This window comes from Pithys albifrons, chromosome 17 (genome assembly GCF_047495875.1).
Source record: "Pithys albifrons albifrons isolate INPA30051 chromosome 17, PitAlb_v1, whole genome shotgun sequence".
Lineage (NCBI taxonomy): Eukaryota > Metazoa > Chordata > Aves > Passeriformes > Thamnophilidae > Pithys > Pithys albifrons.
In genome coordinates this window covers 15,473,086-15,542,568 of record NC_092474.1, presented here as the reverse complement: position 1 = coordinate 15,542,568, position 69,483 = coordinate 15,473,086, and the positions used below count along the sequence as shown (strand labels likewise).

The 69,483-nt window shown below is 52.3% G+C and overlaps 2 protein-coding genes and 1 long non-coding RNA gene across 8 annotated transcripts; 2 read left to right on the top strand and 1 right to left on the bottom strand.

The window, feature by feature from the left end:
• The first annotated feature begins 10,267 nt into the window (after nt 1-10,267).
• On the top strand, nt 10,268-16,397 carry LOC139680102 (uncharacterized). The gene is made up of 3 exons (XR_011699309.1): nt 10,268-10,381; nt 11,230-11,300; nt 16,333-16,397. It is a non-coding gene; the product is annotated as an uncharacterized lncRNA (long non-coding RNA).
• A 22,384-nt stretch (nt 16,398-38,781) lies between these two features.
• On the bottom strand, nt 38,782-51,036 carry LOC139680066 (serine/threonine-protein kinase pim-1-like). 6 transcript variants are annotated; one of them, XM_071572325.1, is made up of 10 exons: nt 50,890-51,036; nt 50,698-50,748; nt 50,125-50,491; nt 49,298-49,474; nt 48,886-49,020; nt 47,339-48,640; nt 46,604-46,676; nt 46,424-46,492; nt 44,789-44,897; nt 44,509-44,694 (listed from the first exon to the last, which is right to left on the bottom strand). In XM_071572325.1, exons 1-5 carry the CDS (start codon nt 50,959-50,961, stop codon nt 48,914-48,916), a joined length of 774 nt encoding a protein of 257 aa, XP_071428426.1. In that variant the 5' UTR covers nt 50,962-51,036; the 3' UTR covers nt 44,509-44,694; nt 44,789-44,897; nt 46,424-46,492; nt 46,604-46,676; nt 47,339-48,640; nt 48,886-48,913. The 6 variants fall into 6 exon arrangements, with proteins under 6 accessions (XP_071428428.1, XP_071428423.1, XP_071428426.1 ...); XM_071572327.1 differs by lacking the exons at nt 44,789-44,897; nt 46,424-46,492; nt 48,886-49,020; ... (2 more) ...; nt 50,698-50,748; nt 50,890-51,036 and adding exons at nt 38,782-39,543; nt 40,475-40,608; nt 41,488-41,587; ... (1 more) ...; nt 43,476-43,607; nt 43,919-43,989 and having other exon boundaries at nt 44,453-44,694; nt 47,339-48,635; XM_071572324.1 differs by lacking the exon at nt 46,424-46,492.
• Nucleotides 51,037-62,648: 11,612 nt separating this feature from the next.
• Nucleotides 62,649-65,982, top strand: LOC139679805 (maestro heat-like repeat family member 5). Its single transcript, XM_071571865.1, has 8 exons — nt 62,649-62,791; nt 62,948-62,954; nt 63,023-63,199; nt 63,467-63,622; nt 64,061-64,162; nt 64,431-64,533; nt 64,951-65,114; nt 65,194-65,982. The coding sequence occupies exons 1-7, from the start codon at nt 62,649-62,651 to the stop codon at nt 65,085-65,087; spliced, it is 825 nt and encodes a 274-aa protein (XP_071427966.1). The 3' UTR covers nt 65,088-65,114; nt 65,194-65,982.
• Nucleotides 65,983-69,483: the final 3,501 nt, after the last annotated feature.

Here is a 69,483-nt window from a genome sequence, read left to right as displayed (position 1 = left end):
ACCAAGCGCACATTTTGCCCACAGTTTGGGGTCAGGCGTCACTGCTTTGAGGAAGAACTGTTATCAAGCAATGGAACAATGGTGCAGGACCACCTGGTATTACTTTTCTCCACATGGGCACTGGGCAAGGGACATACGCTGGATTAGTAGTACTAATTCCTTTGAGCGGATCACCAGAGAGAAGTTCTAACACTGCCAATTCCCGTAGGTATTGGATGGCTTCATCTGGAGTTGTCCACTTTCTTGGGGAACTCTCTAAAGACTCCCTATATGGGTGTGCTCCAGCCACACCTCCAAAAGGTCGTGCCAAAAAATTGCAACAGTCCTGTGACTTTGCAATCTCCTTTTCGATTTTATCATCTCTGGCAACAGAGCCCAGGGGTTGTGCTTCTTGACTATTCAACACGTAAGCCTCAGCTCCTCTATCTCGGCATTGGGGCAGCCAGGTAAGAACTCCTTCACCAGGCAGGCGTCTGTATTCTATCTGTATATCCCGAATTTCTGCTGGGGTCACTGATCTGGATATTATGGTCTCCTGTCTAATTTCCCCTGGATGTTCCTGTTTTCCCAGTGATTGTTTGGCATCCTCTGTGGAAGTTTCTGCACCTGTATCCTCTGTCGAAAAACTTATGTCTGTCCCCTCACCAGTTCCTACTCTTGCTCCTTCTCTGTCTAGTTTGCCAGACCTCCTGTAGACCTCCTTATCCATGACTTCTTTTTCACTATGGGAGCAATAACAGCTTTATGTTGCTGGTCTGGGTACTCATCTTATTTAGCATGTTTTTAGTGTTCTCCACACTCTGGGTCCCTGCGTCCTCCCCTGTAACTTTTGGAGGGTGCCAAACCCCAGTAGAGGGCAAACAGCTGGTGGTTTTGATCAGAATAAGCAAGGCCTCCTTCCTTCAAGCAATGTAGCAGTTTGTTAGGGTCGAGCACCTGTTCTGGGGTAAATTGCCAGGTACCAGGAACACTCGTAGGGCCTCTCCGCGGTGTGGATGCTCTGGTGGCGGATGAGTTCGGAGCTGTCCCTAGAAACTGATTTGCCAATCCACGGGAGTGAGAAGTTTCCAAATTTTCTTCTGTATTCTGCAGCCAGGTAGACATCGTGTTCACACATGGCAGATCCATCTTTGGATGATATACTGTTACCAGGCAGTAAACATGTGATGAGGGGGCACCTCGAATCCCTTTCCTCCCCATGGGCAGCATGCAAGGGACATCCTCCGGACTGATGGGGATATGATCCCATTCTCTGGCACGGTGAGTGACTTCCAGCACTGCCAATTCCCGCAAGTACTGCATACCTCCGTCTGCAGTGGTCCATGTTTTTGGGGAGCTCATTCCTTGAGTGGAAGATCAAGGCCTGTTATCAACACTTCTCTAGCGAGCAATGCAGAAACAGCAGTGCAGGGTTACAGTGAGAAAGTAAATTTTGGCTCAGCTAAATCCACTCCACATACAGGAGGCTCATTCCCTGGTGGAATCCCAGTCACAACTTCCAGACAAATGTGCAGTTTAAGGTCTCACAGCCTGACCAGGGCAATCTCCTGCCTTTGGACATGGAAAAGGAGTTTTCTATTGTTACAGTCCCAGCTCAAGATGATTCTGAACTGATGCCATTATTTTTATTTTGGGCCCATGGAGGAAATCCACTGGAGTAGCCAACTCTGCTCCATCTCCAAGGACAACCCTCTGGCTCTGGGATCTTGATTTGTGCATGGGAAATGTCCTCACAGAATCCTGGGAGGCTGAACAAGGACAAGGAACCTTCTGAGATGGGAAGAGCCGGTGCAGGTTGTCATGGGAGAAGAAAATGTAATGTGGTAAGTGCTAAAATCTTGGTTCTTCCCTTGTCCTGTGCTCTGTACTCAGTAATAGGTCAGCTCCAGAAATTTCCTGGGGACCTTGGAAAATGATCCCTGGTCTGCTGAAAAGTGGGAAAATCCTGCTGACAAACTGCAGCCCCCGAGGCTGGGGGCAAAACAAGCAGGCCCTTGGTATGTGATTGTCTGAAAGATAAGGGAGAGACCAATGTACAGACCATCCTCTGCCTCAGGGGACCAGGGAAAGCCATGGACTAAACACTGAACTGCTGTTCCACAGGGAGCCCCTGCACATGCCCTGGGAGTTGGGCTCATCTTGGCTTCCCTTCCAGAGCAAGAGTGGGCTGCAGCCACCCCAACCCCCCAGTCCCAGTTCCTGGGGCTCTGACGTGGGACAAGGAGTGGGGCAGGAACTGTCACTCCCAGCCCAGAGCGCCTGCACTCACCCAGGTCAGTCCACAGGCAGGACAGCCAGGATTTCATTGGAGTGTCATCAGCTCCTTGGGAATTGCCTTAAGGTAGGATTGAACTTCCTTCTGCGCTTCCTGTTCCTTTCCCACAGGAGCCCAAGTGCTGGGTTTAGGTCATGCAGGACTTGAGGTGTCAAGGACAAACTCTGGCAGTGTTTGGGAATTAAGGTGGGAGAACTTGCTCTGAAAGTGTTTGATTTGCTTTTTCATCCCTCAGAACTTCCATGATATTTGAAATGGAATCTCTCTGAGGGGTTTATCTCCACATAAACCCTGAATAGCCCAGTAGGTTTCAGGTGGAAAGAAGGAGCTTCTGATGATATTTTTTTTCTATCTGATGGGTCTGTTTTCAATTTTAGCTAAAATCTCAGCCAGCTGTTCCCTGAAATCAGGTTAAATGAAGATTTTCACAGCCAGCTTGATAGCGAAAAACACCTCAAAATAAATAACTGCTAAGAAGCTTTTTATCTTTTTAGCAGCAAAGGTATTCATTGACAAAATCACAGGCAAGCCAGTTCATACTATTCAAAAACTTGCCAGACTTGCTTATGTAAAAGAAGCTACAGATACAGTCTTGAGTTCATAGTTAACACCTGCTATTTTCCATTTAATGACTGGGCAAAAGCTTGGGCAGAGCTTTCCTTTTGGCCTGAAATTTGGGTAGTGCTCTCCTGACTTCATCCCTTGAGTGGTCTTGAAGCATCTTTATCACTGTTGGACTTCTGCGTTTTCTTTGTTCAATGACATGACCCGTCAAACTTGTAAAATTGTGACTTTAACTCTCAAACTCTTGGGTCTTTACCATTTCATCCCATTGAAGTGTCCAGCTTACTTTGTGGGACTTGTAATACCTGGTACACTGCTCCTTGTAATTGCTGGACAGTGTGGACCGGAACAAAGCGACTCCACAACCTCACGCTGTTTCATGAGTTAACCAGCCTTGCTATGCAAACAACATTTTGCAAAGCAGAATTAGAAATTTCACAATGCTGGGTTTTTGGTCTCTTTTCTCTTTCACAGCTCCCTTATGCAGCACTTTATTAGGAAGCCTGGTGAGCCACAGGATTTCAGCTGTGTTAGACTTGCAAACAAGTCCCTGTTTTAGAAGCTTTGCGGAAACTACTTAAATGAAGTTCTACTGAGATCCAGCCTGTCCATGGCAGCTTCCCATCCATCCTGGGAAACTGGGCAGGGCCCCCACTGAATCCCTTCTGCACTGGCCTAGCTTTTTCTGCCTGGAGAGATGCTGCAGCAGCACTTGGCCATGAGTGCCAGGCATTAATCCATAGGGACAGTTAAATCCACGATCACTGCCGGGCTCTTTGCAGCACTGAATTCCCACTAAGGGGAGGTGAGATTCTGGAATTGCCCCTTCCAGCACAGCAGCTGGTTTGTCCCAATCCATGTAACCTGAGATTGATCCTGGCTGCTTGACTCTGGAGTCACTGATTATGGAAAGCAGACAAGGCAATGGATAAACCACTCGTGTCACCCAGTGATTTTGGGCAGTCCCTGTTTGGGGTTCTTCTGCTCTCACTGTGAGCTGTGTGGGGCTTTTGGGGCAGGCACCTCTTCCCTTGCCTGCTGAACCTACTCTTCTCTGCAGCCAGGCATTTGCCCAGTTTCCCAGGACAGAGGCCATCCAAAGGATGGAAATCGTTGAGTACCTCCCACAGCTGCAACAGGCTGAATCCTTCCTACTCCACTTCCAGGCAGTGGAGATGCTCAAGTACATCTTGTGCAGCAGCTCAGATTTGTCTCAAAACTTGCACACACTCCCATGAAGCCAGGGGTTCGGACTGCTCCTGAGGCTTGTTCCCTTGTTGGGCTTTGGGAATGCTGGTGATGCTGCCTTGGCCGAGGGCCTCGTCCAGGTCTGCTTTTGAGGTGCACGGTGTGTGTGATCAGTACTTGCTCAGGTCTGCTTTCCTTGCTGCTCTCTGGGTAGTAGATGGGTTTTTCCTATGGCAGATGGGAACCTGGCTGTTGCTGCCTTGGGCACTGCATAGATTGCTTGGATATATCCCTGGAAGTGCTCAGGCCAGGTGGGACAGGGCTTGGAGCAACCTGGTCTAGTGGAAGGTGTCCCTGCCCATGGCAGGGAGGCTGAAAATAGATGGTCTTTAAGGTTCCTGCCAACCCAAACTGTTCCGCGATTCTATGAAGCTGCTGCGCTCTCCTTGTTGCCCGTTCACAGAAACACAAACCGACAGAGTATCAGTTTATGCGGTGCTTTATTTGCTGGGCCCGGGAAACCTGGGGACTATTGTCCTAAGCCAGGATTCCAACGAGCCATTCTTGAAGACTGCTTTTATACCTTTTCTACAGCGTTGTACGTGCACAAAGACACACGGTCTCGTTCATAAATCAGTTACATAGGTTATATGTATACAATTGATGTCCATCTCCAAGGGTTAAAAATCTACCACGCTCGTCTAGCACAGGATTCTGGTTAATTAGGCCCCCATCACCAAACCTTTTACATATGTTGATTCTAATCTTATCTTTAAGCAACAGTTTGTTTTCTTCCTCAGGTTCTATTTACTTCACTAATCCTTTTAATTATTGTCCTGCTGTTCCTAGCAAATTCCCAATAGTTTTTGGGCCTCCACTACTGTTTCAAGTTACCCCACCACAGGCCCAGTTAAACCCCGTAAACCTTAGCATAACTACTTCCACAATTTAGATTTACAAATATATTTGTAACATCCTCACCACACGCCTGGTGCATGGAGAGGGCTGGATGCCCCCGTGGGAATGGGTGGAAGTGCCCCCAAGTGTCAGGCCGTGATCCAGAGTGCTCTGAATCACAGTGGGATGATGCACCATGGCAGAGGCATCCACAGACGTGTCCCTCTCCCTGCTCACCTGTGGCTGCTCTGCTTCCCTCTCCCAAGCTGTACAAGCTGCTCCACGCCTCCCACTTGGCTGACCACGGGCTCCCATCCCAGGCCCTGCAGTAATGTGAGCACATCTCCACAGTGCTCCTGGACCATGATCCGGCCACCCACCCTGCCCTGGCCTGCCAGGTGATGAAGGTGACTCTGAGACATCCTCCATCCTCGTCAGGGTGTAATACCCACTCCATAGTGTGGGAAGCATTCTTGGATTTTCCCATGGCTGGAGGTTCTTGGCATCTCTGAGCAGCCTCCCAGGGTTTGCTGCCTGATGTGTGCCCTAGTACAGCATAGCCAACACCTCTTTGGGGTCTCCAACCCCCAGAGATTTAAGGTAGAAAACAGAGGAGTTACACTGACTGCCAAGGAGGAGCAGAGTTAGTTGGAAACAAAGGATGCTTTGAATTCTGGAGGGCTCTCTGAACTTGCAAATGGCCCAGACTCAAGAAGCTGAAGTGTGAGTGCTTTACATTTCCCCTCCAGCACATCAGCCATGACTCCATTTACCTGCTGGGGGCATTTTGGGGGTGAGAGTGAGTAGGAGTATGTTCCAGCTTGTAGCACCAAGAGCAGCCCCTCTGCTTCGTGAGCAGGGTGCTGGGGCAGGGAGGGGTGAAGCCAAGTGTCCCAGGTTTCTTGGGAATGTTGGGAGCTGTAGGAAGACCAGATCTCTCCTCTCTGTGCACATCACCAGAGCAGTGACAAGGCCATTTCAGCCTTCCTCCATCCTTCAGGGCCGGGTTGGATGGGGTTTGGAGCAACCTGGTGTCGTGGAAGGTGTTCCTGTCCATGGCAGGGTATTGGAATGAGATGATCTTTAAGGTCCTTTTCAGCCGCAAACCATTCTGCCATTCTATGAAAGGGCCAAAAGCCATGGTGCTGTGAGGTGAGGGGCAGCAAGGATGCTCATCTGAAGCCCATGCTGCTCAAATCACCCAAATCTTGGCTGGCACAGCCCACTTCCCCCCTTCATCGAAGCCTACTTACTGTCTAAGAGATGCTCAGATCTGGAGTGCTGCTCTGGGGGGGCTACAGGCTCTTCAGAAAGGACAGGCAGGATAGGAGAGGTGGAGGGGTGGCTCTATATATTAGAGAGTCTTTTGACTCTGTGGAACTTGAGGTCATTAACAATAAAGTTGAGTGCCTGTGGACCAGAATCAGAGGTGTCTTGGTTTGAGGGGAAAAACCAAAATGTTTACCCACAAGCGGGGGAGGGGCCTTCTCCACAATAATCACGCCACTCTTTATCAAATTTGAGAAAAAGGAATTTTAATACAAGAAGGATAAGTGTTCTTAACTTATATATATATAAGTAAACAGACTAGTGCAAACCGCTTCCCCAACACCACAAGAGAAAGAAAAAAAACCAACAACAAAACCCAGCAGGTTTTTCCTCCGGGAGGAAAGTTATACTTAAGCAGTGTCAATGTCACAGCCCGGCTGGCTGCGGAGTGAGTTTCCAGTCCCTCTCCAGCGAGACAGACGAGTGGTGGCTCTCAGATGAACTCTGTGTCTCTTGTCCCAAATGAAGAAAAAGAAAGCTGAAGTGGGGAACCGCCGCGTGTCCTGGAAAGCAGCTGCAAACTTCTCTCTCCCGGGTCGCTCCCCCCGCCGGGGCGGGCAGGCCGTGACGCTGCAGGCGGTGGTGAGACTGGACCAGAAGCCGGGAGCCCAGATGCAGGAACCAGGAGAAACAGACGCGGCGAGGACAAAAGCAGCGGCTCAGCCAGAAGCCCCAGCAGAGCAGCCAACAGCAGGAGCGGGAGAGAAAAAAAAAGAGCAGCTTCCCTCCTGGGCAGCACACACACCGCTCTCCCGTTCCGCTGAGCTAAGAGTGGAAAAAATGTCCCCAAAAACAAAAGAGACAAACCTGCCCCCACCTAAGCGATCAGCAGTAACTACTTCGTTTTGTTAACTGCTGGCATGGGCAGTTAGTGGCAGGGGAGAGAATTTACATAATAATCCCAAACTACAACAAGGGGGAAGGCCAACGAGGCTGCCATCCTGGCGGGAGTCTCCGTGTGTGGCACTGTGCTGGCATGGGCTGGCACGCAGCTCGCCACTCCCTGGGGTTTTTTCCAGCAGCTACTTCTTGGTCCTCGTATGCCCCCGGAGCTCAAAGGCTGCTCCTGCCTGGCTGCATCCCTCAGGCAGGAGCTGCAAAGTGAGGGCTTGATCCTCATGTCCTCACGCAAAGTCTGAGCAACCCAGTTTCAGGGGTCCCTGTGGGTGCTGCGGGAGGAGAAGAGGAGCTGAGGGTGGGTGCTGGATGAGGGCAGTGACTCTTGGCTGAGCCTCAGGAGAGCTGGCCCCATTCCCAGGCAGTCCTGTGAGGGTGCAAACTGGAGCTGAGCTAAGGGGTTTTCACACTTAGAGTGATGGATTTGGGAAGGAGCTTATCCTGCTGAGTGCAGAGCTGCAGGATGCCTGTTGGTGAAGCCCCAGCATTTCCCCCTCCCTGCTGCCTCTTTGATCCCTCTGCTCTGCCTCTCAGTGACCCCTCGAGCACCAGTTCACCCAGAGGGCCAGGAGACACCAGGATGAGGGACATGACCTCCCATGGTGTCAAGGGAAGAGCAGTAGAGCTTTCCCTTCCCAGCTGGGCAGTGCATCCATTGGGATGTCCCATTGAGGAGAAGGCAGGGACTGGTGACCCATCAGCCTTGCTTCACATCCACCTCTATCAGCTGGAAACCCCTGCACAGCTCCTTGTTGCTGCTTGGCTCTGGCTTTCTGCTGGGAATGCTGGCACTGAAGGGTGGAGAAGACAGGCTGGTGCAGACAGGACGAAACACCACTCATTCCTCCAAGACAGTGCTTCCTATCAGCTTTCCCTGCTGCTGCCAAATTCCTTTTCAAAGAGCTCTCCCAAGCAGTAAAAAGGGTCATCAATCCTGATTGCCCTCTGCTGCTCTCAGGGCTGAGACTCTGATATTTTTTCCCTGGAAAGAAAGTTCCATGTGTGATGATCCCATTGGCTTGGCTTCTGCAAGCAGTCAGGTCTGCTCTGTGTGGTGTCCACAGCTCCCTTTGCCCACGCTTGGCCCATGTGTTCATTGTGAAGGCCATCCAGAGTCACCAGCTGAGGCACCTGCATGCAGAGAGAGCTGGCTTGGTGCTGAATCCATCCATCTTGGAAAGACAAAGCCTGAATCAGGTGCCCAGCTGGGATCAACATGGTCACGGCTCCCTCCCTCTCCATCCTTACAGCCTGAGCTGTCCTCCCTGACTCTTTCCAGCTGAGCTTGCCAGGCAGCATCAAGTTGAACATCCATCCTCCTCCCTGTGGGTCTCAAGCATCTCCAGGCCATGTGGGAGCAGCTCATTGAAGCCAAGCCCTGAGTGGGCTGAAACCAATGCCAGCAGTGAAGCAAAGGCTTTGGTAGCACTGCATCCAAGAGGTGCCATAGTCTTTCCCTCTCAGGTCTGGGTCCTGCCTGCCATGTCTGAAGATGATGCGAGAGAAATTTCCCAGTGCCCAGCATGTTTCTGGCAGGAGGCCAGAATAAGCAGGACTCCCCCCTGGGACCGATGTGTGTTAAATAAAACAAACCCCACTTGCTCAACCACCCTTTGAAACAGAAACCAAACCCTGAATAAATCTGCTTAAAGCAAGAAATTCATCCCTGGGTGCTGCTGTGGAACAGCAATAAAGCTTCCTGGTGAATTTTCTGCTCAGGGTGTGCAGCAGGAATGGAGGAACAGGCTGGAGGCCCCAGGCTCCTTTGAACTGCTGGTGTCTGCTGCTCGTGGGCTCTTCGATTCCATGGCATCTCTCTTCTGAGCTCCTGTGCAACTTCAGGCACATTCCCAGGAGATTATTTCCCCCCTGTCTTTCCCAGCCCACCTTCCTCAAAGCCTCTGAAAGGTTCCTGCTGCTGTGCTGTGTCCTGCCTCGTCCCTTGCCTGCTCCCTGTGGTCTTTCCTCGTTCCCCCAGCTCCTGCTGACGTGTAAGGGAGAAGGGAAGAATTGCACGTGACAAGAATTGCCTGATGGAATTACAAGCATTATAAAAATTGTAAATTCCTGAGGGTTTTTTTTGCAGATGGAGAGCCTGGCAGTGTCTTCCCCAGAGCAAAGACTACCAGTATGACCAGTGGTCCCAGCCGGTGCCACCCCAGGGACCCAGCTGCTGGCAGGATGTGTCCCTCTGGTCCCCAGCACCTGCTCAGGCCACAGCATTGCTGGTGCTTATTGGGGTCACCCTTTGTAGGGGTAAGGGAGGTGCTAATGACGGGCAGAAGAGATCAGGCACAGCAGCGTCAGAAGGCTTGATCAGAAGGCTTAGAGTTTATTTGTAGTTCCAGCTTCACCTTTTACATACTCTTGTATCCAACATGTCATGCCACTATTGGTTAGTCAGTTCACCTATACATGGAAACCTTTTGCTGGTTACAAGGTATCACACATTCTACAGATGGCTCTCTGGTCCTTAAGGGTTCACTCATCAATTACCTCAGACATTAGGAGATCCACACACACTGTCATCCCCCACAGGTGCTCAGTGTTGGGCAGGAGCTGCAGCCCCCGTTATAGTTTGAGCTGGCAAAATGCCAACTGCCTGGTACCCAGTCAAAAAGTCCACTCCCAGAGCAGGAGAGTGAGGGAAAACAGCAGAAACGAGGCTTTAGACACAGTGAGGTTTTTATATTTATACAGAGAAGAGGAGAGCTTAACACAGAATATGAAATAGCACATAGTGACAGGAAACAACAACAGGCTCACCAAGGTCGCCCCAGCTAACAGGTGAAACTCCAAACAACCAAACCTCCTCCCCAAAGGAAACCTCCCAGCAAGAGGGAAAGAGGAATTAACAGGAATGTGCTCACATCCCCGGGTAAACAGACGTGCCGACCGGCAGCAGGGCCTGATATCAGCAGTCAGGGAGAGGGAACCGTCCTGGTCAGAAGCAGGGACCGAAAAGAGGACGAGACTCCTCCCCCCTTGCTTGTTATACTCCCCGATACTTCCTGATGATGTCAGATGATATGAAATACCTCTTTGGCTGCTTAAGTCAGATGATACCTGTCCCCTCTAATCTGTGTCACAACCTTTGAGGCCTGCTAAAAACTGAGGCCTAAATGGGGACCCATGCTGACTAAAGCCGAAACTACTACACCCCCAAAGGGATGGCCACCCGTCCAGGAGGGAATTTTGCTGAGTCCCCTCTGCAGCCGGTGCTGCCAGCAGGTGAGTGTTGCTGCCTTGTTTCCTTGTAAAAACCATAGAATGTCAGAAGGTTTTGTTGGGAGGCACCCAAAGCTCATCTTGTTCCAAGCCCAGCCATGGGCAGGGACACTTTCTACTAGACCAGGTTGTTGCAAGCCCCATGCAGCCTGGCCTTGGACACCTCCAAGGATGGGGCATCCAGAGCTTCTCTGGGCAACCTGTTCCAGGGCCTCCACACCCTCACAGGGAAGGATTTCTTCTTTAGGACTTGCCTTTAAGATGCACCGGTTCAGCCTTTACCTCCCTGGTGCTGGCAGGGACAGGGACCAAAAGTAAAAAATGTCGATATTTTGAGCTCCCCAGGTTTCGGCGCGAGAGTCACGATGTAACCTCCATAGGAGTATGATCTGTGCTCTGATTTATTGCTTACATTACACACACACATATCGCATATTCTCTGAGTCCACGAATAGTACAGGAATATCACTGGTCAATGGCCAGGGCGTGCTACCAGCTGGATTGGTACTTTTCTCCAAGCTATGCCCTTCTGTATCAATGTGTTCACCTGCTTCTCCCAAGGGCTGCCGCATTCTTTCTATTGTTTACTGCTCTTCTTGAAGCAGGCTCAGGGATACAGGGGCCCCGTTTCCCTCTCCATGGCCTGGGTTGTGCACAAAACCTTCTAAGTTCAAATTTCTTCCAACGGGGACCAGAATGGCCTTTTGCATCTCTTGGGGCACATTTTGGTGACCACCAAAAGGGTCATCGTGCTGTGGGATGGGATGATAGAAGCCCTGGAATTACCTCTAATGGATACATAAGAGCTCCTTGAGTCAAACCCTGACTGTGTCCTTCCCTCTGCTTCGCAGGAGAACTTGGGGAGCCTTGGGGTGACCTGCTGTCACCCAGGAGGGTGCAGCCAGTCCTCCCAGCAGAGCAGGTGAGTCAGAGGGGCCATCCCATTGCGGGTCCTGAGGGGATTTGGGACTTGCTGTCTTAGCATTCCACGCACTGAACTCACACAGAATCCTCTCATCCATGGGGTCAGTTTTCCCCTTGGGGAACCTGAAGAATTAGGGAAGCCCTCTGCAGCCTCCCGCCACTGCAGTATTGCGGGCAGCTAAAGGGAGATCGCAACACACCAGTGCGGTGCTTCAGGCAAATCCCAACTTTATTCAAATACACAACATGTATAACCTGAGATAACCACGCCCGCAACGGTAGCACATCTGACTCCATGGCTAAGGTAAGAATCATGTACTTTTAAGGTACAGTCCGAGCCTCCTTCCGGGTGAGGTGAGGGCTTGTTGCTGTTTCCCTCTGAGGGAGGTGTCACGTGGTTCCTCTGGACTCACCGGAGTAAAGTGGTCCGCAGCACTGCAGTGCCTGGCTGTACCGTGCTGTGTGTGCTCCTGCTCCCCACCTGCCATGTAGGGGATGTTCCTTAGGGATGTTCTCCACTAATTGTGCCATGGAGGAGTCCCAGGGACACTCTTAGCATGCTCTGTGCAGCTCCTCTGGGAGCAGCATGTGGCAGCTTCAATCTCTGGTGCCAGGAGCAGCTACAGACAAGGACTGGGACTGTCTCGGAGACCTCCACTGTCTCCTTGGATGACAGCCATCCTTCCTCAGAGAGCTCCTGATGTGTCACACGACTGTAGCATGTTCTTAAGATGTTCCTGGCATGTCACATGACCTTAACATGTTATCATGTTCCTAACGTGTGACATGACTGTGTCATGCTCTTAACATGTTCCTGACATGTGACACGACCTTAGCATGTTCTTAGCACATTCCTGATGCTTCACATGACCGTGGCATGTTCTTAGCATGTTCCTGGCGTGTTACATGACCTTAGCACTTTCTTAGCATGTTAATGACGTCTCACATGACCATAGCATGTTCATTATGTGTCACATGACCTTAAGATGTATTAGCTGATTTCAGGCCTGTCAAATGACTGTGGCATGTTCTTAGTATGTTCCTGGCATGTCACATGACCTTAGCATGTTTTAGCATGTTATTGGTGTGCCACATGACATTGGCACCTTCTTTGCATGTTGTTTGCATGTTCTTATGTCATGTGACCGTGGCATGTTCTTAGCGTGTTCCTGACATGTCACATGACCTTACCATGTTCTTGGCACGTTTGCACTCATGTGGCACGGCCTTATCATGTTTATGCCATGTTGGATTATCTTAGCATGACCTTGTTGTGTCCCCACACATGTCACATGACCTTAGCATGATCCTGGCATATGCCCATGCATGTCACATGACTTTGGCATGTTCTTGGCATATTCTCACGCATGTCACACGGCATCAGCATACTCTTGGCATGCTCCTGGCGTGTCAGATGCTATCAGCATGTTCCAGGTATGTTCCTGAGATGTCACATGATTTTTTCATGTTCTTGTCATGTTCTCACGCACGCCACATGACCTTGGCATGTTCTTACTATGTTCTTGACATGCCACATGGACTTAGCATGTTCTTTGCATGGCCCCACGCGTGCCACATGACCTAGGTGTGTTCTTAACATGTTCTTGGCATGTCACATGACCTCTAGCATGGTCTTGGCATGTTTACAGCATGTCCCATTACCTTAGTGTGTTCTCGGCATTTTACTGGCGTGTGACGTGACCCTACGTTCTTACCCTGTATTCTGGTTCCCTAGTCTGTTACATGTTCCTTTAGCATGTTCTACGGTCCCTTCGTGTGTTCTTAACATGTCCCTTGTTATTAGCCTTTTCCATGGTCCCTTACCATGTTCTTGGTATGATCTTAGCATGTCACACGTTCTCACCATATTTCATGGTTGTGGTGTTTTCTAGCTTGTCTTTACATGTTCTTAGTGTGATTTAACACGATTTTAGCATCTTCTTACCATGTTTTAAACATGTGTCTGTTTCAAGGCATGATTCCTAAGGTTTTACTTGTTTTAGCACGTCCTTAGCATGACTTTGGCATGTTTGTCCCTAAATTGTGCATGTCGTATACAACCCACACGTCACACACACACCCCTCCACCCCACACACACGTCACACACACACGTGATACCCCACACACACATCACACACACACCCCATGCACATGTAACACACATCCCCACACACACGTCACACACACGTGACACCCACACCCCCTCACACACACTTCCCCCCTGCACACGTCACACACAGCCACCCACACACACGTCACACACACGTGACACCCACATCCCCCCCACATCACACACACAACCCCATGCACGTGACACACTCCACGCACACCTCACACACACCCCCCTCCCAAGCACAGACACACACCCCTTGCACACATTACACGCTCACCCCATGCAACACATACACCCTCAACACACCCCTCGCACCCTTCACACACACCCCCCCCACGCACACGTCACACTCACACTCCATGCCCCCATCACATCTCAGGAGGGGGAATGTCCATCAGTTCATTCCTCAGCCTCCATTGATACCAAGGGGTGTGGAGCTTTATGGAGAACCCCTCCCCCTTGAGACAACCAACTGCACCAAGGAAAGGGACAATTCTGTAATTAACTGTGCCAACACATGTTAGTGCTGTGGCTGCTTCTGGCTGGCAGTCGTACCTCTGTAATCCAGATGAAAAACCTGGATCAGCAAATGCCTGCGGTGGCCAGAAAACTCTACAAGCCCCTTTTCTGGATCAAAAGCAAATAAATCAATTCCAGCTCATCACAAAGAACTTTTTTTCAGGGAACTATTTCATCATCCTATCCTTCTTTATCCTTTAGTCAGCCAATGCCAATTCTACATTCAGAGCTACCACTCCACTCCAATCTTCCTGCCAGCACAGCAGCACCAGCTGAGAGCTCTCATAAACCTGTATCAACACCAGCAGTTCAGTTTTTCAGAAAACACTTTACAGCTAATTCAGGAACAGCTTTCTGTAATATTCCCTCAGTTTAGAATCCCACAAAAATCAATAAAGAACCCAGGAAAAGCAGTAACATGCCTAGAGAGAAATGTCAGATCTTCTAGGAAAATATCAAAGGATTTTAAAATACTGACAACTATTAAAACTCACTGCAGCTCTGGTATCCTTTGGATGAAAATGAACTGGCTCAATCCTCTTTTGATCATCCTGTATCAAACCAGTGTCATCATTTGAGCATGTCGTTAGAATCTGCCCTTTTAGAGAACTTAAAAACATCCCTTGCATTGTTTTTCTTCAAACAAATGTCTTCACTGGAACGTGACACACACAATTATCAAATGATACCAAGTAGCCAGGAGGATAATCCCAGTTAAAATAGGCAGCAATATTTTGAGGAATAATGATGCTGTAGCAGGGTCACATTTGTTTCAGACCCAGAACAAATCAAGCTCAGCAGATTTGAGGACAAATTGACATACCCACACACAAGAATGCCCTAAAGAGCTTCTCTTTAACTAGAAAGTTTCCAGACTCAAACAACGGTTTGTTTCCTGCTATAATAAAGAATACAGGGGCGACAGTTTGTTATGTTGAATAAAAATGCTTAATTAAGTCTGGTTTCAAAACCTTCCTGATTTTCTCATCTCTATTTCCTTGAAATTCCAGCACAATACAAGAAGCATCGAGCAACAGCTTGTGTTACCAGCATAAGGGTTCAGCTCTTTGACTGCAAAGAACTATCAGTTTACTGGGAAATCTGTGTTTCATGTTTATTTTGTACCTTTTCCAGTATCTGAAATTGTGTTTAGGAGGGCACACATCATGACTCCATCAGTGCCTTCAGGATTCAGGATGAAAACCTTTCGCTGAGTCATCTTGAACACGTTTTGCAGCTCCACAAAGCTTTTGTCCCCAGAAAGCACAGGAATGGGAATGTGTGGGGCAGGTGTTCATGCAGGCACCCTCCCTGTAGGGAAACAAAGGACAAGGGCTGAACTGAGCTCATGTTGTCCTCTTGTGGCATTTGGCTCCAGCTCTGGGCAAGACGGGTCTGCACTGGAAAGCTTTCTACAGCAATTTACTCCTGCTTTTCTGATCCCACCCACATTACACAACTGTGAGAGGCACCATTTCAACAATGGGATCCTGCGTTTCTGCTCTACATACAACAGGAGATACAGGTAATGGTGACCAGAACAGTACAGAGTATACAGCAAATTCCTAAAAAGCAGCATTTTAGAACAATCTCCACATGAATTGAGACCTAAACCAGACATAAATCTAAGCAGCCCTAAACAAGCCCTAAATCCAGCACTAAACCAGCCCTAAAGCAACCCTAAAACTACCACTAAACCCGCACTAAAAGACCCTTAAACCAGCTCTAAACTAGATGTAAACCAGCTCTAAACCAGCTCCAAACCACAACTAAACCAGCTCTAATTAATCCAGCTGTAAAACCAGTCATAAAACCAGCCCTAAAGAAACCTTAAACGAGCCCTAAACCATCCCAACCCAACACTAAAACCAGCCCTAAAGCAGCCTTAAACCACCCTTAAATCCAGATCTTAACCAGCCCAAAAGCCAGCTTTTAAACAATCATAAAAACAGACCTAAACCAGCTCCAAACCATCTCTAAAAGCAGACCTAAACAAGTTCTCAACCATCTCCAAAGCAGCCATAAACAAGCCTTAAACCAGCCCTAAAACCAGCTCTAAACAAAACCTAAACCAGCCCTAAAGCAGCCTTACCTACAGCAGTCTCTGTGCCATTCAATTGCTCACATGCATAAACACACAGAAAACAGTTCCAGATGTACTTTTTGCTGTACATCAAACATAATGTCAACCTCTTAAAATGACTGTGACCCCACCAGGAACTAAGGAACACTTTCACATCCTATTTGCTGATAAAATGTGCTTTTCTACCGACTCTTCTGTCAAAACCTTTTGAAGGCATTCACAAAACCATCTTTTCCTTTGCGAGCACTTCCCTTGACTTTGGTATGCTGCGTTCCCTTCACTGTCATCTTCTAAATCCCTTTCCTGCTTCGAAGGCCCCACGGGACTGGGAGACTCACCTGAAGTCCAGTGGCGATTCACTCGTGGTCTTGAGTGACCCGCAGCGTGGCACAATTGATGTGCACGTCCCTCACTGATGTGACAAAACATCAGGATCGACTCTTCCACGGTTGGAAACAGTCTGATGTTCTGCTGAGTCGATCCCTGATGTTCACTCATCAATAAAGAGGTTGTCACAGCTCTCCCAGTGCCCTTTCATCTTAGGTATCTCTGCAACTTGGGAGACGCTTTTCTTTGACACTGCTATGGTCCCAGCCCTAAAACCAGACCTAAATCAACCCTAAAATCAGTCTGAAACCAGCCCTAAAACCAGACCTGTGTGTGTGTGTGTGTGTGTGTGTGGCTCAGCTTCAGGAACGAAGATTTGGGCAGGGCTGTCCCCACGTGCCCTTCCAGCCTGCGCAGTGGATTTCAGGTGAGGCTCAGCGTGCGCAGAACTGGCCCCACCGTTTAACTCCTGAGGTTCATCTGCCACGGCCGAGCGAGCTTGGATGGTGTCAGTGAAGTCCTCAGGACTAGAACCTACAGCCCCTGATGTTCCCAGGAGGTCTCCCATCCAAGTACTAATCCGGGGCTGACCCTGCTGAGCTTCCGAGATCTGACGGGATTGGGTGTCAGGGAGGCATTTAACTGCCTATATGTAGGATAGCAAATAACCTTTTTGTTCTGCTGCTTTAAATCCATCTCTGGAAATTTTGGAACTCGAAATTTTTCTCACAAACGCAGAGGGAGGAACCATCCATCAGGACACAGACCGACGCTGGAAATTGATTGGGAAGAGTGGATTTGTTTACACTCCAAAAAATCTCACCTGCTCCACCCCATCGTTTTTTCTGCTGGCATCAAGCCCCCTCATTCCACTCCAAATCCCTTAATTCCACTCAAAGGTCCCATAATCCCTCCTAGAATCCCTAGAATTTCATCCCAGATCCCCCCAATTTCACCCCAAATTCCCAGCATTTCTTCAAAACGTCTCCTCAATTCCACCCAAAATTTCTTATAATTCCACCAAAACATCCCTAATTTGACAAAAATATTCCTAATTCCACCAAAACATCCCTAATTCCACCTCAGCCCACTTTGATTTTCACTTCATACCATGACGTTTCTACTCAAAGTTTTCTTAAGTCCACCTTAAATCCCCATCCATATTCCTGTCAAAATCTTGCTGATTTTACCCCAAATCTCTTTGGGGCATTATGGAGTGTTTGGGAGTATTTGGGGTATTTTGGGTGTTTTCAGGGTTTTTTTGCCCCCCCAGGCCTGGCTCTGCCTTGGAGCCATAGTGGAGAAAGAGGAAGTTTTGGGGTGGTGTGGGGTGCTCTGGGGGTACTTTGGGGTGGTTTTGGGGTATGTGGGGTGTTTGGGGGTATTTTGGGGTATTTCAGGCTGTTTCTGCCCTCCCCAGGCCTGGCTCTGCCTCAGGGCCATCGTGGAGAAGGAGGACGTGGTTGAGGCCGTTTGGCTGCTTGAGGTGTCAAGAGAGTCCCTGTGGGGGGACAGGACACTGCCCCCCCAGTACAGGGGGCATTGGGGGGCACTGGGGGGCACTGGGGACACACTGGGTGACACTGGGAGTGCACTGGAGGGCACTGGGTGGGCTGGCAGGGCACTGGGGGCTCTGGGGCACTGGTTGGACTGGGCGGGCACTGTGGACACTGGGGGGGGCGGATTTGGGACCATTGGGGATGGGTTTGGGCACACCGGGAGGCACTGGGGACACTGTGGGGACACTGGGGACTTTGTGGGGCTGTGCCCCCCTGGCCCCTGTGCCCCGTGCCCCCCAGGTGCCCGCACCCCTCGGAGGCGATCTGTGGGGCGCTGCGGGAGTTGGGGGGCGCGGGGGCGCACTCGGTGTCCCTGCCCGAGGCCCTGGCCCTGCTGGGCATGAGGGGCTTCTCCCCCGCCCAGGTGGGCACCGCCCTGGCCAAGTACGAGGCCCTGAACAGGCTGCAGGTGAACCCAGCCCGGACCAGGGTCACCTTCGTGTGACTGACCCCAAAATACCCCGAATTCCCCCCCAAATGCCTCCAAAATATCCCAAATCCACCTCAAAATATCCTCAAATATCCCAATATATCCCCAAAATATCCCAAACCCACCCTGAGGAACCCCACCTGGACCAGGGTCACCTTTGTCTGAGCACACCCAAAAATGTCAAAATACCCCCCAAAATAGCCCCATAGCCCCCCCAGAATAGCCCACATCCCCCCTAAAACATCCCACATCCCCCATAAAATATCCAATAGCCCCCCCCAGAATGTCCCAATCCCTCTATGAAATGGCCCAAATCGCCCCCAGAATGTCCCAAATACCCCCCAATCCTCCTAATCCCTCGCAGAGCCCTCAAACTGCCCCCAGGGAGAGGGGCCAGGGAGGCTCGAGATGCTGCAGGTGAGGCCCTTGGGGGCATTGGGCCCTCAAAGTGTCCCCAATTCCCCCCAAAATCCACCCTGGGGACCCCAAAATCCCCCCCAGTGTTTTGTTTGGGAGGGTTTCTTTGCCAATAAAGTGGATTTTTACCAATAACTCACATTTTGTGCTCATTTTTGGGAGCACCTCCAGCCCCCACTCCCTCAGCACCCGCTTACCCACCCCGACCCCAAAACCCCCCAAATTCACCCAAGAAAATGCTCAATTCTTTATTGATTAACTGGGGGGGGGACAGATTTAGGGGTGAAAATGGTAAAAAATGGGCAAAAAACGGGATTGGGGGTTTCTTTCTCTGGAGGGAAATGGAAGGAGACTCCCCAAAATTTGGAGTGACTCAAAAAACCTCCCAAATTCACCCCAAAATTAAGTGGCATCAAACTGGGGTTGGGCACAAATTTTGGGGTGAAAACAATATAAAACAGGAAAAAAACTGGTTGGTTTTTTTTGGGAGTTCCTCCTTCCAAGGTCCTGGAGGGGGGGGCAGGTGGTGAGACCCCCCAGAATACAAGGGCACCCCCAAAAACACCCCCAAAACTCACCTGGAGGTTGAGGAGGGTGGAGTCGAAAGGTCCCGGGGCTGGTCCTGGGGGGATCCCAAAGGTTGGGGGGGTCCCCAAAACTGGGAGGGTCTGGGGGGTCATTGTTGGGGAGGGGGCTCACCCTGGGCTGTTTCGGGGGGTCTCCTTCGTCGCTCTCCTCCTCCATCCCCTCCATCAGGCTCAGACTGGGGGGAAATGGCGACAAGGGATGGAGAGATTCCCCCCCTAACGAATCAGTGACCTCCCAGACCCTCCCTGAGCCTCCCGAACCCCCCTGATCCCCCAAACCCCCTAGACCCTCCCCCAAGCTTCCCGAATCCCCCAGATGCCCCAAACGCCCCCAGACTCCCAATCCCCCAGACTCCCCAAACCCCAGACCCCCAAAGCCCCCCTAGACTGCCTCAACCCCCCCCAAACCTTCCTTGCCCCCCTAAAATCTCCCCTTGACCCCCAGAAATCTCCCTTGACCCCCAAATCCTCCCTGACCCCCTTTAGTGCCCCCCCACCCCCCCGTGACACCCTGCTGCTGTGGGGGGAGAATTGGGGGGGTCAGGGGGGCCCTCCGGTTTTGGAGGAGTCTCCTCCAGTTTTGAGGGTCTCCCCTCGGTTTTTGGGGGCCACCCCTAGATTTACTGGGGGGGTCGGGGGGTGTCCCCTTGTTTTCTGGGGGGTCCTGTTCAGTTTTGGGGGGTCCCCCCATGGTTTTTGGGGAGCCCCCTCTTGTTTTGGGGGGTCCCGTTCAGTTTTGGGGGGTCCCCCCATGGTTTTTGGGGAGCCCCCTCTTGTTTTGGGGGTCCCCTCCTCGGTCTGTTGGGCAGGGACCCGCGGGTTTATTGGTGGGAGGTCAGGGGGATCCCCCATTTTCTGAGGGAAGTCCCTCCGTGTTTTTTGGGGCAAGATCCCTGATTTTATTTGGGGGGGTCCCCCTCATTTTTTCGGGGACTCAGGAGGGTCCCTCCATAGTTACCTGGGGGGTCTCCCACATTAATTCAGGGGATCCCCCACATTAATTAGTTTGGTCTGGGGGGTCCCGGGGGGTGCCCCGATTTTGGGCGGGGGTTGGGCGGTCCCCCTTTAATTTAGGGTGGACCCATTAATTTGAGGGGGGTCTCACCTGTGCAGGAGGGGGGCGTGGGGGGCCCCTCATTTTTGAGGAGGGGGTCGGGGGTGCCCCGATTAATTTAGGGGGATCTAACCTGTGCAGGAGGGGGCACCGGGGGGGTTCCCCCATTAATTTGGGGATTCGCCCCCCCCCCCACCCCCCACGGCCATGGAGGTGAGGGTGGGGCTGGGGGGCCATGAGCTGGAACTGGGGGGCTCCAAGGGGGCTGCAGGGAGCACACCTCAAAATGAGGCAGGACCCCCCAAGCTGGGGGTCGCACCCAACCCAGGACCCCTCCAAACCCCTCCCCTAAATTTGGGAGTCCCACCTAACCCAGGACCCTCCAGGACTCCCAAATTTGGGGCCACCTCATAACCCAGGACCCCCCAGGACCCCCAAATTCAGTGCCCCCATAACCCAGGACCCCCAGCCCCCCCCAACTTGGGGTGCCCCTCACTCCCCAGGCGGGCTCTCTTGGCTCTGGGGGTCTGGGGGGCGTCATCCCCCCAGCCTGGGGGTTCAGGGAGTGGCAGGGGTGGCCATGGGGGGAGACCCCAGAGACCCCCAGAGACCCCTGAGTGGGGAGACCCCAAAGAGACCCCCAGATCTCCCCAGATGCCCCTCAGGGACCCCCAGACCCCATCAGGGACCCTCAAATGCCTCCCAGACTCCCCCAAAGCCACCCAGACCCCCCTGGGATTCCCAAATGCCCCCCAGGGACCTCCAAATCACCCCAACCCCCCAGATCACCCCCAGACTCCCTCCAGAATCCCAAATCACCCCCAGGGACCCCCAGGGATGTCCAAAGCTCCCCAGAGACTCCCCCGGACCCCAACTGCCCCCTGGGCCCCCCAAAGCCCCTCAAGCCCCCCACTCACATGCGGGCCCAGTCAGGGGGCTGCAGCCTTGGGGAGAACTCGCTGAGCACCTCCAGGAAGGGCAGTTTGAGGGGAGACCCCTCCCCAAACTGGGGCTGGGGGGGCTCCTGGAAGGCGAACTGGATCCCCTCCCTGGGGGCAGGGGGGGCTCAGACCAGAGAGACCCCAAACCCCCCCCAAACTACCCCAGAGAACCCCAAAAATCCTCCTGAGAACACCCAAAACCAACCCAGAGCACCTGAAAAACCCTCAATCTCCCTTTGAGACCCCCCCAAATCCCCCTGAGAACCCCCAAACCCCTCCTCAGAACCCCTAAAACCCTGAGAGCTCCCAAACCCGTCTGAGACCCCCCAAGACCCTCCAAGCCCCCATGAGAGCCCTCAAACCTCCCTTGAAAGCCCCAAACCCCCCAAAACACCCCTGAGAGTGTTCAACTCCCCCAGAGAGCCTCCAACCCCCCCAAATCCCCTGAGAACCCCTTGAGAGCCCCCAACACTGCCAAGAACTCCCTGAGAATTCTGAAACCACCCCAGAGCACCTCAAAACACACCTACCCTCCCCGCCGACCACCCCAAAACCCACTCGAAGCCCCTGAGAACCCCCAGTGTCCCCAAGGGCCCCCCAACCCCCCCTCAAACCAGCCCAGAGCACTCCAAACCCCCTCAACCTCCCCTGAGAACCTTCAAAAGCCCCCAACCCCCCCTGGGACCCCCAAATCTCCTCCAAGGATCCTCAAAGCCCCCCAGGCTGCCCTGGGACCCCCAAATCACCCCCAGACTCCCCCAGAGTCCCCCCAACCTCTGCAGGGCCAGCAGGGCTGGGCGGTTGCGCTGCCGGTGGAGGCTGAAGAAGAGCGAGAAGTGCCGAGCCAGGTCTCAGAACTCCTGGAATTCTGGGAGCCCATGGACAGGGGGGCCCTGCTGGAGCAGCAGCTCTGTCAGCACCTGTGGGGAACCCCCAGGGTGAAGGGGGGCCCCCAGGACCTCCTGGAGACCCGCAAAACATCCTGGGGACCCCTATGGAGACCCCAAAACCACCTGGGAACCCTCAGAACATCCTGGAGAGCTTCAAAGACCCATGGAGATCCCCCAAAAACTCTTGGACACCCCCAAAACATCCTGTAGACTCCAAAACATCCTGAGGATCCCCAGGACCTCCTGGAGACCTCAAAACCTCCTGGGGATCCCCAAGATCACCTGGAGACCCCCAAGCCTCAACCTGCTGGAGGCTGAGCAGGAGGATCCGGGCCCACTCCATGAGATCCAAGTCCTGTGTGTGCCGAAGGGTCTCCTTGATGAGGTCCCCAAAGTCCCCAAAAAACTGGGAATAGGGACACCAACGTTTCTGAACATCCTGGGACACCCCCCAGGACCCTCTAAATCACTCCCAGGCTCCCGCGACCCCCAGAGACCCCAAAACCCCCACCCGAGACCCCCAAGAACCCCTGGAGATCCCCAAATCCCTGTAAAACTGGGAATGGAGGCACCAGGAATTCCTCAACATCCTGGGACACCACCCCCCATGACCAGCTCAGGATCCCCAAGGATGCCCCAAGTGACCCCCAGGACAACCAGGACCCCCGGAGAGCCCCCAAGGACCCCCAGAGACCACAACCCCTTCCCAAGACCCCCCAAAGACCCCTCTAGATATCCCAAAATTCCCATAAAACTGGGAATGGGGCACCAGAATTCCTGAGCATCCTGGGAGAGACACCCCAGGCCTCCTCAGAGACCCCCAAAAGCCCCCTGGGACCCCTGAATCCCCCCTCCCCGCCCCGACACCCAGAGACCTCCAGAGACCCCCAAGGACCCCCAGAGACTCCCAAAAACCTCTGGAGATCCCAAAGTCCCCATAAAACTGGGAATGGGGCACCAAAATTTATGAACATCTTGGTAGACCCCCAGGACCCCCCAGAGACCCACTCCAAGACCCCTAGAGATCCCCAAAGACAACTTTGAGCCCCCCAGAGCCCCTCAGTTTCCCCCAAAGCCCCCCAAACCCCTCCTGCACTCCCCCAGACTCCACAAACCCCTCCTGAACCACCCCAGAGCCCTCCCAAGCACTCAAACCCCTCCTGGACCCCCCACAAGGAACCCCCAAAGCCCTCCTGGATCCACTCAAAGACCCCCAGGGACCCCAAAAACCCCCCAGGACCCCTGAAAGATGCTCAAGGTGACCCCCAAACCCCTCCTAGATCCCCTCAAAGAATCCCCAGAGCTCTCCTGGACCCCCCCAGAACCCCCAGTTCCCCCCAAAGACCCCCACCAGAGCCCCCCAAAGCCCTCCTGGATCCTCCCAGAGCCCCCCAAACCCCTCCTGGACCTCCCCAGGGACCCCCAAACACCCCCCAAAGTCCCTGAAAAAGCCCCCCAGTTCTCACCAAAGACCCTCAAACCCCTCCTGGGCCCCCCCAGAGCCCCCCCCCCGGAGCCCCCCTGACCCCTTCTAGACCCCCCAAGTCTCCCCCAAACTTCCCCTGGACCAGCCCAGGGACTCCCAAAGGCCCCCCAGAGCCCCCCAAAGACCTCTTTGGGCCTGTCAGGGACCCCCAGAGCCCTGCCAAGACTTCCAGAACTACCCAAGGCTCCCCCAAAGCCCCCCAGACCCCTCCTAGACCAACCTCCCCAGTTCCCCCCAAACCCCTCTGGAACCACCTCAGAGTGCACCAAAGACCCCCCAAATCCCCCCAGAACCCCTTAACCCCCTCCAGGACACCACCAGACCCCTCCTGAACCTCCCCAAAGCCCCCCAGAGACCTGCAAAGCCCCCAACACCCCCTCCCCCATTTCCAAGGTGCTTGAACACGTTGGAAGCAGCTCGTGGTGGCAGCACCTGGAGCAGAACCAGCTTGGAGAAGCCCCTGAGGAGCTCCCTGTGGCGGTGCAGGGCCTGGAGCTGCCTTCTACTGCCTCTGGAATGGAAACCACAGAATTCTGGGAATGCTGGGAGTGCAGGGAGTGCTGGCAGTTATGGGGTGATGGAGGTATAGAGTTGGGGCTACGGGGGGATGGGGCTATGGGGGATGGGGCCATGGGGGGATGGGGCTATGGGGGGATGGGGCTATGGGGGGATGGGGCTATGGGGGGAATGGGGCTATGGGGCCATATGGGGCTATGGGGCCATATGGGGCTATGGGGGGATGGGGCTATGGGGGGAATGGGGCTATGGGGGGATGGGGCTATGGGGGGATGGGGCTATGGGGGATGGGGCTATGGGGGGATGGGGCTATGGGGGGAATGGGGCTATGGGGGGAATGGGGCTATGGGGCCATATGGGGCTATGGGGCCATATGGGGCTATGGGGGGATGGGGCTATGGGGGGAATGGGGCTATGGGGGGAATGGGGCTATGGGGCCATATGGGGCTATGGGGCCATATGGGGCTATGGGGGATGGGGCTATGCGGGGATGGGGCTATGCGGGGATGGGGCTATGGGGCCATATGGGGCTATGCGGGGATGGGGCTATGGGGGGAATGGGGCTATGGGGCCATATGGGGCTATGCGGGGATGGGGCTATGGTGCCATATGGGGCTATGCGGGGATGGGGCTATGGTGCCATATGGGGCTATGGGGGGATAGGGTTATGCCGGAATGGGGCTATGGAGAGATGGGGCTATGGGGCCATATGGGTCTATGGGGTTCCTGTGGGATTGGGAACACCCACTGGTAGGACTGGGATTGGGATTAACATTCCCATGGGATTGGGGCACCCAGCAGTGGGACTGGGATTGACCATTCCTGTGGGATTGGGAACACCCACTGGAGGGATTGGGATTACCATTCTCATGGGATTGGGAGCACCCACCAATGGGATTGGAATGGACCATTCCCATGGGATTGGGACGGACCATTCCTGTGGAACTGGGATTGACCATTCCCATGGGATTGGAATTGACCATTCCCATGAGACTGACGGCACCCAGCAGTGGGACTGGGATTTACCATTCCCAGGGGATTGGGATTGACCATTCCTGTGGGACTGGGGGCACCGAACAGCAGCCTCAGGCTCAGATTGGCCTCTAGGGCTCAGGAGAACGTGGACCATGAGGAACGAGGCCAGCTGGGATTGGAGGGCCCCGTCCCATGGGAGCACCATCAGGGACAGGGAATCCCACACGGAATGCAGCAGGCGTGGGCCCAGCACCACCAGCAGGTCACACAGCACCACAAATGCCTGGATTGGGATTGGGAATGGGATTGGGAATGGCATTGGAACTCCCCAGCACCACCAGCAGGTCACACAGCACCGCAAAGGCATGGGAATGGGATTGGGATCAGGCTCAGGCAACTGGGATCAGGCTCAGCGAGTGGGATAAGGGATCGGGATCAGGGAATGGGGCTGGAATCAGGAATTGGGATCAGGGAGTGGCATTGGGGTTGGGATTGGCATCAGGAGTGGGGTCAAGATCAGGGAATCGGGTTGGGATCTGGGATTGGGGTTGGAATCAGGGAGTGAGATCAGGTTCAGGAATCAGGATCAGGGAATGAGATTGGGATCAGGGATCAGTGATTGGGATCAGGGAATGGGATTGGGATCAAGGAATAGGATCAAGGAATGGGATAGGGACCAGGGATGTGGATCAGGAAATAGGATCAGGGATTGGGACCAGGATCAGGATCAGGGAATGGGATCAGGATCAGGGAATGGGATCAGGGAATAGGATCAGGGATTGGGATCAGGATCAGGCCCATCCCCCACCTGCTCCCACAGCTCAGGCTCAGGGATTGGGATCAGGGAATGGGATCAGGGATTGGGATCAGGATCAGGATCCCCCCACACCTGTTCCCACAGCTCCAGCTCAGGCTCACTGAGGCAGCTCTGGCACAGCTGGCACAGCGACAGCACCCGAGAACGGAGGGCACGGAGCTGCTCCGGGAAAACCAGGATGGGAATGTGGGAAAGGGGCTGGAGAACAGGGAAAAGGGCTGGGAGCACAGCACATGGAGCTGCTCCGGGAAAACCAGGATGGGAATGTGGGAAAGGGGCTGGAGAACATGGAAAAGGGGTTGGGAGCGCAGCACATGGAGCTGCTCCTGGAAAACTGGGATGGGAATGTGGGAAAGGGGGTGGGAGCGCAGGGCACGGAGCTGCTCCTGCTGGGAAAGCAAGGACAGCAATGTGGGAAAGGGACTGGGAATCCACTCCACCTGAAAAGGTCCTGGATTCCCCTTCCCAGAAGGTTCCATTTCCCCTTGGAAGGTTCTGGACCACCCCTGGAAGGTTCCAGATCCCCTGGAAGGCTCTGGATGTCCCAATGAAAGGTTCTGGATGCTCACCTGGGGCACGTTGTGGGGTTGGAGCCACGACAGCTCCCACAGTACATGGAAGAACAGGCAGGACAGCACAGGCACCGTCACCTCCGGGCACAGTGGGCACCAGCTGGCACCAGCTGTCCCCAAGTGTCCCCATGTCCCCAGGTGTTCCCAAAGTGTCCTCAGCTGTCTCCAGTGTCCCCAAGCTGTCCCCAAGTGTCACCAGCTGTCCCCAGAGTGCCCCCAAGTGTCACCAAAGTGTCCCCAGCTGTCCCCAGAGTGTCCCCAAATGTCACCAGCTGTGTCCCCAGGTTTCTCCAAGTGTCCTCAAGTGTCCCTCAGGTGTCCACAGAGTGTTCCCAAGTGCCCCAGGGTGCCCCCAAAGTGTCTCCAGCTGTCCCTAGGCAGTGCCAGTTGTCCCCAAGTGTTCCCAAGGGGTGCCCAGAGTGTTCCCAAGGTGTCCCTAGAATAACTCCAGAGTGTCACCAAGGTGTCCTCAGCTATCTATCCTCAAAATGTCCTCAGGTGCCCACAAGTGTCCCCAATTGTCCCCAGGTGCCCCCATCTGTGCTGGCACCTCTCCTGTGTCCAGGGCACGCTGGAGCAGTTGGGAATAGGGACCAAAGAGCTGCCAGCGGGTCAGGTCGTGGGCATTGAAGGGGACACTGGGGACACTGGGAACATCAATGTCCCACTGCCCCATCCAGTGCCCCCCAATCCCCAAATGATCCCAATGTCCCCAATCTGCCCCTCAGTGCCTCTAATCCCCCCAATTTCCCCAATTCCTGTCCCTCCCATCCCTAATATCCCCAGTGTCCCCAGTCCCCCCAATGTCCCCAAATCCTCCCAGTGTCTCCAATCCCCCAATGTCCCAGTAACTCAATCACCCAGGAACTCCCAGTGCCAGCCCAGTAACCTCCAGTGCCACCCAGTAACTCCCAGTGCCATCCATCCCAGTGCCACCCCCGCCCCCGAATTCCCGAAATTCCAGCACCTTCTGGGGCGCGACGTGGCCCACGGGGGGCTGTGCCCGGCCGCTGGAGGGCACTGGAGGTCCACCAGGGCCTTCTCCTGCCGGCCCTGCAGGCCTGGGGCGGGGCGGGGCGGGGCGGGGCGGGGCGGGACCAGTATGGACCAGTACAGAGCAGGCCCCCCAGTCCCCTCCCAGTCCCTCCAAGTGCCCTCCCAAAACATCAGAGACATAAAACCCCTCAGAATTTGGGACCAAAAAAACCATGAATTTGGGACACAAAACCCCAGGGATTTGGGACACAAACCCCCCAAAATTAGGAGCAAAAAGCCTCCTGTCAGGGCTGTCTGCACCGCCCCGGGGCACGCCTGGGGCCGCCGGGGACACCTCAGGGAGCCGGACACGGGACTTGGAGGGACACGGGACACATTTCCCGCCTCGCCCGACCCCGCCCGCCTGGACAGCGGTTCAGCCAATCAGAATCGCGGAAAGGTCCGCCCGGAGCCACAGTGGCCAATCAGCGTCTACCAGAGGGCACTTAAGGACCGTGCCCAGCGGTGCCCCGCGGCCATTCCAGCTCGAGGAGTGTTCCGACGGTCTGAGCCTGACCCTTGGCCTCACTTCTCATCTCTGAGTCATGCCAGCCTTTGATCATCCTTATTATATCTCCTCATCCCCATCCCCTCTCCACATCCTATTCATCTGTCCTCGTCCTTCTCACCTCATCCTTAACTTCATTTGACCTGCTCCTGCCTGCCTTGTCAGTTCCTGCAACTCCTGCGGCCCTCTGGGACCCTTCCCACCGGTGCTGGTAAGGGACTGTGCCTTTCCCTCTCCCCTGCAGCTTCGGCTTTTTATTGTTGTTCAAACAAAGCAATTATCTGTTTGACACTTAACATCGGGAGGTGGGTGCCTTAATCTGGCCTGCTGAGTAATTAAAAGACCTGGGCTACAGTTTGTGACTGGGCTGCAACATGTAATGGGCTTTCCCAAACAGGCTCACGCCTCAAAGGCCGAGTGTTGTTCTCCAAGAGATAACTTTGTACTGTTGGTGTTCGGTGTTAATTTGGGCAGCACTGGGTGTGTTCCCTCCCTTCCCCCCGAACAGAGGGGGGTGCGTCATTTTCGGGGTCGGTGGGTAAAGTAAATTAGAAATAAACGGCGGAGGAACTGGACTTCACATCAGTCTGTAAGTCATTTTTAGAGCAATTTGTTTAGCATTTGTTGATCACTTGCTTTTTCACTTGCAGTTCTTTCACTTTTACTACTTTATTCTTTTTCTGATGTTAATGTCACTGGTGTTCTCCCCCGATTTTTTTTGAGCTTCAGAGAGTTATTTATTTATTTATTACCATTTTTCTTTTTCTCTTTTTGCTTTTTCCATAGTTTTCTCCCCCTTTTTATTTTTAGAATATTTAGTAAAAGTACTAATTGACAATACACTGAAAAGCTACAAATGCAACCTTATTCTAATGACTTAAACCTTAACCAAATTAACATTACTCTGCTAACTCAATTAACACTTTAAATCTTAACTTATTCTGCTTAACATCTTAATGTATTAACAAACTAAAACCACCATTCGATATTACCTAAAATCCTTATTTTCTTAACAAATTAAAAATAATATTCTATTAGCTTAACAACTCAACTATCTTAACAAAAGAAGAAACTTTATTCTATCTGCTTAACATCATTATTTATAACAAATGAAAAAACATTCCTTCAGGCATTGTCATGGATGCATCAAGAAACTTAAGAAACCTTAACAGAAATAGAACAACACTACACAACATTATTTCTATAAACTGGTTATGTTGCATCAGGTCTTATATTCATAAAAAGCAGAGCTTAATGTTTCTTATTCTTATAATTCTAGTGTCACTTGTGGTAAATATGCATTTATGTATTTAAAAGAATATATCTTAACCAATCTAATGTTATATAACCAAAACCATTCTCTGTTTTAATTCACTTCAGAACTCTTAAAAAGAGCTTTTTGAAAATGCTTAATACCAACAAGTGGAATCACCTCAATTACTATCAGGTGTTATGAATTTTGAATCGGAAGGATCAAATTAAAAGCTTTAATCAGTCACTCACATGTTCAGGTAACTGATCTTGATTCAGTCAGAGGAAACTGGCTGTTCTTATCCATCGCTGACTTCAACCTGTGGAGACAAAAATAGAAACTTTTCTCCAAATTATTAAAAGCTGACAACATTCTATAACTTTTAAACAAGAGCCAAACAACAAAGAAATCAGCTCAACAGATCCCTTCTAGGCTTCTCTGCTGCTCTCTGAATTGCTGGAGAAAGAAGCTGCATTCTGTCTGTGCATGATGTACTGTACGGCTGTGACACAGGGCACCAGGTGCCTGTCCCGTTGTCTCGAAGGCAGCCGGGCTGATGTTTGTTAGAGCGGGGTCACTCACGCTGCTCTCTGGGTCACTGACAGGCTCGCAGAGTGTCAGGGGTGCGCTGGAACCACAACAACCAGAGTCCTTTGGGAGACTACATCACCCAGGGGTCTGTGCAAGGAGCTGATGTCGCATGCAAAGCTCCTCCTGCCCACGGTGACGTCCCCATCGGAGCGGGGAGGGGGGGCCGGCCCCTCCCATCCCAGAGTGGCAGCGCCACTTTCAAATTTCGCAGCAAAAATTCTGTCAGCATCGAAAAGCTGGAATAGGGGGGGTTTGTCTTTGCAAGCACAGTTCTCCTCCCAATTCCCGTGTCGCGCTGACTTTCTGTCTTGTGCCGATTCCGGGACCCCTCGCAGGGCGGCGGGGACGGCGGGCGGGAGCGGCGGGGGGTGCAGCGATCCCCGAAAGCGGCGGGAGCTGGACCCGCACGGCGGCGGCGGCCGGGGCTGGGGGGGTGGAGGCGGCGGGAGCGAGAGGAGGCGGCGGGACGTGGGGCGGGGGGGGCAGTGCCCTCGCAGCGGAGCCAACACGGAGCCACAGCGAGAGCCGGCGGGAGCGGGGGGAGAGGCGAGGGGTCCGCCAGAGCCTGTGCGCGACCCCCAAAGGTGTCCCCCAGGTCGGCCCCCAGCGGGGGGGTGGGCCGGCGGCGGGACCGGGAGCCGATTGCGGCCAGCGCGGAAAACCGCGGCAGTCCCTTCGGTTCTAATGTCCCGCAACGCATCCCTTGCAAGTTTCTTCCTATTTCTGAGTTTATACCAGAGGCTTCTCCTCATGGCCCCCACGTAAACAGCTCAAATGCCGTAACATCGGGAAGATAAAGGTCTCTTATCTTGTGCCCACTTTCAAAACTACTGTAAAGTCCAAAAATGAAGGCAAATCCCTTTCTTAGAAAGGATACAAACAGAAGAGCTTATCTCCATCTCTTCCCCAACCGCTTGCCCACCCGAATTTTTGAGCAAGATTTTCCGGACGACCTTTCCTGTCTCTCCATGTCGCGTCTTTTCTGTCTCAGGCTCCGCGGGGCACAGCGGTCCTGCCTGACCACCGGGGCAGTGGTCCCTCTCGGCTGGAAACTTCTCCGCCTTTCATCCTCGTGTCCTACTGCTTCTCTTTCAGGGTACAGGGGTAGGGAAATGCAGCCATCCCAGGGAATATCTTCCTCATGGTCCGAGGGTATCAGCCCTATCAGGGCGCCAGTTAAAGTAAAACAAACTTTCGCGGAGAGAAAGGACTTCACCAACAAGCTTATGAAGTTTATAGTGAAGACCTTTTATTACCCAAAGCACACAGTTTATATGGGGTTAGGACTACAGCTTATTGGCTAGAAGAGTTACACACCACCACGCCAGATACTTCAGTTGGTTAAAGCCTCTCTCTCACAAGTCCCATGTTTATATTATTTCATCCTGGCTGTTTTCGTGCCCCTGCAGAGCCCTGTGAATTCCTACTATGTGAATTCTTGGGCAGTAACCCCCTCCCTACCAGCCAGCAGCAGCTGAGCTCTTTGCTGCCTCTGGCTGACAGCTGAGTCTCACAGGGCTTTCTATAGATCTGAATTGCTCACTTTGGTTTTTACTGTAACAACACAGACCATGCAAGTATGATGCAGGGAAGACAAAGATAGGTAAGGGAAGTCTAGGCAAAAAAAAGGCAAGGCTGGCATGGTTAGGAAAGGTAAAGCAAGGCAAGGGAGGGGCAGTCAAGGAGAGGCAAGGCAAGGGAGGGGAGAGAAAGGCACGGCTCGGCAGTAGGCAAGGAAAAGCAAGACAAGTCAAAGGAGGTGTAGGCAAGGCAAGGCAAGGCATGGGTAGGTTAAACAAGGCAAGGCACTGGGACAGAGAAGGCAAACATTGACAAGCCAGAGTGAGGCTGGAGCAGGCAAGCCAAAGCAAGACAGGGCTGGGGAAAGCAAGTCAAAGGAAGAGGCTGGGAGAAAAGATACAGCCATGGAGGGGTAGGCAAGGCAATACAATGGAGGGGTAGGTGAGGCTGTGCAAGGCAAAGCAGGGGTACATGAGGCAAGGCAAGGGAGAGTTAGGCAAGGCAAGGCAAGGGAGAGCAGAGAAAGGAAAAGCAAGGCAAGTATGGGTAGTCAAAGCAAAGCAAGGAGGGTGGGGTGGGGTAGGCAAGGCAAGACAAAGCAATGTTGGGAGGTGTATGGAAGGAAAGGCAAGGAAGGAGTAGTCAAAGCAAGACAAGGGAAAGTGGCGAGAGGAAGGCAGGGCAAGCTGAAACCGAGTGCAGAGGGTACTGAAGATTGGGGAGATGATGAGAAAGAAGAAGGAGGTGGGGGAAAAGGGGAGTGGCACCCCCAGGCTAAGTGTCGAGGGGGCCTGGGGATTGGGGAAATATGGGGAAAGGGTGTGAGAGAGGGGAAATAGAGAGTAGGGGACCCCAAAATTCATTAGGAAAGTGCTGAGACCCTGAAACTAGGAGAGCAGGGAAAGGAAATGCTCCCAAAGAGAGCTGGGGGACAGCTAGGAACAGTGAGAACAAGGGGAAAGCAGTGGGAGAAGGGGGAAAAGGGATTGGATGGCAAGCTGTGGGATGGTGGGAAGTTGGATTCATGAAGGTCACTCCCTTCCTCCATCCCTTGAGACCTGGAGGGGTCTGCTGTCCCAGCCTAGGTGTTGGCTGATGTCAACCTCCTGTGGGGACAAAGATGGGACAGAGATGGGAAAATACCGGGAGTGAGACCCCCGTACACGTGAGAGGGGAAAGCCAGTTTTCTTCTAAGAGTGGTGGTGGGCTTGTGTTGTACTGGTTTAATCAGTGGGTGGGTGGAAGTGGTCTTCTGTACCCATTGTTTTTGGTTTTCTGTTCATCTCTTCTTGTTACCCCTGTTTTCCCCTTCCCTTTTCCCCTCCCCTTTCCCTTTTCCCTATTGTGGGTGCAAATTGTATACATATAATTGTAGGTATTTAGAGAATATACACACACATATATATATACTGACTTGGCTCAGCTTCTTTCAAGTTTTTTTCCCTTTCCTTTTCCCTGCTTTCGGGAGCAGAGGGAGAAGGAGAGGGGAAAGGAAGTTGGCTCGAGCTAGAGGCCAGGACAAAACCAAGACAAAGGGTCCAGGGAGCAATTGGGGAGGGAGTATGGGGCATCCAGAGTTCACTGGGAAGGGACTGGGAGGGGGTTTGGGGAGTTCTCAGGGGGCTGAGAACAAATAGAAGGGGGTTGGAGGGCCTTAGGGGTGCTTGGAGTGTGTTGGAGTGTCCTAGTGGGGGTGGGAGTGGATTTGAGGGATCCCAAAGGGGCAGGGAGGAGGATACAGGGGTTCCTGGATGGGCTGGGGGTGACTGGGAGGAGGTTTGGGTACATCCTGGAGGGCCAGTGAGAAGTTTTGGAAGGTCTAGACCCGCCCAGCCCCCCCTCCCGCGAGCTGCTGCCAGACACCGCCCGCCGCAAATGCTGACAGGGATCAGGGGCTTCGTGTTGGACTTCATCTTCCTGGTGCTGGGCTTCAGCTTCCACCTGAGCCAGAAGGTGAGGGGGTCCCTGGGGGTCCTGTTCTCCTGTGTGCCCTCCCAGGGACCCCACGCACACACTCAGTGTCACCCCCTTTTCTCTCCCCGCAGAGCTCCTGAATCCCCTGTGGCTGCAGCCCCTCTCTGTGGCCTCAGGTCCAACCTGGACCACCCACCCCCATCCTCGCACTGATTGGGGGGGGGTCATATGTTCCCCCCCAGTCCTGTTTTTATTCTAACACCACCCAGCTGCTCCCACTGTTCCCAGTAAAACTTCCCAGTTCTCCCCAGTCCTGGCTGCTGGTCATGAGGGGACCCCACTGGAAGGAGCCGAGGTTGGGTAGGAGCAGAACCGGCCCCAGGAGGGATCAGGAGTGGGGACTCCTGTGCATCCCCCATGTTACAATGAGGTAATACAGAGATGCAATAAATAATGTTCCTCCACTGTTACTCTGTCAAAAACATCCTATACAAAGGTTGTCTGTCAACATTTTCCTAAAAGCTGACAAACTTCCTGCCAGAGCATCCTGCTGGAGCCTGCCTGCCATAAAGACTCCTGCTATTGTGCTTGTAGCTACGTGCTAAAAATCACATCCAAACTTTTCTGAACACTATGAAAACTCAGAGGAGACACCTCGAGAATTCAGAGAGGGAAAAGGAAAGAGAGAAAACCCGTTGCCGTAACGGACAAATCCTTCCCTACTTCCCCCTATGAGAAATAAATAAACAGGTTTTATTCAAGCAAATGAATTAAAAATTACTAACAACAAGGGGAAATGTATGCATTTTAAAGGGTTCTTTTTACTAACATACAGGTGGCTCGTGGATTTGTACCGGGAAACAGGGACGCGAAATTAATGCAGATGAACCAAAACCCGTCACCAGGTGGCCCCTATAGAAGTGGCCATTTTTATCTAAACCCCGCCTTTATCATACCATAACCAATCAGAGGGAAGGGAACACCCTTCTAATAATGTGACAGGGTGGGGTTTGGTAGCCTTTAAGAGGGGGAAAATTGAATTTTGGGGTGTGCTTTGGAGATTGGATTTTAGCCAGGGTACCACAACACGTAAGTAAACCTTTCTTATTGCCTGTTTTCTTTGCTCCACGACCTCTGTTATCATCGAAATATTTAATAAATAGAGAACTTTTCTCACACCCCTCTCTCACCTCCTCATCTCTCTCTGCCAGCTGAGCTGCTGCCGTGCCGGGACCGACACTCTCCCAGCCCGGGGAAAGCCCAAATTCACCACGCTGTCTGTGGGAGTTACTGCTACCATATTTTTTGAAAGCCTCTCTACATCAGTACCTGACTTTGCTCAGCTGGATCCTAACAAGTTTGTGGGACCAGACGGGATCCATCCCAGGGTGATGAAGGAGCTGGCAGAAGAGCTTGCCAAGCCACTCTCCATCATCTTCCAACAGTCCTGGCTCTCTGGGGAGGTCCCAGATGATTGGAAGTTGGGGAATGTCACCCCAATCCACAAAAAGGGCTGCAAGGCTGACCCTGGCAACTCCAGGCCTGTCAGCCTGACCTCGGTGCCTGGCAGGGTTATGGAGCAGTTCATCCGGAGTGCAATCACACAGCACCTTCAGGATCCAGTCAGCAGGGGTTTAGGAGGGGCAGGTCCTGTCTGACCAACCTGATCTCCTTTTACGATCAAGTGACCCACCTGGTGGATGAGGGGAAGGCTGTGGATGTGTCTATCCAGACTTCAGCAAGGCCTTTGGCACTGTCTCCCATACATGCTCCTGGAAAAGCTGGTAGCCCATGGCCTGGACAGGTGTACCCTCTGCTGGGTCAGGAGCTGGCTGGAGGGCCGGGCCCAGAGAGTGCTGGTGAACGGGGCTGTGTCCAGCTGGTGGCCGGTCACCAGTGGTGTTCCCCAGGGGTCTGTGTTGGGTCCAGTCCTGTTTAACATCTTTATTGATGATTTAGATGAGGAGATTGAGTCCGTCATCAGCAAACTTGCTGATGACACCAAGTTGGGAGGGAGTGTCGATCTGCTGCAAGGCAGGAGGGCTCTGCAGAGGAATCTGGATAGACTTGAGAGATGGGCTGATTCCAATGGGATGAAGTTCAACAAGGCCAAGTGCAGGTCCTGCCCTTTGGACACAACAACCCCCTGCAGCGCTCCAGGTTGGGCACAGAGTGGCTGGAGAGCAGCCAGGCAGAGGGACCTGGGGGGACTGATTGACAGGAAGCTCAACAGGAGCCAACAGTGTGCCCAGGTGGCCAAGAAGGCCAAGGGGATCCTGGCCTGTATCAAAACTAGCGTGGCCAGCAGGCCCAGGGCAGTGACCCTTCCCCTGGACTCTGCCTTTGGGAGGCCACACCTTGAGTGTTGTGTTCAGTTCTGGGCCCCTCAGTTCAGGCAAGAGATTGAGGGGCTGGAGCGGGGCCAGAGAAGAACAACGAGGCTGGAGAAGGGACTGGAGCACAAGTGCTGTGGGGAGAGGCTGAGGGAGCTGGGGGTGTTCAGCCTGGAGAAGAGGAGGCTCAGAGGTGACCTCAGCACTGTCTATAACTACCTGAAGGGAAGTTCTGGCCAGGTGGGGGTTGGTCTCTTCTCCCAGGCACTCAGCAATAGGACAAGGGGGCACGATGGGCTCAAGCTCTGACAGGGGAAATTTAAGTTGGAGATCAGAAAAAAATTCTTTGCAGAGAGAGTGCTCAGGGATTGGAATGGGCTGCCCAGAGAGGGGGTGGATTTCCCATCCCTAGAGATTTTTAAACGCAGATTGGACGTGGTGCTGAGTGCCATGATCTGGTAAGTGGACTAGAGTTGGATCAAGGGTTGGACTCTATGATCTTGGAGGTCTTTTCCAACCCAATCAATTCTATGATTCTATTCTGATTCTAAAACAAAAAAAAAGTAGAAGCTGTTTTCCCCCACAGGGTATCTTGGCAAAAATGTAGCTTCTCCCAGTAAGCTTTTTCTTTGCTTCTAAAAGTAACTTTAGCTTTTTCCCAACCTTTTCTTATCTCTCTCTTTCTGCATCTCTTAGCAATTAATAAAAAATCAGGTTTTGGTATGAACAGCTAACTTGTAAAAGTTTTAATTTTGTTCAGGAGAATATTCGAATCTAAACGTTTTTTTCTGCAATATTTAAGCAGACTGAAACACATCCACACTGGGGAACTGTTGCAGGGTTTCTTTCAGCAAATGGCCATGTGAGCAATCCAGCCTGCATCAGCTCCCTTGGACTGGAGCAGATATCAGCTAAGAAGCAGCAAGGCCACAGCTGCTGTTGATCCTTAAAGGAGAAATCACTCCCTGGGGGTTCTCAGCGACTCCCCAGAAGTTTCTCATGAGAACACTTTGACTTTCACACAGGACTCCAGAGATGTACCTGAAAACATCTAAGATGAGTTCATATAAACATTGGACTTGTGAGATGTGGATTATAACCAATTAAAGTCTGTGGCTCGATGGTGTGAGGCTCAATTTAGCCAATAGAATGTAGCCTTTACCTTATATAAACCGTGTGCAGTGTAATAAATGTCTTCACCATAAACCTCACAGGCTTCTTGGGTGAAGTCCTTTCCCTCCGCAGAAGATTGTTTACTTTAGGGAACCACCCTACAAGTGTAGGGACTATGAGAAGAGTTTCAACATCAGCTCCAACCTCTTCACCTACCAGAGCATCCACACTGGGGGGAGGCCCTACAAATGCTTGGAATGTGGGAAGAGGTTTCAGACCAGCTCAGGCATCAGCAGATGCTCATGGGGGAAAGGCCCTTCCACTGCACTGGCTGCAGGAAGAGCTTCAACCACAGCTCCCACCTGACCAGGCACCATGGCATCCACAGCGAGGAGAGGCCCTACAAGTGTCCTGTGTATGGGAAGAGCTTCAAACAGAGCTGGGTCTTGACCAGACAATAACAGACCCACCAGTAAGGGAAGCCCTACAAGAGTCCTGACTTTGGGAAGAGCTTTGTCCACTGCTCCATCGTTTATCAGCAGACCCACACTGAGAACAGACTTCATGATCCACATTTCTGGTGATCCATGTTGGGAAGACACCTGACTGGTGGTCTTCCCATCTTCCTGGTTCCGTGTAGGCACCTGGGTGAATGCAGAGGGAGGAACATCCATGGGGACACAGACTGACATTGGAAATTCATTGGGGAGAGGGGATTTGTTAACATTAGACACCCAGAAATCTCACCTGCTCTATCCAATCATTTCCTCAGGTGGCATCAAGAAATGCAGGATAATCTTCAAACTCTTTTCCAACCTCTTTCATTCTATGTTTCTCATTCTCTATGTCCCATGATGCCCCCAATTTAAACCTATGGACACTTGACCCAGACACAAAATACTTTTATTTTGGGTTTGATTTTGTTTTGATCTGTCTTCATCCCTTAAAAATGCAGGATATTTGGGTAAAATAAAGAAAGTGAACAAGAACACCCAAACCCTCACTATTTTACTGGAATTTGGGGGAAATGGGAGTTTGGAGGATTTTGTGGATTCTGTGGGGATTTGGTGGAATTTTCTCCATTGCTTCTTACTCCAAGAGCCCAAAGGGATTGATCTGTCATCTCAAACCCCCTCAATTCCACGCCAAAATTACCTGATCTCACAGTCCCCTCAAAATGCCCAAAATGGGTGGGATGAGGATTTGCAAGGGTTGGGATATGAACTGGGAGAGGTAGGATAGGACTCAGGGTGGGGTGGGATGGGGGAAATTGGGCTTGGGAAGGGTGTCTTCATGCCCGGATTGGCTGGAATGGGAATTGGGAGGGGTGGGATGGGGTCTCGAATTGGAAAGCTGAAGCCTGGGATTGATGACACCATGGGGAACAACCCCATTCCTGAGGGCATTTTGGAGTATCTCCTAATCCTTCAGCTGGAGGACACTCAGGGTAGCCCTCGTTGCAGTTCCAACTTCCTCTGCAGGGGCCGAGGATCTCTGCTCGGTGGGGACCAGGGAGAGGACCTGAGGGAATGGCCTGAAGTTGTGTCAGGGCAGGTTTAGGGTGGATGTTAGAAAAAAAGGTCTTCCCCAGAGGGTGGTTGAGCACTGACCAGGCTCCCCAGGGCAGCGGTCACAGCACCAAGACTGCCAGAGCTCAAGGAGCGTTTGGATGATACTCTGGGGCACAGGATGTGACTCTCAGGGATGGTCCTGTGCAGAGCTAAAGGTTGGACTGGATGATCTTTGGAGGTCCCTTCCAACTCAGCGTATTCTGTCTTCTGTGATCCCCTCCATCCTCTCCTATGGAACAGCTCCTCCAGTGCAGCTGCCAAAGCCCCAGAGCCTCCAGCCCTGGCCACCCCAAGCTCCCCTGCCCCAACCTGCTGCGGGCCTTGCAAAAGCAACGAACTACAGAAAGATTTTACAGTGTAAGAATCTTTATAATAACATCAGTCTATAAAATGTATTTACATTATAAGGGCCTATGTAACAACAATAATCCATGGAACATATTTACACAAGGACAACATAACAATATATAAAACACACAGATACAGAACACATTTACACTATAAGGGTCTTTATAAAAACAACAATCTTCTTTGTAAAGTCAGCAATTATAAAACATACAAAATGACCACCCGTTGACTGCAATTGCCCAAAGCACAAGTGGAAACAAAGTCACAAAAGGTATTTATTTAGGGACAACTTGGGTTTTTAGAGGGTTCTGAGGGAAGGTTCTGGAACTTGGCAGTGACTGGACAAGGGTGGGGGCAGAGTGTGTAACTGGGCAACCAGATAGCCAATGGGGAACAACTCATCAAAAGTGGGAACAGCAACCAAAAGGAATCCAGGGATTAGGGCAAAGATGAGAAAAACTATGAGAGGAAGAAGATAACATGCTGAGTATGCAGGGATGGAACCACCAGGCGAATAACCGTGAGCAGAAATACCACAAATGGGTAACAATAAACCTTCAAAAAGTAAGAACTGTACAAAAAAACATGCAACTCAAACTTCAGCAGAGAAAGTCTCCAGTTTGTCTGGTCCAGGTTGGTCCACAGCCCCATCATCCTAGTAAGTCCACCTTCTGAAATGTTCTTTCCAGTCCTCATAATTAAAGCATTCACCCAAAGTAAAATATATGTACAGAAGTTGCATATCCACGTCCATCCTGTCCATCAGTCCTGGAAATAAAGCAAGGGCACGGTCATTCCTATCACAGCATTTTAGAACAGTCTCCACATAAACCAATCACTGCCAGGCTGCAGGTGATGGATTACACATGGGTTGGAGAGGACTTCCTGAGTCCTTCTGTATCCTGGTTCTGTCTGACTGTCATTTGTCACTGACATAATCTCCAGCTGCCATTCTTCGAGGTGGGACTCTTGTTGTGCATGAATCCACTTGAGCTGGGCCCAGTTGTGGGACGCAAATGACCCTTCCCAATCAAAAACTGGTGGCTTCTGTATATATATTTGTGCTGGTTTAAAGGTAAACCGGCAGGAGATATGAATGCAACACAAAAGAGATTATAAGTCAGAGTTACAATTTAAAAATACTTCTCCAGGGACACCCCCTTGTCGCGGGGGAGGAGCTTGTGTGCCCTCATGAGGTTGAGAGCTGTGCTGGAGGTGGTTTGTGCCACCGGTAGGGTCTCCCATGCCAGACAGGTCTCAGCTGAAGGGTCAGACAAAGTGTGTCTGGGGGCAGGATGGGCTCGCTGGTCCCATGGCAACCATCCTAGGAGAAGGACAGCTCCAACCCCAAACTAGGGCAGGTGGAGCTCGCTTAGCCCTGTAAGGCCATCCATCTAAGAGAGGGATACTCTGACCAAACCTACGTCCTGAGGTATTCACTGTCACCGTCCAAGCTCGCTCGGCCGTGGCAGATGAACCTCAGGAGTAAAGGGTGGGGCCAGTTCTGTGCACGCTGTGCCTCACCTGAACAATCCAAGCGGAGCCCCCAGACCGTGCCACCACCCCACAGCCCCCCAGTCACGCCACTTGCCTGCACAACCTCCTCCAGGATCAGACCAAGCTGTGAGACAGCCAATCTCCTCCCAACAGCCATTTATTCCCTTGCTGCCCCCTTGTCAGGCACCCCATCACGCCTCACCTGTTTGTTCCGCATTCCAGGTCCAGGGAAGCACAGGGACCATCATGGACTGGGATGGACTGGCTGAGCTTGTGGCTGCTGCAGCTGAGCCCTGACTCGTGGCACTGCAGGAGCAGGCTGGGCTGGCCCAAAGGCTGCGAGGACAGGAGAACACAAACGTGGGTGAGAAACCAAGAACACCTCTGCTTTCCTCTCTTAGGACAGTGGGACAGCTCTGCTGCTCCTGGAAAGTGCCCAGCAGGAGCAGAACAGCCACTTCCCTGCTCATGCCCTGCAGCACTTTGGGTTTATCCTGCCACATCCCTGCTCATACCCAACAGCTTTGAACAGTAATTTACATCAGCCATCTCTAGTCTGACAGCTCTCCTAGCCCTAACATGACCTCTTTTAAATTCCTTAAGGGGTGGTGACTCCACCATCTCCCTGGACAGTCTGTGCCAGGGCTGGACAAGCCTTTTGAGGAAGAAACTTTTCCTAATGTCCGATCTAAACCTCTCCTGGCACAACTTGAGGCTGTTTCCTCCTGTCCTATCGCTTGTTACCTGGAAGAAAGGAGAGTACAGCCCCTCAGCTGGGGAATGACAGCCCAGCAGCTGGAGCTCATAAACACTGACAACTCACTGTAATAATCCCCAGGGTCTGTCAGGCACTGAATGCAACACAGCAAAGTGGCCTTTTTCTCCTCAGCTGGAGTGGGGACACATGGATTGCTGCCCAGATCTCTGGGAAATCCCCAAGCCTCTTATGCCCCAGCCCTGCCCATGTTGGGGTTACTTCTTGGGACTGGCCACCAGCCTCCCCTCAACTTCTGAACTACTGCCGGGAGTTTCTCCCCCTGCCCCTTCCCTCCCAGAAGCCGAAATGTAGCTCTTCTCTCAGGAGTCCTGGGTCTGCATCCTGCAGATGGGAGCAAAGGGAGACACGCTGAAGGTCAGAGATTTTGGAGCCAGCCGCAAACCTGCTCATTTGGCAGCAGATGATCACAGCAGGTTGCCCAGACTCCCCACCCTTACCTCTCCTGCCCTGGAGGGTCCGTTGCCAGGTTGGGCCAGTAGCCCTTGGAGTAGCACTGGTCCCGGTAACTCTTGCCAGAAGGCTCTCCCTGCCTCAGGTCTAGAGAGGGAATCAAGATTCAGCATTACCCCTCCAGATCAACAATGAAGTTGCAAAAGAAAAGGCACCAGTTGGGCAATCTGCCATGCACACTCCATTTGCTTCCAAATTATCCTGATATATTGGAGGCATAACACCAACCCTGACATGTTTGTCAACACAGCACTGATGTCCTTTCCTTTTTCCTCCCTCCCCTTCTGTTCAGCCCAGAAACTCCAGGAACAGCAAAAAAGAGGCCCTGGCCACCCTGATCACATCATCAAGCTCAGCCTGGATCCAGGAACGACACAGGCTTTTAGCCATGGAAATGAAGATCAAACATCCCTTGGGTGCACCCAGATCCTGCTCAGATTTCCTGAATGCAAATGGCAGCCTGTGCTGCGCAGGTAGAACAACAGCCAGGAGTGTGGGCAGGAGAAAGCCCTGGATATGTGCAAGCCGTGGCAGAAGAGCCCACCCTGAAGGAAACATCACTTATTTTGCAAGCAAGCTGCCCCCATGCCCAGAGGCCAAGGATAAGCTCCAACCTCTGTCACCATGCCAGGCCCCCCAGCCTGCTGCCAACAGGGCCACTCTCTGTCCCGAGTGCTCCCCGAGGCCACAGTGTGCGTGGGCAGGTTTGGGCACCACAGGCTGCTGCCCAGGCTCTGCCAGGCCACTGCTGCCGCCTCACCGCCACGCCCCCAGCTGCCCTTCTGACCAATGGGTGCTCGAACATTAACATAGACTGCAGTGCACCCTGGGTAGTGCTGGCACCTCACCCTGACCTCAGGCATAAAGCCAGTAAGCCTTTATGTACCACCCAGGCACAAGCCACATGCAGAGGGACCTCATGGCCGAGCCCAGTGCAGGTCAGTGGCCTGGCCTTGGGGCACACCCAGAGGGTGAGTAGAGCTGTGAGTGTCTGTGGCCATGCAGGCACCACCAGCTCCGGGTGCACCACAGCCTCTGGAAGCTTCGCCCCAGTTGTGTGTGACCTGTGGCCCTGCCTGCTGCCAGTGGCACAAATAGCCCAAAGCACCCACAGCTGCTTTTTTTGCACCTCTCTTCTATTCCTTTTATTGTCTAACACCCACAAAACCAGTGCACACCAAGCTCCACGGCTCCCCCTCTCTTCTTCATCTCCTGACACTTTCACACATTTCCTGCTCTGACACTCTGGGTCTTTCTCGACTGGCACAGAGTTTTCAAGAGAACATCTCTCTCCAAGCCCACCATCATCCATGTCAGACACTGAGGACTTGCCCGGGACTGGCATGACCCTGCACAGCTGCAAAACAGCTTTGCCCATCCTTTCAGCTCCTCAAACCTGACAACAGTGCTGCCACTCACAGCTGCTGTGTTCCACTCCAGCCGAGTGCCAGCAATCCCAGTACAGCTTCCCAAGGGCTCACAGGACCTCCCGCATCAAAGAGGCTTTAGAAAGTTACAACCACTGTTTAGGAAGGACTCACTTCCAGGCTAAAAGAGCACAGAAAGGGACATGGCCATCAAGAGCTGGGCAATGGCACAGCCTCTGAACGAGTACAGAGGAAGAAGCAGCAGGTGATGGGGAGATGTGTCACCTGGGGTGTCACCAGGGTCAGGGCAGCATTTTGCCCCCTACCTGTGCTTCCAACATGGGGGGAGTCCAAGTCTGTCTCAGACGTGGCTTTGGAAGAAGTTTCCTCTGTGAGTTTCGACCAAAAGCAGCCAAACCACCTGAATCCAGAGCTCTGGACAATGGAGGTTGTCACAAAGCAAAAGAGAGGAAAAGGATGAGGAGGTGAGAATGCCATGGCCACCCAGACACCTGCTGGGAGTAGGCACCATTTTGCCATGGGCAGAGCTGGCACCAAGGACAGGCAAGCTCAGAGCATAAGGCTGACACCGGCTCCGGCATGTTCACCTTGGCCTCATGCGGCTTCTCCGCCTCCTCCTCGGCAGAGTCCTCAGCTGTGCTCTCCAAGGAAGGATGGCTGTCGTCCAAGGAGACAGTGGAGGACTCTGGGACAGTCCCCATCCTCATCTTTAGCTCCTTCTGGCATCAGAGAATGAAGCTGCCACGTGCTGTTCCCAGAGGAGCTGCACAGAGCATGGTCAGAGTGCCATGATTAGGGGAGAGTATCCCTAAGGAACATCCCTTACATAACTGGTGAGGAGCAGGAGCACACACAGCACAGTACAGCCAGGCACTCCAGTGGAGGGAGGCTGAAGAGGGCTCCCCTAATCTTTCAGGGACAGCTGACACCATGGATGGGAGCATTCTCTGTGAGTTCAGTGCATGGAATGACATGACAGCAAATCCCAAATGCCCCCAGGACTCACAATGGGATGGCCCCTCTGACTCACCTGCTCTGCTGGGAGGACTGGCTGCACCCTCCTGAGCAACAGCAGGTTACCACAGGGCTCCCCAAGTTCTCCTGCAGACCAGAGGGAAGGACACAGTCAGGGTATGACCCAAGGAGCCCTTATGTATCCATCAGAAGTATTTCCAGGGCTTCCATCATCCCATCCCACAGCATGGTCACCCTTTTACTGGGTAAGATGTTCCCCAAGAGATTCAAAAGGCCATTCTGGTCCCTGGTCCCTGCCAGCAACAGGGAGGTAAAGGCTGAACTGGTGCACCTTAAAGGCAAGTTCTAAAGAAGAAATCCTTCCCTGTGAGGATGGGGAGGCCCTGGCACAGGATGCCCAGAGAAGCTGTGGGTGCCCCATCCCTGGAGGTGTTCAAGGCAAGGTTGGACAGGATTTGCAACAACCTGGTCTAGTGGAAGGTGTCCCTGCCCATGGCAGGGGGTGGAACGTGATGAGCTTTAAGTGCCTCCCCACACAAACCTTCTGGCATTCTGTGGTTTTACAGAGAAACAAGGCAGCAACACTCACCTGCTGGCAGCACCCGCTGTGGAGGGGACTCAGCAAAGCCCCCTCCTGGAGGGGTGGCCATCCCTTTGGGGGCTGCAGCTCTTGTCCAACACTGAGCACCAGCAATGATGTGGCCTGAGCAGGTGCTGGGGACCAGAGGGACACACCCTCCCGGCAGCTGGGTCCCTGGGGTGGCACTGGCTGGGACCACTGGTCATACTGGTAACCTTCACTCCAGGGAAGTTCATTGCCAGGCTCTCCATCTGCAAAAAAGCCCTCAGGGATTTACAATTTTTATAATACTTATAATTCCATCAGGCAATTATTGTCACATGCAATTCTTCCCTTCTCTCTTACACGTCAGCAGGAGCTGGGGGAATGAGGAAAGACCACAGGCAGCAGGTGAGGGAGGAGGCAGGACACAGCACAGCAGCAGGAGCCTTTCAGAGGCTTCGAGGATGGTGGGCTGGGAAAGACAGAGGGCAAAAAATCTCCTGGGAATGTGCCTGAGGTTGCAAAGGAACTCACAAGGGGAATGCCATGGAAAGAAAGAGCCCACGAGCAGCAGACACCAGCAGTTCAAAGGAGCCTGGGGCCTCCAGCCTGTTCCTCCAGTTCTGCTGCACTCCCTGAACAGGAAAGAAAATTCTCCAGGAAGCTTTATTGCTGTTCCACAGCAGCACCCAGGGATGAATTTCTTGCTTTAAGCAGATTTATTCAGATTTGGGTTTCTGTTTCAAAGGCTGGTTGAACAAGTGGCATTTGTTTTATTTTACACACATTGGTCCCAGGGGGGAATCCTGCTTATTCCAGCTTGGCAGCCTCCTGCCAGAAACATGCTGGGCACTGGGAAATTCCTCTCCCATTGCCTTGAGACATGGCAGGCAGGACCCACCCCTCACAGGGAAAGACTATGGCACCCCTTGGATGCAGTGCTACCAAAGCCTTTGCTTCACTGCCAGCATTGCCTCCAGCCCACTCAGGGCTTGGCTTCAATGAGCTGCTCCCACATGGCCTGGAGATGCTTTAGACCCACAGGGATATTCAGGGATATTCAACTTGATGCTGCCTGGCAAGCTCAGCTGGGAAGAGTCAGGCAGGACAGCCCAGGCTGTAAGGATGGAGAGGGAGGTTCCCAGGTGGATCCCAGCTTGGCATCTGATTCAGGCTTTGTCTTTCCAAGATGGATGGATTCAGCACCAAGCCAGCTTTGTCTGCATGCAGATACCTCAGGTGGTGACTCTGGATGGCCATCAGAAAGAACAAATGGGCCAAGCATTGGGAAAGGAAGCTGCAGAAACCACAGGGAGCAGACCTGACTGCTTGCAGAATCCAAGCCAATGGGATCATCACACCAGGGACTTCCTTCCAGGGAAGGAAGATCCCAGCCTCAGCCCTGAGAGCAGCAGAGGGCAATCAGGATTGATGACCCTTTTTACCGCCTGGCAGAGCTCTTTGAAAAGGAATTTGGCATCAGCAGGGAAAGCTGATAGTGGGATATTCCAATGGATGCACTGCCCAGCTGGGAAGGGAAAGCTCTCCTGTTCTTCCCTTGACACCAGAGTAGGATCATTAGGATCATGTCCCTCATCCTGGTGTCTGTTGGCCCTCTGGGTGAACTGGCACTAGAGGGGTCACTGACAAAGCAAAACCACCCAAGAGGCAGCAGGGAGGGGGAAATGCTGGGGCTTCACCAACAGGCATCCTGCAGCTCTGCACACAGCAGGATGAGCTCCTTCCAAAATCCTCCACCCTCTAAGTGTGAAATCCCCTTACTCAGCTCCAGTTTGCACCCTCACAGGACTGCTGAGAATGGGGCCAGCTCTCCTGAGGCTCAGCCAAGAGGCACTGCCCTCATCCAGCACCCACTCCCAGCTCCTCTTCTCCTCCCACGGCACCCACAGGGACCCCTGAACCTCTGCTAATTAGGCCCAAATTACTCAGACTTTGCATAAGGATGTGAGGCTCAAGCCCTCACTTTTCAGCCCATACCTGGGGGATGCAGCCAGGCAGGAGCAGCCTTTCAGCTCTTGGGGGGATGCAAGGAGCAAGAAGTAGCTGCTGTAAAAAACCCCAGGGAGTGGTGAGCTGCTTCCCAGCCCATGCCAGCACAGTGCCACACATGGAGAAGCCTCCTGGGGGGACCACAACCCCTTGCTCCATTGTCTTTACCTGCCATCAAAGGAATAGCACAGGAGAGCTCTGGCTGAGCAGGTGCCACCTCTGGAAGAAGGTCGTCTTCCACCTGCAAAGGAGTCAGAGGGAAAATGTGATAAAACAAAGAGAAAAAAGAATGGCACAGAGCAAAAGCTGAGGAAACCACAGAGCCAATGGAAAGGAAAGTGTGCTGCTTGTGGGTCTGGGGCTCACCGCCTGCCCCACACTGCAGGAGCCCAGGCTGCAGGTGAGACCCACACCAGCATGGACACAGCTCTGTCCCAGCAAGTGAGGGGGGCTGCAGCACCACGGAGAGCAGTCAGGAGGAGAAACTATATGAAAAATGCCACAAAACCAAAAGCAGGCAGGAAATATTAACAAGAACATTAATCAAAGAACCAGACACGGTTAAAGGACCCAGGAGTACACACAAACGGTAGCACCCCATCAGGGTCCTCTGCAACATCCACCCTGCAAGGGGAGATCTTCACTCACCCACCAGCCCCTGCCTGCCCTCCTTGAGCCAAAATAAGGAGTGTTTTTCCTCCTGTCAAGCTCTGCAGCCTTGGGCAATGTTCACACTCAAGCTGCAGGTCCCACAGCAGAGACCACACCTTGGAGCTCATAGGCCAAGAGAGAAGACAGCAGGGCAACAACAAGCTTTGAACCTCCATCCCCATCCCCTCAGATTGAGGACAGAGGAGGAGGATGCTCCTGTAGACAAACCACAACACAGAACAGCTGTCCCACCTCATGCTCACTCCTCCTTAACTCCCACTCCCGGCAGCAGGCTCAGAGCTGCTCCAGCAGGTCGGGCTCCAGGGTCTGGTCCTGCTCTGGCATTTCCAGGAGCAGAGGGTCAGAGAGCTTCAGCCATTCGGCCCGCTGAGGGTCAACAGGAATCATAACACATCAGATCCACAGGGATCAATAGCACGTGGCTGGACACATGGGCTCAGGGAAAAATAGCTTCCCTTCATAATATGGGGGTAACCAGCCTCTTGTGCAGGATTTATTCCCTCTCCCACACTGCCACAGGGGTGCTGACCCACCGGGTCTCAGCAGATCCACAGAAATGACAAAATACCTGTGGCAAAGATGCTTCCCCCATCAAAGGGGCAGGTAACTATGATCATCCTTTGACAAAAACAACTAGCTTTAATCCCACATAACAGTCAGGCCAGGGCACTGCCAGGTTTGCAGGACACCCCACTGGGAATCCTGGAAAGAAGCCCAGCTTCCAGGGCTATGTATCAGCTCCTCACCTACCCCACCAGGATGGATGGGAGCTGTTTGTCTGATCTGTACTTACAAGTCTCTGAGAAGATTTCACAGCCCCCCAGGCCTGTCCTGATGCTTAACATCCTTAGAGCTAAAGAGCTTAGTATCTTAGTGAAATCTTCTCTACTACCAAAGAAGCCCCTCTATACCTGCTCCCATGGAAGCTGCGGGGACAGCCAGGCAGCATCCCCAAAGAGCAGCCTCCTGCACCCACAGGGCTGTTATCACATCCCCTATACCCCTTCCTCCCTCCTGCATATCTTCCCTAGAAGAAATAACCCCAAGGCCTTCTTCAGAGGTCATTTTCCCTTCAATCTCTAATCCCCCCAACTCTCCTGTTCTGCACTCAACTGCAAACCAAACCAGCCTCTGCACAGGTTCTGCAGCCCCACCTTTGTGTTGGTTTCTGTCAGGCCCACTCCCCCTGCCCCAGCCCCTGCCCAGGGCTGGCTGAGGCTCTCGTTTCACAACCAGCCCAGACCTCCCCTCCACCCCCTGCCAAGGAGCAGCTTGGCTGTGGGCTGAAGAATTAATAGCATTTCCCACCAGCAAAGGGGGGAACCTTCAATAGCCAGCCAGGCCCACATCTGGGAGCATCGCCCTGGGGGTGTACTCATCTGTAAACTAGGTGTGGAAGACAGCTTTGATGGTGGTGCCAGCTTCAAAGTCCATCATCTTCAGGTGGGCAGTGTCCAGGTCAACAAAGAGGCCTTGATGTCTCTGGCAGCAGGCCCACCCAATACAGCTTCTCCAAGGGCTCCTTCTCCATCCCTGTGGGCGAGACCAGGCTGTCAGCATTGTGCCAAGGGCTCCAGCTCTCAGCAAAGCAGGGCGAGCAAAACCAGGTTGGATGGTGGCCAGCAATGCATGGAAGACCAGGTGTCCAGCTCAGCTCCCACACTAAGAGGTGAGATGCGTTTCCATGTGCCAATCTACCCCTAGTGCCACACTTATGCCAGAAAAGTCTGGTTTTCTTTGCTTCTTATTGCCAGGAGATGTGTGGAGCGGTTACTTGCCAGGTCCCTCGATCAAACAAAGCACCTTCTAGGGCAGGTGCATGCCCTGCACCCAAGGATGGCAGAATAGGTCTTCCAGTGATGGTCTCTCTGAGGGGCGGATGGACAAACACCACTTGATAAGGTGTCGGCACTCTGGGGGAGAGAAACCAGAAACTGACGGTCAGCTGGAGAAGGATCCTGTCCCCTTTGTCCCACTGTCTGTGTGCCCAGGCCATTCTGGGGGCACTCAGAGCTGCATCCAAACTTCCCGATTACTTCTCTGTTTTGGAGGAGAGCAGGATGGCAGGACATGTGCCACCTCCTCCAGCCAACCAGGGGATATAAACAGCTTCAAGAGCAGGATCCACATGAGCCCGCTGCCAACTCCCAACACCATTATTCCCCCCATGCCACAAAGATGGGTATCCACCTCGAGAGACCGGTTGTGGGAACAGGAGCTGCCCCCCCATGGTGCTCCAGCCTTGCAGGAAAGGGTGCTTCCCGCAGACCATCTGGTAGAGCAGGATGCCCAGGGACCAGATTGTTGCCCCCTCGCCGTGGTAGTATTTGTGGTGGATCCACTCCGGCGGACTGTATGACAGTGTTCCTATGGAATACAGACAGAGCTCACCAGGGGGATGCTTCCTGCTCCCAGACCCTCGCCTGAGCATCCCTGGGGATGTGGCACCTGCCCCACTGCCACACGCTGGGACCCGCTGCCTTCTCACCAGCACCTGACAGCAGCTTACAAACTCTGGGTTGTAGGAGAAGCCACCGGTGTCCAAGAGGGCAGCAGAAGTCCTGGGAAGGCCCAACCATTACCCACAAGGAACAAACCCACCCAGTGGTGAGGAAAAGTCATGTCTTCTCCCTGCCCCACTGCACTGCCCTCAACAGTTAATCATAAGACAAGGCAAACAAGGGGAGCAGAGCAGCCCATGACCTTCCTGGCATGCACACCTAACCAGCTGCTGCAGGAGTTCTGAGCCCTCCTCTCTGCTACCCTCACGGGTGTTTTTATCAGGCTGGCTCCGCCCGGTACCCACTCCAGCCCAGGTCGGGATGAGTGGTGAGGGCTGTCAGCAAGGCTGGGGACTGGCTTGCAATAGCTCACCCACCCCATCCCAATCCTAAAGCAACTTGGCTGGAGAATTAATCCCATTCTCTCTCAGATTAATGGGGAGTCCCCAGTGCAGCATGGCCATGCAATGCCTGAGGTGCCCGGTACCAGGAGCATCCCCCTGGGTGTGGGCTCACCTGCAAACTGGGTGTACACCCTGTCCCGAAGGAACGTGCCGCATCCAAAGTCAATGAGTTTCAGGTTGCCAGTGGCCAGGTCGAGGAGGATGTTTTCGGGCTTGATGTCACGGTGCAGGACGCCACAGCTGGTGCAGTGCTGTACAGCCCTCAGCACTTGACAGAACAGCTTCCAGGCCACCTCCTCTGGCAGGAACTTCCACTCCCGGATTAAGTGGAAGAGGTCCTGAGACCACTGTGGACGCTCCATCACCAACAAGAAAGCGTTGGAGAGCTCAAACCACTCCAGGAGCTGGATGACACCAGGAAACCCAGTGGACACCTTGTTCAGCAGCACGATCTCCAGGGGCGCCCGGGTGCCGTCGGGCTGCGGGGGGACCACGATGTCGTCAGTGCCACTGATGATGTGTCACAGCTCTGTTTGGTACCCCTTACCCAGCCTGGGATGCTCCCGCCCCGCACTGACCCCACGCCCGCTCTCCCTCCAAGCGTCCTGGCGGCTTCCACCCTTCCGGGCTCGGCTCCTCCCCTCCCGTCCTGCCCCGCTTGTTCCCGCGGGCCCCGCTCACTCACCAGCTCGCCCCAGTGCCGGATGCGATTCCGACGCACGAGTTTGATGGCCACCTGCGAGCCAAGGGGAGCAGCGGACTGAGCCCGCTGCCCGATCCGCACAACCCTCCTTCTCCTCCTCAAGTTCCTCGTCCTTCTCTTCCTCCTCCTCCTCCTCCTCCTCCTCCTCCGCCCGCCGCCGGCCCCGCCACTCACCGGGGCTCCGTCCTCGAGGCGAGTCCCCGCGTAGACTCTGCCGAAGCCGCCACTGCCCAGCAGCGAACCCATCCGGTAGCGCCTGTACAGGAGCTCCTTCGCCTTCCCTGCGAGCGAGACGTGGCCGGCAGCGTTCGACCCGGGGCCCGGCACGGTCCCCGAGCGCCCCTCGACCGCCTTGGGCTGGGTATCCCCGACCGCCTTGGGCTGGGTTTCCCCGACCGCCTTGGGCTGGTTTTCCCCGACCGCCTTGGGCTGGTTTTCCCCGACCGCCTTGGGTTGGGTTTCCCCGACCGCCTTGGGTTGGGTATCCCCGACCGCCTTGGGTTGGGTATCCCCGACCGCCTTGGGTTGGGTTTCTCCGACCGCCTTGGGCTGGGTTTCCCCGACCGCCTTGGGTTGGGTTTCCCCGACCGCCTTGGGCTGGATATCCCCGACCGCCTTGGGCTGGGTTTCCCCGACCGCCTTGGGCGGGGTATCCCCGACCGCCCCAGGCACCGGCTGCTCGCTGCTCGCGGCCGCGCTGCCGAGCGGCGGAGCTCTGGCAGGGGAAGCCGCAGACGAGGCGGCAGCGGCCGCGGCGCCGGTGTCCTGTGACAGCCCTGGGAGGCGCCGGGGCCGGGCCAGCAGCAGGGGCAGCCGTCGGGCTCGGGCTCGGGCTCGGGCTCGGGCTCGGGCTCGGGCTCGGGCTCGGAGCCGGAGCCGGAGCCGGAGCCGGAGCAGGCGGAGCCAAGGGGCGGCGAGGCCGAGCCCGTCCCACAGCCAGCCGCAGATTCTCGTCCAGCAGCGCCGCAGCCGGCACGCCGAGACTCGGGCAAAGGCGAGAGCGCGCCGGGCCAGGCAGGGGCGGGGACGGGGCGGCCCCGGCCAGGAGCGGGGAAGGGACACCGGGGCCATGGCCCGGGCCGCCAGGGGCAGGGGGAGACCGGGAAAGGGAGAGGGACACCGCGGGAGGGAGAGCGGGAGAGGGACGACGGGAGAGGGTGCGGGACACCGGGAGAGGGACACCGAGGGTGCGGGGCACCGGAGAGGAAGAGGAGGAAAAGAGTAATAGTATGTGCGAGAGCGAATCGCTGCTGCCGCTGCTGTCGCTGCTGCCGCCGCTGTCGCCGCTGTCGCCGCTGTCGCCAAAGTGCCAGGGCCGTTTGTCCGTTTGTCCGTCGCCCGTTTGTCCCCGCGCGCCCCGGAGGCAACCCCTCCGCTCCGAAGCAGCCCCGGCCGGAGCCACCGGCTTTTTTAGCTGCCTCTTCACTTTATTAAATAAACTCCTTTGGCGGCAACCTTGCCCCTTGCCGCCGATGCTCGGCATCTCCCGGACCCATCCCGCCCGTTCCTCCTGCCCTGCCGTCGCTTCCTCCCATGCCAAGCGGACTTGGGACTTGCGTTCTTTGGGAACGCATTTGCTCGGTCAGTCGGAGCGGTCAGAGCAAGAGCCAGAGCCAGCCCGGGGGAGGGCAGAACAGGACGATGGGAAGGGAGAAATCCAGCCCCTTGGGGTCAGCGCAGCTCCCCAGCGGCACCAGGGCTGTTTGTGTTCTCCTGTCCGGTTACAGGGGGAAATTGGAGACTGTGGAGAGAATTAAAGAGAATAGAAGTACAACACTGGTTTTGCTGCCATTTGGATGCCAGACCATACTAATAAATCCAGGTTTAATTTGGAATGCACACGATTTAGCAGCTTTTGCAGTACACAATATTTAACAGCTCCCCTTCAAGGGACAATGGGAAAAGGGTGGGAGAGCAGGAGAAAAGGGGGACTGGGACCTCCAAACTGAGTGGGAAAGGAGGTGAGACTTTGAAACCGAGCAGGGCAGGGGGGAAGCAACACTCCCAAACTGAGCTGGGTGGGAGCTGGGGATTGTGGGGACGATGGGAAAGGGGGGCAAGATGGGAGAAAAGGGGTGTTGGACAGGGGGCAGGGGAGCAGAGGACAAGGGATTCTCACAGGGCTCCCCCCTGTCCTCCATCACTTGAGCCCAGGGGCTCTGTGGGGGATGGATCCACACTGGGGGGGTCCCCAAACTCCCTGTCCATCCCTGGGAGCTGATGGGCGTGTTCCCCCCACCCAGAAGTCAGTGCTGCAGCAGCTGTGGGGCAGAGTGGGGTGGCAAAAGGAGGTCCAGGGTGGGCCCCTGAGCTCCCAATGTGCTGTGACAGCTGGGGGCTGCTGGGGGAGAGGAAGTGGCACCCCATGACCTGTGTCCCTGCACCCCCAGGCGTGTTTCAGTTCCCGGGAAAAGCTGAGTGTCACTTCTCAAAAGGCCCTGGCCTGGAGGATGGTGGACAGGTACATCTACAACCAGGAGCAGCTCGGGCACCTCGTCAGTGATTTGGGAACTTTGGTGGGGAACAGCCCATGTGGGGAGACCCAGGCCAGGCACTGGAACAGCCAATGGGAATTTCTGGAGAACAGACAGGCTCAGGGGGACATGGACTGCTGACACAACTATGAGATCATGGCCACGTTCACCCAGCCTGGGCACCCTCAGTTTTGGGGAAACCTCCCTCAGATACCCCCAGAACAGCCAAGTCCTCAAAAACATCTCTCTGAATCCCCAAATTTCCCCCAAATCCCAATAACATGTTGAAGTTTACATGTCTTTGTTTGATTTCTTTATTTTTACCCCAGTTTGGGGTGGTTTTAAGGGATGAAATGGAACAAATAAAAATCAAAGCCCAAAGAAAAGGATTTCTATGTCAGCATCATGTGAGTCTCCATGGGGTTGGGTTGGGTGGGTGCAAAAGTCTTTTTTGAAGAGGTTTCCACACCACTGTCTCCAGATTCTTGGTCTTTGCCCCAGTCTGTCACCCCTTGGCTGTAGAAGATGCTCGGGGGGCACAGAGAATCATGGAATTATTTAGGTTGGAAAAGTCCTTAAAGATCATCCAGTGTTGCTTGATGGCACCAAAAGAAACAATTAGAGCAGGAGAGACGTTTGGAGGTCAAAAGTCAACAAATCAGCTCTTCCCAATGAATTTCCAATGTCTGTCTGTGTCCCTGTGGATGTTTCTCCCTCTGTGTTCACCCAAGTGCCTACAGGGAACCAGGAGGATGTGGAGACCAGGAATGGATCCCAGTGTGGATCACGGGGAATGTGGGTCACCAGATCTGTTACCAGTGTGTGTCCTCCGATGGGTCATGAAGTTGGGGAGCAGCGAACAAAGCTCTTCCCACAGCCAGGGCACTTGTAGGGTCTCCCTTACTGGTGGCTCTGTCAGCATCTGGTCAAGGCACAGGGAAACTCTTCCAACACTCAGGACACTCACAGGGCCTCTCCACAGTGTGAATGCACTGGTGGTTCATGAGGTTGGAGCTGTGGCTGAAGCTCTTCTCACACTCCCCACACTTGTACGGCCTCTCCCCGGTGTGGATGTGCCAGTGGGTGACAAGATTGGAGTTCTGGTTGAAGCTCCTCCTGCAGCTGGTGCAGCAGAGTGGCCTCTGCCCCATGCGCATGGGCTGATGCCTGAGGAGACACAAATTGATCTTAATCCAATTTCCACGCTCAAAACACTCACAGGGCTGGATCAGGTTGGAGCTGCTGCTGAAGCCCTTCCCACATTCCCCACATGTGTAGGGCCTTTCCCCGGTGTGGGAATTCTAGTGGCGGATCAGGTTGGAACTCCAGCAGAAGCACTTCCCACATTCGAAGCACTTGTACGGCTTCTCCCCGGAGTGAAGCCGCTCACAGACTTCCAGGTCGCAGCTCCAGCTGAAGCTTCAGCCGCCTTCCCCACACACGGTGGGTCTTTCACCCTTGGAGCACCCTGGGTTGGCTTTGGAGCCCCCACCACCACCCCACCCCCCAGGTATCTCCGTGGCTTTTCCTCCCCAGTGATTTCCTGCATCCTGGAGCTGTTTAAAACAGCCTCAGCCACCAGGTTCTGCTGGGGGGATTTGTCCTCTGTGCTCTCCGTGCTCCCCGTGCTCAGCTCGGGGCCTGGGGCAGGAAGGAACAAGGACAGGCAGGGGATTTGCCTCCAGGCCACAGGGAAGGCCAAGGAGATCCCCCCAAACCCGGCCCCGGCAGGACGGCGTCAGCAGCGGGGCTGTCCTGCAGCCGGGGCCATGCTGGGCTGGAAGATGCAGCACAAGGGAGGGACAAAGGGGCACTGACTTCCTCCTCACCTGCCTGGGGGTCCCGGGGCATCTTCCTCTTCCTCGCAGCCTCCTCCTCTGCCCAGTCAAGCTCTGGGACAGAGAAATTCTGGGTTTGGGGGAAAAACCAGATGTGAGCACATTGGGTTGGGGATTCCTCCTGCCCAAGTCCATCTCTAGAAGTCACTAGGTATCCTGTGTCCATAAAAACCTCCAAAACATCAAGATTTATCCTCAAAAGACCCTCCCAGGTGTTGCCCCTCTCTGGTCTCCTCAACTCGCGTTTCCTGTTCCAAGTGTCCATCGTGATAGAACAAAGCCTGCCATCCAGAGGGGTGGAAGACAGCCCTGAAAAGAAAAAGAGCTGTTCAAGGGCAGGAGATAGATGGAAATGGGATATGGCTTTGAGATCATATGGTATGAAATAAGGGGTGGAATGTGATGTGTTTGATAAACCCCACAACTCAGATTAAAGCTTTACTTTTATAGTAGGCCCAAGCCAAATTTAGTAGGCCTTGTAGGCCCCAGAGGCAGGATGGGTCAGCTGCCATTAAACAGCCTATGATGTATTTCAGATCATATGATGTCAAATCTGTATAAAAGCAATGGGGAGGAGGAGTTTCTTTCTCTTCTCTTCATGGTCGCTGTTCAGGGAGGACATGCTGTGACCATGTCAGAGCATTAGGCCTCACTGCCACCCCACTGCTACTTTATCTTGGGGAAGTAAACATTTTATTGTTAACTTCTCTTTTTCTTCTGTTTGGGTATCTCTCGGGAGGTGAGTGGGGTGTCCAGAGTGGTGGATTTTGCCATTCGGTGGGGAGGTGTAGAGTTGTTATTATCTTTTGCTTTTGTGTCTATGTGTTATATTGCACTTTGCTTTCAATTTTCTCTTTTCTGTGTAAATACAGAAACTCTTTCTGGTTTAAGTTTCAGTTTTTCCCTCCCTTTCCCTTGGCAGGGTGGGGAGAAGGCTGCATTGCTGTGGTGAATACTTGGCATTTTGCCACGGTAAAACCACAACGCCTTACCTTGCCTTGTCTTGCCTTGCCTTCCCTTGCCTTGCCTTGCCTTCCCTTGCCTTGCCTTCCCTTGCCCTCTCTTCCCTTGCCTTGCCTTGCCTTACCTTCCCTTCCCTTGCCTTGCCTTCCCTTGCCCTCTCTTCCCTTCCCTTCCCTTGCCTTACCTTCCCTTGCCTTGCCTTGTCTTGCCTTGCCTTGCCTTGCCTTCCCTTGCCCTCTCTTCCCTTGCCTTGCCTTGCCTTACCTTCCCTTGCCTTGCCTTCCCTTGCCCTCTCTTACCTTCCCTTGCCTTGCCTTGCCTTGCCTTCCCTTGCCCTCTCTTCCCTTGCCTTTAACACTGACACAGACAGTAACACTATAACTAACCCTAATCCTAACACTTAACCCTGTGTGGTAGTTTTGGCTTTAGTTTCAGCTGGGCCTCAGCCAGGCCTTTAGTTTCAGCAGGCCCAGAGAGGCTATGTAGATTAAGAGAGACAGGTGTCACCTGACTTAAGCAACCAAAGAAATATTTTATACCAGTTGGTGCAAAACTGAGATATAAATGCAGTAGAGTAGGAGCTGTTTCTCAGTTTGCATCATGCCTGCAGCAGAGACAGGACACGCTGCTGTCCTGTTGAGATGGGCCTTGCTGCTGCCGTTGCTGTGTTGCATTTTGTTTTAATTTGGGGAAGTGAACATTTTATTGTTATTCTTTCTTTCTGTTCCTTGCTTGGTGTCCTTTGGGGTTCTTTATAAAGTTAGAGTGATAGAATCTGTTTTCAGTGGGAAGTAGAAAATTGTTGTTATATCTAACTTGTGTGTGTGTTATATTGTGGTTTTCTTTTAATTTTCTCCTTTCTGTATAAATATATAAACCTGGTTTGAGTTTCCAGGTTTTTTCCTCCCTTTTCTCGGCGGGGGGAGGGAGGCTCTAACACTCTGTATTGGGCAGTTGGCATTTTTCCAACTCAACCCAAGACACCCTGTCACTAATGCTAACCCTAAGACAAACCCTAACCCTGTGTCCCAGTTCAGCAGGTGTGACCAGTTATCACTGTGTGGGGATGATCAAAGCTGTGTGTTCCACCCCCTCTATTCATTCCCCAAGGACAATGGACCATTTGCAGCAGCTGCCCAGGGAGTCGTTGGCACCTTCACACCCAGCCTGGGGGGTCGTGGCTGCTCATGGGCCATCAACGGTTCAGGGATACCCCATGACTCACAGAGTTAATCACCCATTGTGTGAGTCCCCGCCCTGGGACAGGGACTGGGTGCTCCCTGAGGGTACATAAGTGGTGGGTAAGAAAACCTTGGGAACCTCTTGTTGGATCCAGAGGAGCAGCAGGACCTCGACAGGAGGAGATCGCCACTCTCGACCAGACCACAGCCCTCGCCTGCACCAACAGGTTTCTCACTTCCTTTTGCTTTGGACTTGGGAGAACCACGGGGGTCTCAGCACAAGGGCAAACAAACCCCTTTGGGTTTGTGCCCCGGGACACTGGGTTATACTGCTGGGGTTTGTGAGTTGAAAGCAATTTCCCTTTGTGTCAGTGTATTTATTGTAAAATTATTATTAAGTTGTAGCTCTGACTTATAATTTCTCTCGTGTTGAGTTCATTTCTCCTGCTGGTTTACCTTTAAACCAGCACACCCTGTCACTAACCCTAACCCTAATCCTAGCCCTAAAACCAGCCCTGACCCTGTCACTAGCCGTAAGCACAACCCCAAATCCTAACCCCTAACAATAACCACTAACCTGTCACAGATTCTAACCCTAAACCTAACCCTGAACCAAACCTTAACTCTTATCCTAACTGTAACCCTAAATACTAAATTTGTCAGTAATCCAATAACTCTAATCTGAAACCTGCCACTGACACTAAACATAACATATAAGTCTGCTGCTAACCCTAATCCTCGCATTAACCCTGACCTTAAACCCTAACACCTGATGCTCACCATCACTGACCCTAAGCCTAACCTGTCACAAATCATAAATCAAACCCTAACCCTGAACACCAACCTTGTCACTAACACTAGCCCTGACCCCAACCATGTCATAAATACCAACCATAACCCATAACGACGTCAATAAATCTAACCCTAATCCTGTCACTAATGCTAATTCTAACCCTGTCATTAATGCTAACCCTCACCTGGTCAGTAACGCTAACCCCAACCTTCATCCTGACCTTAACTCTCACTCACCCTGTCACTAATTCTAACTCTAAGCCTCCACTCTAACCCTTAGCTCTGTAACTAACCCCAACCATAACACAAACACTACTGCTGTCATTAACCCTAACACAAACACTAACCCAAAACCTAACCCTAATCCTAACCCTAAAACAAACACTAATCCTGCCACTAACCCTAACACAGCTGCTGACCCTAATCCCTAATCTTGTCACTAGTACTAACCCTAACCCCAACCTTAGCCCTACCCTTAACCCTAATGGTCAGTAATCCTAACCCTAATTCTGACCTTGCAGCCATGGCCCCACCCGGCCCATAATGCCACCTCCCACCAGAATGCCCTGCTACAGTTACAGGACAGGCTTGGGGAGGGTGTTTTGGGATGAGATGGGTGTGGTTTACTGTGGTTTGTGTTGTGGTGTTATTTTTTTTTTGTGATTTAGGGTTCGGTAGGTGATTGGATCTGGGCTCATATTGCTTTGGATATTGTTTATTTGTTGTTGAGTGTGGATGTGGCGGTAACGAGTCTGCCTTTTATGGATATTTTATTTTGGGTGTTTTAATTATAGGGTTGTAGTTGTTACTTCACAGTGTTTCCACCAGGGTGGCAGCACGTGTGCAGTTGTGCAGTTCCTCTCTTGCTTTGCTACCTGGCAGTGTTGTGCAGGTTTCGGGGTTTTAGTTGGTATTTGCCTGTTTTTCCACTGGGTGGTGGTGCCTGTGTTGTTTGGTTGTGTACATAATTTGGTGGTAATTATTTTAAATTTTTTGCATATGTGATTCCCTGTTCTGCATAAACAGTGTTATTTGGGGGTGTCATTTTTATATTTGATTTGGTTTTCTATGTAGTCAGGTGTAGATTGGGGAGCTCATTTGCATATGCCATTTGTTTTTCTGCAGAATTATTTGATTGTTGGTGCCATATGCACATGGATTTCTGTGTTTTATATAACTGCTGGCTAATTAGCTGTGTAGTTTGCGTGTCTTTCTTACTGTTCTGTGTTTTTCTGGTAATTCAGTTGGTGACCTGCATAGATGATTAGGTGTGACATGTAGTGAGGTGCCAGGACAGAAACGTTCTGCTGCCCTCGGAGTGCCCTGAGAGGCTCATCCTCTGCACCCGAGAGCCCGAGGCTACTGACCTTCTTCCCTCAGGGAAAGCCCCTCTGCTCTGGAGCCAGGCTGGGAATCCTGGGGGTATTCAGCCTGGAGAAGAGAAGGCTCCAGAGTGACCTGAGATCCCATTCCAGTGCCTAAGGAGGCTCCAAGATCCAGAGGGTTTGGACAAGGGCCTGGAGGGATACGACAAGAGGGAATGGTTTCCTACTACAAAATGGAATATTGAGGAGAAATTCCTCCCAGTGAGGCTGGTGAGGGGCTGGGATGGAATTCCCAGAGAAGCTATGGCTAACACCTGGATTCCTGGAAGTGTCCTAGACCAGGCTGGACAGGGCTTGGAGCAACCTGGACTAGTGGAAGTTGTCCCTGCCCATGGCAGAGGGTGGGACTGGATGACCTTCAGAGGTCCTTCTAACCCAAACCATTCCAGGGTTCGATGAAACACCTCTCAGGAAAGACCAGAGGCGAGTCCTCCTCAGCAATGGGACCTTGGGGTTGTTTCCATAAATTATACATTTATGTATATATTTGATAGATGAAGATCAGGAGGAACAAGCACTGGAACACCACTCTGGCAGTGTGTGGCTGCAGCACAGAAATAAGAAAAAGGTATTTTTAAGGAGCCTGGTCTTATTTTGGGACACAAAAACATCTTCAGCACCAGGAGTGGGGAGCAGAAGCCGTCCTGGGAAGTGCTCCAGTCACACAGAGATGTGTCCTCAGTGTGAGACCCTCTCCTGCTTTCTTATCCAAGGAAAAAGATTTAAGCAACACAAGTGATCCTAAGGAAAAAATCAAACATCTCCAAAATACTGGAGTTGGCATTTAGTGCATGACAGGCACAAGAGGAAGATGCTGGGAGGGAGTGACTCCATCAAAGCCAGACAACAGGAGGGTATTTTGACCTTTCCCTGCTCTTCCAGAGCTGGGAATGTGCCATCCCTCCATCTCCCTGTGTTGTCACCTCCGTGTCCCTTCTGTCCTCACCGCACTCCTGCCCACAGCAACTTCTCCTCCTGCTCAGCATGAAACAACAGGGAATTTTAACAGGAAAACAGACCAGGCTGAGTTATTTCTCACATGTCTGGCTCAGATTTCCTTGGAATTTTGGCACACATCCCCATGGGGTTCATGACACCATCACATGAGGTTGAGGGAAAACAGAACATCGTGGCCAAATTATCAACCTGAATTAAAATCTCTCCTCGATTATCCTTTTAATCCAAGGGAATATGATCCAGAGAAACACAGGGTCATTTTTTATGGAGATAAATGTATTTTAAAGGCTCTTTTTCTGGATAAAGGGACTTTATCCAGGAGATAAATTCAAATAAATTGTCTTTACCAAGAGTCTGTTGAAAGGAAGGGGCTGAAGGTTCGTTCATCAGCTGTAATTGGGCTGTTTTCACAAGAGGCTCTGGGGCTTGTTTGAAACCCTCCCAGCCCTCGCTGCACCCTCCCTCCCAGGTGGTGGGTCCTTGAGTCGATTTCCAGGTGAATATTTTGATGAGTCCCTGGCACAGGTGCCCAGAGAAGCTGTGACTGCCCCATTCCTGGCAGTGTCCAAGGCCAGGCTGGACGGGACTTGGAGCACCCTGGGCTGCTGGGAGGTGTCTCTGCCCCTGGCAGGGGAGGGAGTGCATAATTTTAAGTCCCTTTCCATGCAAAGATTCCATGATTTTTCCAGGAGGTTGTTTTCTGATGGAAACAGCAACTTCTCTCTCTGGAGGGATCCTGATTTCTTATCCTGAAAGTGGAAAAATAAGACAATTGTTGAAGTCCATCTTTTGAAGCCATCCTTTTCTTTGCTTTAATAAAATACAATTTCTTCCATTACCTGGACTTTTTTCCCTTTCTTTTCATACTTTTCTCCCTTCTCCAACCCCTCAGTGGATAAATGACCTGAAGAGAAAGAGGAGAAAGGATCAAAACTGGAAAAAAGAATCAACAGCTGAAAAATCTCCTTATATTTCCTGTCTGAATTATTTTTATTGCTTTCAGATACAGGAAGAAAACAGTAAAAGGGATCTTGGGGGCACCCAGATATTTCTCCATTAAATATATTTATCAAATTTGGATTATGATGCTGAATATTTAAGTTTAGAGTGATGTATGCAAATTTATGAGGGTTTTTTCAGTGCAGAGGGAAAACTGGTTGTCAACACCCAACATCTTTATGATCTTTATCTTAGTTATGTATAAACAGAACTGATATGTAAATAATAAATACATATTTTAGACACAAAAATAGAGAAATTATATATACAGATATTAAAAGATAATATATAAATATATATACACAAAATGGATAAATATGTATAAAATTAGATAAATAATATATCAAATAGATAACTAATATGTAAAAATAGATCAAAAATACATAAAAGTAGATAAGATAGAAAAGTACATAAATTATGTCTATATTTTATATATAAATTCAGACACACAAAAAAGCTTTTTTTCCTTTTCTCCCCCTTTCTTCTCACTTTAAATGTACAAACATCCAATGCTGGATGCATTGCCCAAGGCTGGGATATCCTTGGCCTTGGTGATGGTGTCCTTGCCCTCAATGATGCTCAGATCCCAGTGGGACAAATCCTGCTCTGAGCAGGGGGGATCAGACTGGGGACAAACTGGGCCAGTTTGGGATTTAGGAGCAGAATTTCGTGTCTCTCCCTTCCCCTGTGAGTCACTGTGGGTGCCACTCCTCAGTTTCCTACACCCCAAACATCTCAAATTCTCCATCCAGGTGAGCAGACCCAAACCACCTCCCCCCGGCCACGTTGTCTGTTTTCCTTTCAGGAGCAGAGCAAGGGCTGGAGCTGTGCTGGCAGCTGCAATGGCAGGTCCCTGCAGCCCTGCAGTGCCTGGAAAAATAAAGTAAACTAAAAATAAACGGCACAGGAACTGGACTCCACACCAATCTATGAGATTCAGAGTGAAGACACTTCATTACCCAAAGCACACAGTTTATATGGGGTTAGGACTACAGCTTATTGGCTAAAAGAGTTACACACCACCACGCCAGATACTTCAACTGGTTAAAGCCTGTCTCTCACAAGTCCCATGTTTATATTATTTCATCCTGGCTGTTTTCGTGCCCCTGCAGAGTCCTGTGAATTCCTACTCTGTGAATTCTTGGGCAGTAACCCCCTCCCTACCAGCCAGCAGCAGCTGAGCTCTTTGCTGCCTCTGGCTGACAGCTGAGTCTCACAGGGCTTTCTATAGATCTGAATTGCTCACTTTGGATTTTACTGTAACAACACCCAGTCCAGGGCTGTGAGTGCACAGAAAAGGCCCCGATCCCCTCCCACAAGCCCTGCAGGCTCTGCCAGCCCCTCATGCTGAGTTTGCTCCTGCAGTCGCCCTCCAGGCAGGCTGAGCTGGAGCAGTCAGGGCACGAGCCCGACGGTGAGAGACATCAGGGCTGTCCCAGTGTGGTGACGGCCAACCTGCTGCTCGGAGGCCTCGTGGGGCTGTCAGAGTGAGCCAAGATGGTGAGCAGGGCTTTGTCAGGGGCAGCCACGGTGGCAAAGGGGGTCTGGGGCTGTGTGTAAAGCAGTGGCTTGGCCTGCTCTGGGGGCCAGACTGCTCCAAAGCAAGGTGCTCACTGCTCTAAACGCCCTCCTTGCCATGGCAGGGCCTGGGTTGGCCTCCCAGGGGGCTTTTCAGGCACAGATATTTTCACCCAATAGAAATTGTCTTCTTTACACAGGTAAGAAATATTGAAGTCTTCCTGCCGGGCATGATGAAGATCCTGCAAGATGGCAGGGAAGATGTCAAGATGAAGATCCTCGTGGTCCTGGGAAATGTGCTGGGTCAGCTGCAGAAGAGAAAGGCCAGCTCCATCGCTGTGCAGCTGGTGGCGAGGCTCCTGCCCCTCTTTGACTCGGTAAGGCTGATGTGGGAGCCTCAGCCCCTCCCATGGGCTCTGGGCAAAGAAAGCTGCCCTGCAGCCCAGCCCTGCAAGCAGCACTTGCAGGTGGCAGCTCCGCTCCCCTGGGCTCTCCTGGGATGGTTTCTGGGCCTTGCAGGCCAGCACTGCTTCTCTGGAATCTGATGCTGGAGCACCTGCCCTCACCACAGCCATGCTCATGTCCCACCTCTCTCCAGGCAGGGAATGCTGTTTCCAAAGCTCCCTTTTCCTCCTTCTCCCCAGGAGTGCAGCGAGCTGCGAGAGATCTCCATCTGCATGTTCACACACCTGCTGGAGTTAGTGGTTTGGAGGGATGAGAAGAGGATGAGGAAGGAGGTGCAGAGGGCACTGGTCCCGCTCCTCTTCCGCATGAGTGACCAGACCCCCAGTGTGGCCGAGGTACAGATGTCAAGGCTGAGCACTGACACAGAGAGGAGTGGACTGACATAGCCCAGGGCTCCTGGGCATAAGGGCAAGGGCTCCTCCAGCAGAGCCTGTGGGAAGAGTCCCTATGGAGCCAGCACGAGCAGGGGCGGACACGCTGGCATGGCCATTCCCAACACCTGCCGTACCTGGTCCTGCAGGCCTGGGCAGCAGCCCATGGCCACCAAGGCCTGAACAGGTGCAACTCCACAGGCTTCTCACTGTTCCTGAAGGTGCTGGAGGCCAGGCCTTTGAACCTCAAGCCCTGTCCCCCAGAGCTGTCCCCAAAAGGCTCCCAGGCATTTGGGCTAGATATGTCCCAGCTTCCTAAGGGCAGGATGACTCCAGGAACAAAGGCAAGAGCTCTTCTTGCCCAGCCCCTGGCGCCATCCCTGAGCTAATGCTGTCCTGCAGGCTTCCAGGGAAGCCCTTCTTGGTGTCTCAGAGCTCCTGCGGTGGAAGACGCTGCAGCACCTGCTGAAGAGAGAGCGGCTGTGGGAGCTGGGAGCGTGCTTGGTAGGGACAAGCCCCAGGGCCCAGGCTGGGGGAGGGCTGTCCCCTGCCCTGTGTCTGGACTGTGGGCTCCGTAGCTGAGCAGGGCCTGAAGCTTCATCCTTCTTCCTGCCCTCAAGAACAAACGCTGAGGTCTCTTCTCCAGGCCCCTGTCCCCTGCCTGCACCCAGCAGGACAGGAGGGCTCTCAGTACCAGGGGGAGCTGGCAAGAGCTGCTGCTCCGGTCAAGTCCGTGGCAAGCCTTGAGAGGCATCCCTTGTTCTCTCTGCAGCTGAAGAAGAGCAGGAGCAGGACTGAAGAGTACCTGCAGCAGAGCCTGCCATACCTGCAGGACCCTCAGAATGATGTGCGCCTGGCGGCCGTCAGGTTCATCAGTGAGTCACAGCCCCTCTGGTGCCTCTTTGGGCAGCTTGGCCACTGTCCTGCTGCTGCAGCAGCAACGAGGGGCAGCTCTGTGGCTGCCCCAGCCCCGGCCACCCTGGGCAGGGCCTTGACCTCCCTGTGCCAGGCCTTGCTCAGTCCCACTCCCGTATGCTTCTGGTGGCTCCTGGGCTCAGCCCTGCTGAGAAGGGAGGACGGGCGGGCTGGGGGTGCTGCTGCTGGGGGCAGGCTGGGCAGCAGGGGCTGATGGAGCTCTGTGCCCAGGACTCATCTCACGGTGCCTGAGCCACCAGACCACAGAGAGTCAGACTGAAATTCTAAGTGGTGAGTGGGGAGCATGGTCTCTCAGCAATCCAGAGGGTCTCTGTAGACATGGAGGTTTACCTTGGCTCTCTTTCCTTTGGTCACAGCCCTCCAGCCCTTGGAGACAGACCAGGATATGTCTGTCAGATCCCTGGCAGCTCAGACAACCTTGTTTCTGAGGAGTCGTCCCATGCAGCCAAGATCAAGAGGCATTCTAGGAGTGCTGTGCTGCTGCTGGCCGTGAGCCTGGCAGAGGTGCCGCTTTCCTTGGGTCAGTTCTTCAGGGTGCTTCCTGCCTCCCTTCTCCAACAGGCTCTGCAGCTCTCTCATATCTTTCTTTGTGTTTTCAGCTGAACCGGCAGGGAACATGTGGCAGAACTCTGCCAGGGCATTCTGAGCTGATGACCAACATTCTTGGTGACACATGTGGGGAAGCCACCTGGCTGGTGGTCTCCTCATTCTCCTGGTTCCCTGTAGGCACCTGGGTGAACCTTGGGGGAGGAACATCCATCTGGATACAGAGCTGACCTTGATAATTCATTGGGATGAGCAGATTTGTTGACTTTAGGCCTGTGGCAGGACATCCCCTCCTGGAATGTCCAAGCCAACAGTGCCCTCTTTGCAAATGTATCAGTGCTGGGCTGAGAAGGGACTCCTGGTTGGAACTAGTGTGGCTCCAACCCAAAATTTACATCCTGATGGTGAGGCAACCACTAGAGTCAAATGACTGTCAGTCGATCCCTTTATATGAACGGGAACCAGCTGGGGGGAAAACAGCTCCTCAGAGGCCACACCACACACAAGGTGGAGGGCAATCCAAAAGGCCTTTATTCAATGGGAAACTGACCTTTAAAGGGGTCGGTTTGGGGAAGGGCTTGGGAGAGGTTGGAACCTCAGGAGGGATAGGGCAAAACACCTGTCAGTGACCGTCCGATCCAATGAGGGGATCTGAGGGAGGGTTCAAGGACTGGGCTGAGGGGCGGAGCAAAGTGGATGACGGGCATCCCAAATAGCCCACAGAGGCTCAGGGGTCGGGGCTGGACGGGTGGAAGAGCCCGGCACAGTTCTGTTGGACCTCCGGTCATGCCAGGGCTCTGGGAAGGGCTGTCACGGCTTGTGGCGCGCCAGGACCGGCAGGGTCTGCCACGGCAGGGCGGGGAAAGGGTATGGGGTGGGACGGGACCGCCCTGGTCTGGGGAGAACCATCACGGCCCCTCCGCACCCTGGGCCATTAGTTATAATTGCTTTAGTATAATTGCTTTTAGTATTATTAGTATAATTAGTAGAGTTAGTATAATATTAGTATACTATATAATATCAGTACTATATAGTATATAATATAGTATTATAGTAGGTATATATTATATATGATATATACAAAGTATATATATTTGTAAGTATATATAATATATATAAGAGTATATTAGAGTAATATTGTATCTATAGTATATAATAGTATATAATATAGTCTAGTAAATAATATTAGTATAATATAGAAGTAGTATAATTGTGTTTAGTATAATTGCTTTAATATAATTGGTTTTAGTATTATTAGTATAATTGGTAGAGTTAGAATATTAATAGTATATTATATAATATTAGTACAATATAGTATACAATATAGTATACATAGTCAAGTATTAGAGTAGGTCTATATTATTTTTGATATATAAAAAATATATATAAGTATATTTGTAAGTATATATAAGTATATATAGGTGTATATTATAGTAATATTCTATCTATAGTATATCATAGTATATTGAAGTAGAGAAAAGCCAGAACCCAGGGGATTTCACTAAAAGCACCCAACTTTCCGGGGAGTCTCCAAGAGATCAGGTCTAATTCATGGAAGATCTGACTCTCAGTGAAGTCATAATTAAAGGCCCATGTATCGAACAGGTTAATCCCAAGAAAAAAGCCAGAGCACCATGTTTGGCAAGACCCACTGCAAGAATCTGCAAGAATCAGCAAAATTAGACCGAGTTGAAAAGTTCATGAAGAGAAAAATACGACCACCACCAGATGAAGTAACAGGATCTCCCCTCATAATATTCCTCAAAATGGACAGCTCCTACCCAACTCGGCCTGCTATGAATATTATAACTAGATATCGCAATATTATAATCGTGCATGAATATGTAGGTAAAAATATTGTAACCCCTCACTAGAAATGTATTTTGTCCGATACTAATTGGAGAGTTACCCCAACATTGTCTTAATAAATACCTTGCTGTTTATTGACTAAAACTTTGTCTCTAAACAGTTTGTTCTGCCTTTTTGGGCATCATATTCTGGTGACTCTGGTGGGATGGTCCAGCTCCATCGGTGCTGAAACCCGAGGGGCTGGGGACACTGCAGGGGGCCCCATGACCGAGTTTGCTGTCAGACAGTCTCCCCGACCCCTGGTCTCATACACTGGTGAACAAGGACCTCTCGAAGGATCAAAAGGTATTTATAACTATATTTGAATGAAGGAATAAAGGTACACATCAAACTAAATCGAACAGGACAGGGAGGACGCTCCCAGGCCTGGGGTTAGGGTCCCCAGAGCCTGAGTCCTAAAAGGGGTTAGAGTCCCCGATTTTAAGGGTTTTTTTGGGGGTTGTAGTCCCCACATGGACAAGGGTTAGAGTCCCAGTAAACTTATTACTATATGTGATGTTGCTATATATGTTGAGTGTGGTACTGATTATTGTGTTGTTTTAGCTGTTTGAACCATATGTGATGTTGCTATATATGTTGAGTGTGGTGCTGATTACTGTGTTGATTTAGCGGTTTGAATATTATGTATAGTGTGGTGCTAAAAGTTGTGTGGTTTTAGCTTTTTGAACTACCAAAGAAAAAAAAAAGAAAAAAAGAATTTTCTGCTTTTAACTAATTCCTGTAAGCTATTAGATTTCGATAGTCCTGTATGGGAAAAGGCACTGAAAAGCTGACTGTAGAAGGACTTTGTTCCTCTGAGCCTCTGATAAAAATTGGTCCTATCTGTGACTGTTCCCTGTTTATGATCGCTAGATGTAATTTCTGCAGGGGCTTGATCTTTGAAGAAAGTCATTTACCTGGAGTGTCATATATAAGGTGTGACCAATGTTTCTCAGACCAAGCTCTGCATACGGTTAAGTGGGTGGAATATTTCTGTGAAAGAACTCGAGGTTTAGTGTTTATTCAAATACTTCAGACTTGTTGTAATTTAGGGACGAGCTTCACATTGCCGAGAGACCACCTGAAAATCCTGCGGTCTACAGCGACATCTTGTGGCCTCTCCTGGTAACATCATTATTTTGATCCAATATTAAGGGGGGCTCGGGGGGGAGTACGAACGAGTGCGAAAGTGTGTGAAAGAGACGCAGTCTGACTGCGAGGCGAGTGTGGAGTTCCGATCTGCGTTTCCGTCTCTCCGAGAGGAAGCCGGCCAGAGACGAACGAAAACGATTGACAATCTAGTGGGAAAGTGAAGTTATATAAATATTGACAATGGGCAGTCAACCGAGCAGGGAAAGCAAAGAAATAAATTTGAAAACCCCCCTTGGGTGCATTCTGAAACACTGGAAAGAGCTGGGAGGGGTCCCAGGCGAAAACATAAGCAAAAAGAAGTTGTTAAAATACTGTCAAGACTGGTGGCCGTTTTATACCTTAGACGAGGGAGAGAAGTGGCCCCCTGAGGGTAGCTTGAATTATAATACAATGCTGCAGCTCCTTCTGTTCCTCCGTAGACTAGAAAAGTGGGATGAGGTTATATACTGCCACACGTTCTTCACGTTGAGAGACAAACCAGAATGGCAGAAAGATTGTGGGATAAATATCCCACCCCATGACCCTTTCATGTTAGCACTGGAAAAGGATCAGAAGAAATCTAGAGAAAAAAAGCGCTGTTGTGATGCCTGCAGTATTGGAAAACAATGTCTTAAATATAGAAAGAGACGAGATAGCGATAGTGAAAAGGAAAGCCTGATGGACATAAAAGACTTGATAGATTTCAAATATTTGAGGCTGCCACAAAAACAAAGACAATAAAAGGTGCACCTGTAACAAGGATGGTAGAAAAGCAGGATAGCGAGGAGGACACTTCAAGCGACACAGCACAGGAAGAAGATAGAACAGAAACTGCTAATGCTGTAGAAATTGGGACATTACCAAAAATCCCAAAAACAAGGAGACCAAAAGACAAAACAGACACTGAAAGCAGCAGTGACAGTGACGAATTAGAAGGCACTAGCCATTCATATCAAACCAGATCAACGAAGCAAAAAGGCAGTAAAGGGAAATCAGGAAAGAAAACAGATAATCACTTAGTTGCGCCTCTTAGGCAAGTAATAAATCTCAAAGGAGAACAAGGAAGAGTAAAGGTCCCCTTTTCATCAGGAGAGCTGGATAGATGGAAGGAGGCTGTGAAGAGTTTCAGGGAAGAACCAGAAAGCATAGCTCAGAGATTTGAGCTAATAGCTAGAAACCAAGACATTGATTGAGAGGATACGGACCTGTTGTTAAATGAACTTACTCCCACCGAAAAGGAGTTGGTGCTAAATGCGGCTAGGAAGCATGCAAGATCCATACAGGGAGATTTAAGAGACATTTTCCCCAGAGAAAACCCGAGATGGGACGTGAACCAACCAGAAGACTATGCAATGTTGAAACAA

What these genes read in the sequence shown, in the direction of transcription:
- LOC139679805 (XM_071571865.1), top strand. Translation starts at nt 62,649, where the DNA reads ATGCTGAGTTTGCTCCTGCAGTCGCCCTCCAGGCAGGCTGAGCTGGAG. An exon ending in TCCTGCCCCTCTTTGACTCG is followed by an intron (nt 63,200 to 63,466) that starts GTAAGGCTGATG and finishes CCTTCTCCCCAG; the next exon opens with GAGTGCAGCGAGCTGCGAGA. An exon ending in GGCGGCCGTCAGGTTCATCA is followed by an intron (nt 64,534 to 64,950) that starts GTGAGTCACAGC and finishes CTTTGGTCACAG; the next exon opens with CCCTCCAGCCCTTGGAGACA.
- LOC139680066 (XM_071572322.1), bottom strand. Translation starts at nt 50,961, where the DNA reads ATGGGTTCGCTGCTGGGCAGTGGCGGCTTCGGCAGAGTCTACGCGGGG. An exon ending in GCCTCGAGGACGGAGCCCCG is followed by an intron (nt 50,749 to 50,889) that starts GTGAGTGGCGGG and finishes CTTGGCTCGCAG; the next exon opens with GTGGCCATCAAACTCGTGCG. An exon ending in GGTGTACACCCAGTTTGCAG is followed by an intron (nt 49,475 to 50,124) that starts GTGAGCCCACAC and finishes TGTATTCCATAG; the next exon opens with GAACACTGTCATACAGTCCG.